The sequence below is a fragment of the Ixodes scapularis genome, unplaced genomic scaffold, assembly GCF_016920785.2.
Source record: "Ixodes scapularis isolate PalLabHiFi unplaced genomic scaffold, ASM1692078v2 PGA_scaffold4__175_contigs__length_147842914, whole genome shotgun sequence".
NCBI classification, from domain to species: domain Eukaryota; kingdom Metazoa; phylum Arthropoda; class Arachnida; order Ixodida; family Ixodidae; genus Ixodes; species Ixodes scapularis.
The window spans coordinates 24,275,588-24,346,699 of record NW_024609879.1 but is presented as its reverse complement, the minus strand read 5'-3'; the positions used below and the strand labels follow the sequence as shown (position 1 = coordinate 24,346,699).

General features: G+C 48.7%; 1 protein-coding gene, 1 long non-coding RNA gene and 2 pseudogenes across 2 annotated transcripts; 2 read left to right on the top strand and 2 right to left on the bottom strand.

Moving 5' to 3' along the window:
• The first annotated feature begins 30,113 nt into the window (after nt 1-30,113).
• Nucleotides 30,114-31,914, top strand: LOC115317002 (annotated as a pseudogene).
• Nucleotides 31,915-32,754: 840 nt separating this feature from the next.
• On the top strand, nt 32,755-33,768 carry LOC115317004. Its single transcript, XM_029976558.4, has 2 exons — nt 32,755-32,937; nt 33,007-33,768. Exons 1-2 carry the CDS (start codon nt 32,770-32,772, stop codon nt 33,766-33,768), a joined length of 930 nt encoding a protein of 309 aa, XP_029832418.2. The 5' UTR covers nt 32,755-32,769.
• A 14,434-nt stretch (nt 33,769-48,202) lies between these two features.
• Nucleotides 48,203-55,637, bottom strand: LOC121837678. Its single transcript, XR_006078288.1, has 2 exons — nt 51,976-55,637; nt 48,203-48,449 (listed from the first exon to the last, which is right to left on the bottom strand). It is a non-coding gene; the product is annotated as an uncharacterized LOC121837678 (long non-coding RNA).
• Nucleotides 55,638-65,186: 9,549 nt separating this feature from the next.
• Nucleotides 65,187-67,576, bottom strand: LOC120839197 (annotated as a pseudogene).
• Between the last annotated feature and the right edge of the window lie 3,536 nt (nt 67,577-71,112).

Sequence of the window (71,112 nt, the reverse complement as noted above, 5' to 3'; positions counted from 1 at the left end):
GTAGCGACCACGTTGACGCCCGTGGTCGAATGATAGAATCTATTTTAACGTCTCATTAACTTTGCCTTTTTAACACCGGAGAACCAACCTATTTTAGCCCATGCTCATTATCATCCTCGTGTATTGATCTTTTCATCGGTAGCGCTTCGATTTTTACTTCTTTTACATGGGTCGCAGATACTAACCAACATGGAAGCGATCACTTGCCGATTTTCTTGAAAAACAACCTTCCCCCTAAGTTCGTGCTGACGCGGACTGCCCGTTGGAAGTTCGAGAAAGCAGATTGGTCTGTTTTTACCGAGGCAACGCAGCTTGTATGTACATCATTTAGTAAAATCTCTGTGGACCAAGTTACAGAACTGTTAAGTGAGTCTATTCTTTATGCAGCATCTTTTGGTACTCCTATGACTTCCACGCATCTCCCTCGGAGACCCAAGCCGTGGTGGAATGAAGAATGTACTAAATCGAGAAAAAAAAAAAAAAGAACAGAGCGTGGGGTATTTTTCGACGTTACCCCACGCAGAGTAATCTCCTCGTGTTTAAACAAATGAAAGCTCGGGCGAGATACATTCGCCGCCAGTCTAAGCGAGGCGATTTTCAGGGGTACGCCTTTTCAATTTATATCACTGCAACACTAAAAGAAGTCTGAGATAAAGTTCACCGGATCGAGGGGCTATACTATGCTTTCGCAGTCCCTCTTATTTCCCGCAATGGGGTCTGTCCAGAGAGCCTAGAGGGTCAGGCCAATCTTCTTAGTCAGCATTTCGCTCGTGTATCAAGTTCCGAAAACTCGTCCTCCGCATTCCTTAGATACAAAGAGCAAGGGGAAGCGCATGCCGCGAAGACCTGACGTGTTCGTGAGGCTTACAATCAACCCCTCACGCAGCTCGAAATGGTCCTTCGCCCAAATAAGCCTTCAGCTCCTGGACCTGATGGTATCCACTACCGGATGCTTACTCACCTTCATCCTTCTACACTACTCCTTCTTCTGTACCTCTTCAATCGCGTCTGGCAAGAGGTTAGGTTCCCGCTGGCATGGAAGGTAGCCACAGTCATACCACTTCTGAAACCCGGGAAAGACGCTTCCTCCGCATCTAGCTACCCATCATCAATAAAAGGCTCATGTACTTTTTAGAAAAACAAAACATTTTAGATACAAATCAATGTGGGTTCCGTTCCCGCCATTCCACAGTTGACCACTTGGTGCGTCTTGAAACTACAATTTGTGAGGCTTTTATTAATAAACAACACTACGTATCAGTGTTTTTCGACTTGGAGAAGGCATACGACAGAGCATGGCGCTGTGGAATCCTTCGTGACTTGTATAAAGTTGGTTTACGTGGGAAGTTGCTTGGTATCGTAAGAGCTATATTTCTGGGCGAACCTTTTTTTGTGAAGTTGGGTATAGCTCTCTCCAGAAAATTCATTCAGGAGACTGGAGTTCCGCAAGGCAGTGTCTGGAGTGTCACTCTCTTTATAGTCAAGATGAACTCAATAGTCCGGTTTATACCTTCCTCTGTGCAATACTCTCTTTATGTAGACGATCTCCAGATATCCATCTCATCATGCAATCTTTCTGTTTGTGAAAGTAGACTCCAAGTTGCAACCAACAACCTCTTGAAGTGGGCAGACGACAATGGTTTTAGGTTTTCTCCTGACAAGACAGTGTGTGTCTGCTACTCTCGGGAAAGTGGAATCTCCGTTGAGCTTACTTTACGAATGCACTAGACTACCATCCCGGTAAGGAAAAAGCATAAGTTTCTGGGCCATATATTCGACCGTCAACTTTCGTTCATATCTCACATAAAGAATCTGAAGATAAAATGCCAGAAATCACTGAACCTTCTTAAAGTTCTGTCCCACAAGACATGGGGCTCTGATCGTCTATGTCTTCTACAAATTTATCGCTCTGTGATTCGCTCACGTCTAGACTACGGTAACTTTGTATATGGATCTGCTAGGCAATCAGTTCTTAAGGCACTGGACCCCATCCATCATCAGGAACTTCGTTTAGCAATTGGAGCATTCAGAACGTCGCCTGTGCTCAGTCTCTATGCTGAGGGAAATGAGATGTCCCTTGAAAGACGGCGATTCTCCCTGGGATTTATGTATTCATTAAGGATACGATCAGTCGCTCAGCATCCTGACCGGGAGGCTGTGGAGCTGTGGAGGGCACTAAATATCAGAAGACATTCGAAAACAAGCCACGCATTATCCCTCCATTTGCGATGAGAAACCAGAATTTGGAAGAGTCAGTTGGGACAGACTGTAAGCTCTCAGTTGCTGCAGTTGCAAGGACGGTGGCACCACGGGATTTTAACTGCAGACGTTGTGATTTTTCACTAACGAAGTTTAATAAGAGGGAAATCCCAACAAAGGTCATGCGACAAGAATTTTTCGAACTCCACAAGGTACATGAATTTCATTCCCACTACTACACAGATGGCACAAAAACTGAATCATTCGTTGGCTGTGCCATGATCGGCCCTTCAGTAAGAAGTGTTCGTAGGCTAAATTCGTCCACTACTGTTTTCACTGCTGAACTACATGGCCTTCTGCTTGCAGTAGATCATATCATCCAAACAGGTAACTGCCGCTCAGTTATATATACTGATTCGCTGATTTCCTTTCGGGCTCTGACGTCACTTGAAACCCCAAAGAACGCCCTCATTGCTTTATTACAAAACAAAATAGTAGCAGCAACCAGGAAAGGATATAATGTTTTACTCTGCTGAATGCCGAGCCATGTCGGGATCCTAGGGAATGAAGAGGTAGATCGTGCTGCGGGCACTTGTGGCACCCGTACTGCAGACAGTAGTAGTATCCCATTCAGATATTACTGAGCCCTAGTCAAATATCATGTTAAAGCTCAGTGGTAAGCAGAATGGAGCCTACAGGTATCGAACAAACTGCACATGATTAAGCCCTTTCTTAGTGAATGGGAGAGTGCTAGGCACAGAGACAGGTTTTATGAGGTAGTCCTCTGTCGTCTACGCACTGGGCACACGCGGATCACGCCCTTTTATGTGGGAGGACCCTCCTGAATGTGAACATTGCCAGGAACCTCTGAGTGTCTTTCATATCCTTCACAAATGCCCTGCGTATAATGATAAACGCCGCCATTACTTCTCCCAGCTCCACAAAGAGCATGTCCCTTTACACCTATGTGTGTTGCTTGGAAATGAGCCACTACTCCCACCCACCCAGGTTTTTAGGTTTTTAAAAAGTATTGATATTTTACACAAATTGTAGCATCATGTATAATGTATGGTCCTACTCCTATACATTTTTCAAATTACCAGCTATTAAAGCTCTTTCTTCTCGAAAATTCTCTTTTGCAATAGTATCATTTCTTGGTGCATCATAGCCTACTACTACTAACTCCTCTTGTCTAACACAATGAACGGAACACATATGCAGTTACCAGCACTTGTTATTCGAACAGTTTCCTTCAACAACCTTTAACAATGACCCTTTTCTTTGGAAACCATTTTAGTTCAAGTCCACTCAGGGAAACAGTTGCCACGCTCCCCAAGAAGTTTTGCTATTTCCGAATTTGACACGTTCGACAGACTGCCCTTTTGTGTTCCAAGATCCTATCATTTATGCACCATCCTGTATGCCCACCATAGGAAAAACCACATGCCATCGGAATTTCGCATACCACAGCATCTTCGCATCCAAGTGATGCACCCCTGTTTTTAAGACAATCCTTTTGAACTGCCGAGAATAGCGTCAACGTAGTCAACTTAAAATAATTTTTCAACACCACCTAGACACTTTATTTTGGTAACCGGACAAAAGCTCACCGGACAAAAGCTCAGCGGACAGAAGCTCACCGGACAAAAGCTCACCCGTTTTTTTCACACACCCGGACTTTTTTTTTTTTTTGCTAGCTTGGGCGAAACACGGGTAGGGATAAAGTGTGGACGCGATGAACATCGCACCATTTTTAGGAGAACTGGCATCCCATCCCATGCAAAGTGTCGGCAGATAAGCCATAACAGGCAGAGAAGCAGCGATTTGGGACCAAAATGTATGTCACTGAAACTGAGTGGAGCTGATAAGATCAAGCTTGCTTGACTCAAGGTATGGCGGAGCACCCTTGTGCCACGCCCAAGGAACTTCGTGAACCGAAATTTTTGAACCCGCAGAGTGACCGAAGAAGCGAGGTCACTCTTTTTCGACCTTGCTTTTTCATTGTGCCTATGTCACGCTAAACGCGCACATAAAAGTTAGGCACGATGTCTCTTTATTACTAATGCAAGGGTTTTCTTGGGGTTTAGGTTAATATTTGAAGTGAATGGCTAGGAAAATTGAATTGTTCCCCTCATTGTGCGTCATAAATGTATTTGAAATCAAGGATTATCTCAGGGTGTTGTGAAAAGGAAACTGAAGCAAAACTGTAATATACAAACCATTGAGTTGCGAAGTTTTAAAAATAGTTTCAAGGAACGGGTGTGTGGCCTTGTGTAGATATGACCAATTTAGAAAGCTGTGCGGGATTTTGGATAGGCTCGCGTTCCTTCCACCACAGCTTGTGCCCGAAGGATTAACCTACATCAGAGGAAAGTCTACCGGTGACATCGGCGACCTGCTGGACTACTTTGATTGCACGTATGTCAACGGCTCCTTCTGCGGCGGCACCCAGAACGAATTCTTCCCTTTGCATGACTGTGTGCCGACGACGACCGGAATTTCCCCCGGAACGGTGTAATATGTACGACGCCACTCTTCAAGATAAAGACCGGACATACACCTGCGAAGGATGGAATACCGGGTTCCAGAAGTTTGTCGGCCACGCCCATCCAAGCGCCTGGATGCTGATTGAATGCTCACAGGAAAATCAGGCGTTCGTTGCAACGGCATTGGCACAAGCCCGCAGAGGTGCACCCCCAGAGAAGCGGGTGCGAAAAACCACTCTGCGCCTGCAGAATCGAGTGAAAAATATTTTCGAGGGATTAATGGTACGCCCAGATCTGCCAAGACTGCTGGACAGCATTCGCTTCTAACCAATTGATAAGTACACTTGTTTCTAATCTAAGCAACAAACCATGCGCCTGTCAGATTTAATTTATCTTTGCATTTTAGTGTCCCATGCATGCCTATGTTGTCCGCACACGTGTTAAAGGGACCATGAAATGATTTTAAAATCGAATTTCATCCACCGCACGTCGTAAAAGGTGTGAAAAGAAACACAAAAACACAAAAATAGGGAGCCAAAAAAAATTATTTGCTATAGAACTTTTAAAAGAAAACTGGACTCTTTTACGCCTTCTTTCCTTCGCCTTTTCCCTACGATGCATCCGCGGAAACGGAGCACGTCAGCCGAATCCACGTCGCCTATTGGGTAAGAGCCTACCTCACCAGCACAGCGATCGTAAACAATAAATAGCCGGCGAATGTTTCCTAAATGTTTTGTTAAAAAATATTCAGATCCACATTTTGTAGCATAATTAGAGATGTGTGGCGAAAATTGCCAAATTTGATATTGTCTTGCATTGTATTGTATTCTGCGGCGCAATCTCTTTGAAACGAGAGTCGAAGTTCGGCACGCCAAAAAAGTTAAAAAACAAGAAAAAAAGGGGGAGAGCAGGAGGGGGGAGGTCGTCAGGGCCCACCATCTGCCGTCGATGACCCCTGGTGGACGGAGGGTAACAGCTACACGATCATGGTGGTTCGATCGGTACGCGCTGACTTCTCGGTGCGCAAATCACCTTCGCACTTTCCACCACACCTCCAGTCTTTGCCTAGAACAGGCCACGTGGTCACGTTCATTCGTGAAGCTGAGTGCCTGCTCGATGCGGGAATCCCCGATGGGCGCTGGCAGGAGCTTCTGGCACGTGAGCAGCAAATGCTCGGTGGTCTCTTCGTCTTCTCCACAGGCGCTGCATCTCATATCCGTCACGTTACTGTCAAACTTTCGACGGTACTGTCTGGTGCGCAGGGCACCACCGCGGACCTCGATGAGTAGGCGACTTCTCAGCGTGTTTTTGCAGAACGTTATTGGAGCGATCTCGGTCTTGAAAGATGCATACAAATGCATGCTAGTATGCTGTTGCATTCCCAATATCCAGCGCTCCCTTTCGACAGCCTTTATCTGCGTTCGCACTTTACGCACCCAATCTTTTTCAGCTTGAGGCTCATCACTCATGCAAAAGGCTCCAAACTTTGTGCCGAGGCGGGTGACACGATTCCTCCACGTCGAATGGATGTTCTTGAGGTGAATGTAGATGAAAAGTCGCCGTGCCCAGCGGTCTTCGTCCATATGCCGGAGTCGCGCGTAGTACTCTAGCTTGCTGCTGGCTTCTCGTGCCTCGAAAGATGACCATCCGACATCTCCTTCAACAAGCTCGTTGGCCACTTGTCCAAGGCATCCCAGCGCTTGACGTCCGACATCTCTTTGGCGTCGTTCAAGATATTCACGAAGCTCGCTGGGTATGCCAATGGCAGAGTTTCCAAAAGTCAACCCGGGTAACGCGACTGCCTTCCAAAGTTCCCTGGTAACGACGTTTTGGTTGCAGCTCCAAGGCACCGTCTTCGCAGTATGTTTCGCTTACGCAGTGAGGACGTCCTGAGGTTTTGGTGGTGCTCAACGAGGTAGTTTTCTGTAGCTGATAGTGTCACGCCAAGGTACTTGTACTTGGTGCAAACAGGGATCGCCGCACCCTGTAGGATGAATGGTACAATGCTCTCCTCCTCGCGGGAAAAAATAACTGTCGCTGACTTGTCAGCATTGAAGTGTAATTGGAGTTGATCCGCCTCGGTCTCACATGTGGCCAGCAGTTTCCTCATGTCACCCACACTGTCGGCCATCAAGACAAGGTCATCAGCGTATGCAAGTCCAGGTAGCCGCCATGTAATCACCTCCCCGTGTTGGAGATGCGTCAAAGAAACACCGATGGCCGTTTTCTCAAGCGCCCTTTCCATGCTACATGCATACAACATGTACAGTGTCGGCGACAATGGACAGCCCTGTCGTAATCCTTTTTCAACTATAACCTCGTCAGATTTCACACCGTTGAAAGATGCCGTCACAACATTTTTATCGTAGAGCCGCTGGATTAACGTCACCCAGGTTTCAGGCATATTAAGCTGTTTTAATCTTTTTAGAAGCATGGTATGAGGAATGCAATCATATGCTTTCGCTATATTGTCACGGGTGGTGATTCGTGACCAATAAACAAGAAATAAACAGAAATAAATAAACGTTTAATGTGGCGAACTTGTGCCAAAAATAAAGAAGGACACAGAAGAAAGCAGAGCGTCGCGGGCGTCGAAGTCGGCGTGTCAGCAGAATCGAGCGCTGGGGCGAGACTGACTCGACAAGATCGCGGGCGGCCTCTTATCTAGAGTGCGCCGCTATCTCGAAGATTCGGCGAAAGCGGTTCGAGCGTCGCGTGATCGGGGCGAGAATGAACACGTACTTTCTAGAAAACAAAAGCAGGATAAATGATAGAAGTTACGGGCGGTACATGAATAAACGGGAGCTTTCTGGAGGACCGCGACCGAGCGTTGCTTTCTCAGCCTTGCGCGCGGCATTACTCCCCCCTTTAAAAGTGCATCGCCCCGATGCAGTGTAAAACAAATCAAAATAAAAAAAGAACGATAAACTAAAGAGTCTTTTGGAGCACAAAAGGTCCACAGTCCTATCGAGCGTAGTACGGCTTCAGGCGCACGACGTGGACGACCTCAGGTCGTGGTGGGCGGCGTGACGATGTTCGTGTTCCGTCGGGCATCACCTCGTAGTTCAGATCCCCGAGTCGACGAAGCACTTTGTAGGGTCCAAAGTAACGTTTCAGGAGCTTCTCGCTGAGACCGCGGCGGCGAATCGGTGTCCACACCCACACCCTGTCTCCGGGCTGGAAGTGGACGTCCCGACGACGAAGGTTGTAGCGGCCAGTGTCGACACGTTGTTGAGCCTGAATCCGAAGTCTGGCGAGCTGACGGACTTCTTCTGCCCTTTGGGCAACCACCTGGGCGTCGTCACTTGCGTCGACAGCCACTTCGTGGGGTAACATAGCGTCCAGCATTGTCGTTACCTTGCGCCCATGCACCAGCTGAAAGGGTGTCATTCCGGTGGTCTCTTGTACGGCCGTGTTGTAGGCAAATGTGACGTACGGCAGCACCTCGTCCCATGTCTTGTGCTCCACGTCGACGTACATGGAGATCATGTCGGCGATGGTCTTGTTGAGTCTCTCCGTTAGCCCGTTGGTCTGCGGGTGGTACGCCGTGGTGCGGCGATGGCTGGTGTGGCTGAGACGAAGGACTTCTTGCGTCAGCTGGGCCATGAACGATGATCCACGGTCTGAGATCAGGACTTCGGGAGCGCCGTGCCGGAGGACGATGGATTCAATGAAAAACTTGGCAACTTCCACAGCAGTTCCGGAAGGAAGGGCTTTCGTTTCGGCATACCGCGTGAGATAATCTGTGGCGACGATGATCCAGCGATTTCCCGACGTCGACGGCGGAAAAGGGCCAAGTAGATCCATTCCGATCTGCTGGAAGGGTGCTGTTGGCGGAGGAATTGACTGCAAGAGTCCGGCCGGCCTCGTCGGAGGTTTCTTCCGTCGCTGGCATTCATGACATGATCGCGTGTACAGGTGGACGGTTTTGGGGAGCTTGGGCCAGTAATACTTTTCACGAATACGTGCCAGGGTCCGGCTGTAACCAAGGTGTCCGGACGTCGGGTCGTCGTGGCAGGCTTGAAAGATCTCCTCCCGAAGGTCGGTCGGGATTACCAGCAGCCATGGCGAGTTGTTGTTCCCGAAGTTCTCTTTGTAGAGTACACCTTGTCTAATGGCGAAGGTCGGCAGCGCTCGTGAAAAAACACGTGGCACGGTACTCCCGCGCCCTTCCAGGTGCTCTATTAGTGCGCGCAGCTCAGGATCGTCTCGTTGACGCCGGGCCATGTCGTCGATGTTCACTGCGCCCAGAAAACACTCGTCGTCATCGTCGTCGCTGCTGCCGGAAGGTGTTGCGACGGGAGCTCTGGACAGGCAGTCGGCGTCGCTGTGCTTGCGGCCTGACTTGTAGACGACGGTCATGTTGAACTCTTGTAGTCGGAGACTCCACCGCGCGAGGCGTCCTGACGGGTCCTTGAGGTTCGCAAGCCAGCAGAGCGAGTGGTGGTCCGTGACTACCCGGAACGGGCTCCCGTATAAGTACGGACGAAACTTCGTGATTGCCCAGATGACCGCAAGGCATTCTTTTTCAGTCGTGGAGTAATTTCTCTCCGCCTTGGTCAATGTCCGACTTGCGTAGGCGATGACTCGCTCGGTGCCTTCTTGTACTTGAACCAAAACCGCGCCAAGCCCTGCGTTACTTGCGTCCGTGTGAATCTCGGTTTCCGCATCCTGGTCGAAATGTCCAAGAACAGGAGGAGTCTGCAGTCGTCGCTTCAGCTCGTCAAATGCCTGCTGCTGTTCATCGGCCCATTCGAACTTCTCGGCGTCCTTCGTGAGGTGTGTGAGCGGTGCGGAAATTCTTGCGAAATCTCGAACGAAGCGCCGATAGTAGGCACATAGCCCAAGGAACCTTCGGACGGCCTTCTTGTCTCTTGGCGCTGGAAATGCTGCGACGGCACGAGTCTTCTCGGGGTCTGGGCGGACACCTTCGTTACTAACCACGTGCCGAGGAACTTCAGTTCGTCATAAGCGAACCGACACTTTGACGGCTTCAGGGTGAGTCCGGCGGTCCGTATGGCTTGGAGAACTGCTCGGAGTCGTCGCAAGTGCTCGTCGAAGTCGCTGGAAAACACGACGACGTCGTCGAGGTAGACGAGACAGCTCTGCCACTTCAGTCCTGCCAGTACGGTGTCCATGACACGTTGGAAAGTTGCTGGCGCCGTGCACAGTCCGAAGGGCATCACTTTGAACTCGTACAGTCCATCCGGCGTGACGAAGGCTGTCTTTTCTCGGTCCCTTTCGTCGACTTCGATCTGCCAGTAGCCGCTCTTCAGGTCCATCGATGAGAAATATCGAGAGTGGCGCAGCCGGTCTAGAGTGTCGTCGATGCGGGGGAGTGGGTAGACGTCTTTCTTCGTCACCGTGTTCAGCTGCCGGTAGTCTACACAGAACCTAAGCGTCCCGTCTTTCTTCTTAACCAGTACGACTGGAGAGGCCCAAGGACTGCTTGAAGGTTGAATTATGTCGTCGTTCAGCATTTCTTGAACTTGCTCCTGGATCGCCTGCCTTTCCTTAACGGAGACTCTGTATGGCGATCGATGCACAGGGCGCGCGTCGTCCTCGATAACGATGCGGTGCTTCGCAACGGTGGTTTGGCGCACCTTCGACGACGTGGCAAAGGAGTCGCGGTATTCGGCGAGAAGGTTAATCAACTGTCGTCGTTTCGGGCCCGGGAGTTTAGGGTCAATGTCGAGCTGCGCTGGCGACGCACTGTCTTGCTGAGGTGGCGAGAATTCGTCAGTAATGGCGGCGACAGCGGCGGAGTTTTGGAGTTCCTCAACCTGGCCCACGGCTGCACCTTTTGTGAGGTGTTGCGCTTCGTTTCGGAAGTTCGTGACGAGGACCACAGTGCGGCCATCCTGAAGTTCAGCAACTCCTCTTGCGACGCCTATTCCTCTTCCCAGAAGCAACTGGAGGCTTCCTTCGAGCAGAACTTCGCCGCAGAAATCTTCGGTGATCCCGACGGGTACGAAAACACTCGACCGCGGCGGTAAGTTAACGTGGCTGGCGAGGACTCGGACCGCAGATGACGTCGCTTTGGGTTCCTCCGGTGGTGAAACAGGCTTTCGCAGCGTCAACCGGTTTGCTCCGAGGTCGATGACGGCGCCATACTCGCAGAGGAAGTCCATTCCGAGGATAACGTCCCTCGAACAGTCTTGCAGAACGACGAACTTTACAGGGCACGTCTCACCGTGGATCTCGACGCGAGCGGTGCATCGCCCGATTGGTGTGATGAGGTGCCCACCGGCGGTTCGTATTTGAGGTCCATCCCACGGCGTCGTGACTTTTCGAAGGCGGCGGGAGAGCCTCCCACTCAAAACTGAGTAGTCTGCTCCGGTGTCCACGAGTGCCGATGCGTCGTGGCCGTCGATGATGACGTTTAGGTTGTTGGACACCGTTTCAGGAGCGTCGTTTCGGTCTCCGGTAGCGTTCGAGTGGGGGCCCTCCGACGTTCGTGGAGGATCTTGGCGTCGGTCGTCTTCGGCAACTCCACCTCCAGGGGTTGCCGCGCCTAGTTTCCCCGGCGTGGAGCAAGGGGCGACAGGCTTTCACGTCGGGGTCGGTGCATCGGCGAAGCTGGACGTCGTGGTGAAGGCGATCGAAACTCTCGGCGGGACGCAGGCTCGGGGGACTGGGGTCGTCGCAAGTACTCGTCGATCTCCCGAGGGCGTTCACCATACCTGGGACGCGGGTCGCTTGGGTGGAATCCGCGCAGCCCGAGTCTTCGGTATGGGCATCGGCGGTACACATGGTCAGCTTCCCCGCAGTGGTAACACAGCGGGCGTCGGTCGGCCGTCCTCCAGACGTCTGTCTTCCTCGGCGCAGGTCGGTCTGGGTGAACGTGCGCTTGATCTTCCTGTCGTCGGGGGTAATGCGGCGTTGGGGCGTCTCTTCGGGGTGGCGACGTGGCTTGGCGGGGGGCTTGCGGCGGTCGTCGGGCCATTGCGGCGTAGCTCAACATCGGTTCCTCCGGTGCCACCGTGGTGACAGGAACCTCTGGTTGGAGCGCCCGATGCACTTCTTCGCGCACAGCCTCGGCAATGGAGAGTGTCGCTGGACGACTTGCGGCTGGCAGCAACTGGCGGAGTTCCTCCCGGACGACCTCCCGGATAATTTCGCGGATGTCCGTACCAGGAGCGTTCTCGCTGCCAAGCAGCGCGGTTGCAGCGACACTTGGACTTGGATGTCGCTGGTAGTGGGAAGCGCGCGCTTGGAGGGCGAGCTCGATGTTTGTCGCCTCGGTGACGAAGGCTTCGACGGTGCCCGGCGGGTTGCGCACGAGGCCTCCAAAGATGTCGTCTCTCACCCCGCGCATGAGGACCCGCAGCTTCTTGTCGTCTGTGGCTCGTGGGTCGGCACGGGCGCTCAGGCGGAGGACATCTTCTACGAAGCTTGTGACGCTTTCGTCGGGGCCCTGCGTTCGAATTCGGAGGAGATCTTCTGCCTTCTCCCGTCGGTGTAGGCTGGCGAACGTCCGCTGCAACTCGGCCACACAGATGTCCCACGACGTAAGCGAAGCCTCGTGATTCTCGAACCAATGCCTCGCAGTACCCTCCAGCGAAAAGTAGAGGTTCTGGAGGCACTGCTCCGCAGTCCATCCGTTGTGGCGCGCCACACGCTCGTAGTGCTTGATCCAGTCTTCGACATCCTCGTGGATCTCGCCGTGGAAGGGTGTCGGCATACGGGGAGCGGCGGGCAGGTAGACGATGGCAGGAGCGGCGGGCGTCGGCGACTGGTTGGCCATCGTCGGCTTTGTTGACTGCTTGGTCCTGGGCGGCAGAAGTTCGTGTTCCGGGGGTAGACCTCGGATGCGGCGACTTGACCGGGTCTCGATCTGGTCTTCGTCGGGTCCTCGGGAGGCTGGGTCCGGACTTGTACTGCGGGACCTCGGAGGGGTACGCGGCAGGGGCATGCGTTACCCCGCACCTCCACCAGAATGTCACGGGTGGTGATTCGTGACCAATAAACAAGAAATAAACAGAAATAAATAAACGTTTAATGTGGCGAACTTGTGCCAAAAATAAAGAAGGACACAGAAGAAAGCAGAGCGTCGCGGGTGTCGAAGTCGGCGTGTCAGCAGAATCGAGCGCTGGGGCGAGACTGACTCGACAAGGTCGCGGGCGGCCTCTTATCTAGAGTGCGCCGCTATCTCGAAGATTCGGCGAAAGCGGTTCGAGCGTCGCGTGATCGGGGCGAGAATGAACACGTACTTTCTAGAAAACAAAAGCAGGATAAATGATAGAAGTTACGGGCGGTACATGAATAAACGGGAGCTTTCTGGAGGACCGCGACCGAGCGTTGCTTTCTCAGCCTTGCGCGCGGCAATATCAAGGAAGCAAGTAATCATTGGTCGCTTCTCCCTCCGTGCAATCTCGATGCATTGCGTCAACATAAAAAGATTATCTTCCAAGCGTCGCCCACGTCTAAAACCGTTCTGCAACTCAGTCAGTATGCCGCTCTCCTCGGCCCACTGTGTTATACGCCCATTAATTATGGTCGCGAACACCCTGTAGGCAACCGGCGTGACCGTGAGTGGTCGGTAGTCATGTAACAACTGCTTGTTGCCGCCTGTCTTTGGAATGAAGGAAACTCGACCACGTCTCCAGTCGCTGGGAATCGGGTCATCGCCGCAGCAGATTTGACTAAATAGGTGTGCCAGGTGCTCTCGTGCGGCGGGTCCTAGAACCTTGAGCACCTTGGCCGAGATTCCATCCAGCCCCTGTGCTGTGCTGCCGTTTAGCCGCGCCAGTGCACGTTCTACCTGAACACACCCCACGACTGTTGCATTTTGGTCGACTGTGGTACTCTGCGGGGCAACTTCTAAATGCGGGATTTCATCCCTCATGCCTTCATGGTTGCAGTTCATTTGTTCCGTCCCAAAGAGAGTGTAGAAATATTCACCCAGAAGTTCTTTTATGTTCTTTACCTCACTTCCATTGTCCGGATCCACCAGTTGGGGAGAGCTGTCTTTGCCATCTAGACTACCAATGTAGCGCCAGAACTTCTCTCCGGCTTTTTTTTTCGCCCTTTCGTATGTCTGCCATCTCCTTGCAGTCATGTGCTTGTTTTTTCTTTTCAACAATAGCTTGTGTTAGTGCCTTGCGTCTTTGGTACTCCTCCCAGAGTTGCAACGTGTCTGGACCTTTTCCAAACGGCTTTAGTGCTTGGCGATGTTCTCGGTTCGCGTCTTGTCGGTACCGAATCGCTCTCCCGATTTCAGCGTCCCACCACGGGACAAGCCGTCTTTTTCCTTGCGCGCTCCTTGCCACCGAACGCTTGGCAACTGCCTGCCTAAGTTCCGTGGCGTATTCTTCATACGTTGCGGCCTTCATGCGTTGCTCGCTTTCTTCGAAGTCTTGACATACAACCTCGATATCCCCCTCGCGCAGCCGAAACGTCAATGCGCGCTTTGGGTGACTTCGATGCGTTGGATTGCTCCGAAATGTAGTAGTATGGTACTATGATCGCTGCCAACGCTCCGTTCACCATTGTCGTCCACAACTATTTTTTTGAAGGCGGTTTGACAGCCTCTTGGAGGCGAGGGCGTAATCAATGCAGGTTTTTTGTCCCGCACCATCCATGTATGCTTTCCTTCACACTCTTCTCTCAGGTTTAATATCTCCAATTCCAAATCTTCTGCCAGTTGTCTCAACATTTGTCCATTCTTGTCTTCGCGGCTGTCCAGCTCAACCAGGTCACCATTAAAGTCCCCCATCAGTAGCACGGAAAGGCTTCGGTCCAAACTTTGGACGTCGTGTCGAACGCAGTCTAGAATGGCCTTGTTTTCATCTTGCCTGTTATTTCCCACCGAAAGATAAATGGCACATACCGCTGTCGGTGCGTTCCCGACTTGTCCTTGCACCCATATGTGTTCTCAGCACGTTTCAAATTTCCTGACCCATGCTTGCCCTTTCTGAGGCCATAGTAAGCCCACACCCCCTCCCCGTCGGTTGTTTTCAACCCTGTTACACCCAGCCCAGCACCATGAAGGGTCCACTGGGGGCTCTTCAGCGCAACGCAAGTGAGTCTCAGCAACCCCAAATAAATAGAATTGTTGTCCACTGAGCATTATATATAACTCATTCCACTTCCGTTGACGTCTTGCACCATTCAAATTTAAAAAAACCAACGATAACACTTCCTTTTTGTCTCGTTCGACCAGGAGGCAGCGGTAGTGCGGAAGTCCTGGTTTGCTTGTTGTCCATACCCCCTAACACTGCATTCCCGCCAATTGTTGGCGGACTAAGCAATTCACCATTTGCGCAACCTCCAGCGGCGTCATGCCTGCCATGTGCTGGACGTATCCAGGGAATGACTCCTGATATGTAGGTAGACCCATTCTCAGTGTTGACATTGGATAACTCTCTCTGTCTTGCATAGTCACCCTCGGCCCTGTCATCCCGCTGCTCTGGTGTATAGGAATAAGGGGTACCCGTATCTCGGGAAAAGTAGGAACCTGGGACAGTTGGTCGTTTTGGGGTTGCAGTATATACTCCGGCTGGTTGCTCAGCGGAGGTTGGTGTCCTTTCACCTGAGTCTTCAGTCGTAGATCCTTGACGTGAGGCACTCCGATATGGGGGGGGGGGGGGGGGGGGGGGGGGGGGGTCCAACAGTCATCCCTGGGATGTCGTAAGTGACGCACTTTTTTTGCGACATTTCTGTGCGTCCCATTTGTGGGTAGCTCCCATATCGCCACGGATCGCTCTGATACTGGCTTCCGACCTTGTCCCGTCTTCTGAGACCTAAAAAACGGCTTGCCAATGCATATAGTCGTTCTGTCACCACTCGGATACCTTCTTCGTCATATTGGAGTCCGTCCTTTTGCATTGCTCCCTTGCTTGTCAGCTCACCGCTCAGGTCGATGAACCTTGCTTTGATGCTCTTGCATAGTTGCTTGAGCCTGGCGTTCAGTAGCATGGTCGCCGCATGTATTCGTTTGCCTCTCCTGTCGCTCTCCGGCACTGAACAGATCGCCAAAGATGCCTTCCGGTTGGTCCATTTCATCCTCAGTTGCTCCACTATTGCTTCCGGTTGTTCACCCCTGAGTATGTCATTTACGCCCACATGTAGTATATACAGACGTGGCACGTTTCTAGCTTGTTCTTCATACGTCTCGTGCAGTTCATGCACTACCTGCGTCGTGGCAGTTCTGTTCATTACAAACTCGAAGCTTTGAGGAGCTCTGACCTCTTCAATGAGCGCCCTAGCAATCCGTGCGACATTTCCATCTTCGGCGATAATTATTTCTCGTTGTATTCCCGGCGGAGGTCTGATCTGCTCTTCTTTAACTGTCGGCTGTATGCTGTCCATTCTCTTCTCAGCGATATCGCGGACTTGACCGTGCAGTCTCCGGGGCGAACTTGACCGTGCAGTCTCTGATAGCTTCGGAATTGTGAGGGCTTCCTTGGAAGTCGTCAGTGTCGCACTGTGTCCCGGTGTTCCTCAGTGCGGAGAGGATGTCAGTCTGCTGACATCGAGTTAAGTCGGTGTGACTTCTCTCAGAAACTTCATCTTCTGTTTCTTTCCCCACATCTGTAGAATTTCTGATCTCATATATTGCTTCAACCGCAGGCGGGTTAAGCTCCATTTCAGCGCTAGGGCTTCTCGGCTTTTAGAGCGCAGCTCTTAGGGGCCCGTTCCCGGCTTGAGCGGCGTCGCCGTCGCCGTCGGCGTCGCCGTCGGCGTAACCAAGGTCATCCCAAGGTCACGTGGCCCCCCAAGGTCATACCAAGCCCACGTGACCCCCCTGGTCACGTGACCCCCCCGAAGTCACGTGACACCCCCAGGTCACGCGACCACCCCCAGGGTCACGTGACCCCCGCCGAGGTCACGTGACCTCTCCGATGACGTCACCGTCACTGATGACGTCACCGGCATCCGCATCGTCATCGTCATCAGTGATGATGACGATGACGATGCGGATGGCGGTGAGGTCATCAGTGACGTCATATGACGTCATCAGTGATGATGACGATGACGATGCGGATGCCGGTGACGTCATCAGTGACGTCACTGGTGACGTCAGCAGTGATGATGACGATGACGATGCGGATGCCGGTGAGGTCGTCAGTGACGTCACTGATGACGTCATCAGTGATGATGACGATGACGATGCAGATGCCGGTGACGTCATCAGTGACGTCACAGGTGACGTCAGCAGTGATGATGACGATGACGATGCGGATGCTGGTGAGGTCATCAGTGACGTCACTGATGACCTTATCAGTGATGATGACGATGACGATGCGGATGCCGGTGACGTCATCAGTGACGATGACGTCATTGGGGAGGTCACGTGACCCTGGGGTTGGTCACGTGACCTGGGGGTGTCACGTGACTTCGGGGGGCATCCGCATCGTCATCGTCATCATCACAGATGACGTCATCAGTGACGTCACTGATGACGTCACCGACATCCGCATCGTCATCATCGCTGATGACGTCATCGGAGTCCACATCGTCATCGTCACTGATGACGTCATCAGTGACGTCACTGATGACATCATCGGCATCGTCACGTGACCCCCCAAGGTCACGTGACCCCCCCCCAGGTCACTTCACCCCCCCAGTACTCTTCCCTCCTCCTCCTCAAGAGCTGCGCTCTAATTCGGTGTTACAGGGAGTTGTAAACGGCTTTCACTTTTTTCTCCAATTGTTCTACCCGTAGTTCTAGTTCAGCTACCTTGTCTCGAAGATGACATACTTCCTCCCACAGATTCGGGTCATCCCTTCTTGCTCCGTCTTCAAGCCGCTTTATCCTTTCGTTCATGCTTTTCTCTAGTTCCCCTAATCTTTGCGCATATGTCCTGTTGACTGCGTCATTCATTGTATCACCTCCGTTCGCCTTGGCCTTCAAACCAGTGATCGTCCCGATAAAGCTTGTCAGATTCTGGTCGATGTCTACTTCTGCTGACCGAACGAGGGGAACCGTTGCGGTCGTCGACTCCGGAGCGGTGAGAAAAGGCATGTCTTGGCTCACCTCGATCCCTGGGTATGGTCGGTCTGGAGTCCTAGGACACTCCGTTTCACTGGCGTCGAGCAACCCGGTGTGAGCCATGCCTTCTGTCAGTCTGAGCGATATGTCTTGTAGCGGTGCATCTGCGCTTGTGTCATCATGGCTCTCCAGGGATGTCGGTTCCCACTCTACACCAGCGAGCACATCCTCGGGGCATTCCGTGGCGGCTTTCAACCGCTCAAGCAATTCAATCTTCGTGCCGACAGTAGATAGATTCCTTGATTTCAACTCCCGCTTGAGATCCACAACCTTCATCTTCGTCGCCATCTCACTAACCCGATGCTGATGCTGATCAGTGTTGCCAACTCAAAAATTGAAAACCCGCAGTCGAAATCCCTAAAACCGCTAAAACCCGCTAAATCCAAAACACAGCGCAAAATGACTTTTATAAACATTTTTGTTTTGCTTTAATTTTTGCCCAAAGGTATAATAACAGTATAGATCATATCAATGTCATCTGAAAGGAAGCTTTGCCTTTGTTTTGGCTAGAAATCTGTCACGCCACGCCACAGTTCACCCAGGTGATCCGAAGCCAAAATCGCAGAGTGAGTGCATACGAACATGGCAAGGGACCCTTCAGCAGTGCGTGACTGGTCATACTTTCGTTGGACTCGTAGAGTCGTCGAGTCGTCTGCCTGCCAGAGGAGAAAGTTGCAATCGGCCGAAACATGCTTCCTTGTTGCAGCGTGCGCGACCGAATCCTTGTGCTTCGCAGATAGATCAGCTCTGCAATAGCGGCACCTGGCTCGTCTGCTATCACTAGGAGCCTCCAGTAGGACTAGGCAGTCTAAGTTTGGGGTCTTGTAGCCAGTCTCTTCCAAACTGTTGAGCATACTTCACCGGGCCCATTTCACGAAGCGGTGACAAAATCGTCAGAGGAGCATTGGAACATTCATGCTGTTCAAACGTGAGCGCGCGAAACAAGAATATTCGATGCCTTAATATTTTGATGACGTCACAGGTGTTACTTTCACATACCAGAGCATTATTGAGAGTAAGCGAAGACGACTGTAGCTGATTATGGATATGGGAGGTGCATAGTCGACAGTAAATCGATATAAAACTTCTATATCTCTAAAAAAAAACGTCAAGATTACATAAAACCGGCTGAAAATCCCGCCGCCCGCAAAACAATGATTTATCCCGCTAAACAGAACCAAAAAACGCTAAGTTTAGCGGGAAAACCGCTAAATTGGCAACACTGATGCCGATGCTTAGAGTTCCTGTATAGGCTCCCTACGGGAGCCAGAGTTGCGCATTTGTTTTCCCCGCGCCGCCACGCCGCTATTCGCCGAGATTCATCACGTGAGGAGAAAAGCATCCGGTGGCGTGCAAGAAAGCCACCTTTACGGTCGCTCCGCCGACGTTTCTCTTGCCCCGGCGTATGTTTCCCTGCTTTCCGCCTCCTTTTCCTCCTCTCCTGTTTTCCATGCGCGGCGGCGCGCGCGGCGCCGCTATTCGCCAAATTTAGTCACGTGAGGAGCAAAGCATCCAGCTCGTGCGGGAAAGCCGGCGCTACGGCCACGCGCCGAGGCTGAATGCGCAACTCTGCTACCGTAGGTAGCTATACAGGAACTCTAGCTGATGCTGAGAGCCAAGCGCCATCTATCGTGTGATAAACGAAGCAACTACTGCGCGTGCGCAGTAGGGCAGGGCCGCAGGGCCGACTTCAGTTACTTGGGTTGACGGCCGAAGAACGTTTATTTCCTTTGATTTCCTTCCTCTCAAAACTCTGACTGACTGAACGTTTATTTTTCTACGTGTTCTTCTCGCGCGTGCCGACTTCAAGCAGCAAGAAAAAAAGTACTTAAAACAGACCACGACGAACAAGAACGCTTGCCACGAATCCACCGACTCCGACGAAGCGAGCTGCTCAGAATCAGGGTTGGGCAGAAATACTCAAATATGTATTTGGAAATACAAATACTGGAATACTTTAAAATAGTACCTAAAATACTGGAACTGAAATATATCTGTAAAAGTGTATCGTGATACGTATCGGAAATACATTTTAAATAGAGGCAAAAAGTATTTAGAAATACAAATACTGGGATACTTTAAAATAGTACCTAAAATACTGATACTGAAATATATCTGTAAAAGTGTATCGTGATACGTATCGGAAATACATTTTAAATAGAGGCAAAAAGTATTTAGAAATACAAATACAGGAATACATTTTAGGGAGGGCAGAAATACAAATACAGAAATACTGATACTGCAATACATTTTTCAAATTTATTTGAGACCAAATTAGATGAAGCTTGGAGTTGGAAGTGGAAGTTTTTGATTTGAAATTACTTTCCCGTAGGCTTGGCACTTTGCCTGGAAGGTAGTAATTTCGGATGACGAGGAGTCTTCAATGGGCTCAGAAAAACGTTCCATCAAGGACTGACCGTGGTCACTTCCCTTACATCCTATCTGTCTGACGAGGGATGCGAAAAGACTTCGACCTCTAAATAAATTCTCTGTCATCCTAAATCCCATCAAAGCGTCACCACGCCCCTGTCAAATAAGGACGCCCCTGTCAACTTTTATCACATGACGTCACGGTGGAATGAACTGGTATTCTCTATCTGTAGGTGTGACCTTGAACATGCACTCTAAAAAAATGTTTGTGCGTCTACTTACACGCACAAAACTCAGAGAGCCAATCACCGCAACTTACGGAGGCAGCTCAGCGAATGACAATGCCGAAGCATATGTTTCGACGAAAAAACGCAGTCTGCGTTGTGACATTAAGCAATGCAAAACGTCAAGCTTGCATTGCTTAATGTCACAAGTCAGACTGCGTTTCGCTGAGCTGCTTCCTTAAGTTGTGCTGATTGGCTCTCCGAGTGTTCGGCGGGAAAGCAGACGCACGGGCTTTTTTTTAGAGTGTGAAACTTTAACACGCTGCTGTATGAAAGGACAATACGTACTTTCGTCGTAGGTTACCTCGTTGAAGGTCGTGCAGGAGTTTCGAGATTGGTGGACCACCTGAAATATTCTGGAACATATGTCTTATCTTCTGCTACGGTGGAAAAAACGATACGGTGGCATCCCTGTTGTGAAGGTGCTTCCTGCTGGCCTTCCGCCACCGACGTATGGATTACAGTCATCATGTTTCGCCTAGCATGCTCCAAATAGAGACCTCGTGGATTGCGATCTGATATTGCCGGCAGAGGTGCGAGCTCTCCAAGAAACAGCGCGCTCAAGACGAGTCGCAGGTGTACGAAGTCTGGGTCGGCACAGCGAGGCCACGTCTGACCTCCATCCTGGGTTTCGGATCACCAGAGCAGCGGGTCACTTTGACGTCGGCTGATGACGTACCCTTGAGCCGTGCAATATTACGGGCGCAGCCGCAGACGCCTTCCAATATATGTTGAACTTCACTGCGCGAGTTATCTTACTATTTCAAGTCAACCACCGCCAGGCTCGTGCTGCAACGGACTGTGACTCAGCTTTGCCGGATAGGTGTACTGTTTACGTTAAGGCAAGAAAGTAGGTTAGCAGCGGGCTTTGGATGCCCGCAAACAATGACTCAAGAAACCCCCACCTAAGGACCTGCGGCACAAGATGCTCTGACTCCACTCCTGGCACGCCGCCTGGTTCGAGACCCCGACTGCGCAACACTTCTCAGAAGAGAGAAGACGACGCATAAAAAATAGTTTGGAGAATCGGAAGGAACCTTGGTCAGCATAGTAACAATGCCCCAGCATCTCCTTGACCTTGGTGCCCTCAGAAGTAAAAAAAAAAAAAAAAAAAAGGAGCGTTCGGATTTTTTTTTCTTTTTTGTGGGGTTGGGGGGGGAGTATTTCTCAAGAAATGTAACGAAATACATTTCACCCTGATTGTATCGCGATACAAAGGAACATTCAAAATGTATTTCGATACATAAATACAGATACTGGTGAAAAAAATGTATCGCGATACAGAAATGCAGATACGAAATGTATTCCTCAAATACTATCGCGATACATTTGTATCGCGATACTGCCTAACCCTGCTCAGAATATAGGCCTAGCACGCACTCCGACTCGGCGCAGCGTTGCTTCGTCGCGAGACCGTCTGCCTACGACCGGCTGGCGTGCTGAATGGAAAATGCCCGCGCTACCCTTGTGGACCCTTCCCGTATTATAGTTTGATCGCTGACCTCAATTTTAGATTAAGAGGTGAGGTCAATCTCTTCCTCCTGTTTTCCGAGGCAGTGTTGACGAACACTCGTCGAAAAGGGACTCTCGTCGATTCTATCTTCTTGTTTTGTGTGATATAGAGCTGAAATAAACGCCGTATGGATTACATTCGTAACACGGTATGTACACTTCTTTATTGGTATGCCATTTTTATTCTGACAGACTGCACGTCACTGTCGAGCTATAACAGTTCGTGGGAGGTATACGTGCAATGCCGGTCCAACCTTTCTTTGCCAAGTGTCGCGTCAGTATCGAGTTGCAATCGTAAAAGATCGGTCCCGAAGCGCTTACCAACAGCGCGAATACAGCCCTTCCATCAAACGCGCGCGTCCGCTCCGAGTGTGAACAGGTATTTACGTGGCTCTTGCTGACACTCGTAGTTCAAACGTATCTTTTTTTAACGTCGGCTCGCTCCTGCATCTCCGAGGCCGCGAAAAACGCCGCGGCAATTTGTTTCCATCTACGTCGCTTTGGAAACGACTGACACGGGCCGCCTTTTACCAACAATGACGGTTGGGTTGACTTCTGGAGTCTTCACCGGAAGACTCGCTGCACTTCCCAAGAGGCATACCGGCGTATGGGACTAGTCCCATGCTGTCGCTGCAGCGCAACATATCTCATTGAATTTCGCTCAACTGCGATGCGGCGATGAGAGGCGCCGATTCAGAAAATACGCCGGTGACATCAGCGCAGTAAAACCTACCGGCGCACCCCAACTCGTCGCCGCTAACGCTCCCATTCTCCTACTGCCGAGAGAACTTCCGGTTCCGGAAACAGCGTACGTCACGGCTTGTTTTGCGGTCAGCTGGAGAGAAAGAAAAAGTCGATATTTCATTAATTTTTTGTGTAGAAGTTAATAAACCGAGACGAAAACGGATGCCTGTTCGGCATTCAGTGAACATTGACGGTTTAATGTAAAGGTTATCTGGAAAAGGTAAAAAGGTCATTTCATGGTCCCTTTAAGACCAACATGAAATTTTCTCCTGGTGAGGTTTTGTCCGGGTCTGTGAAAAAAATGGGTAAGCGTTTGTCCGGTGAGCTTCTGTCCAGTGAGCTTTTGTCCGGTGAGATTTTGTCCGATGAGCTTTTGTCCGGGATTCCTTATTTTCCTGCCAAAGATTTCAGATTATGTGAGAATTTATGATAGAACGGTATACACAGGCGTCTCAGGCTTGCGATAAAACCTTGGATTATTTGCCTACGGGTCAGGTTGAACAAAGTATTGTAAAACCGGGACAAGTGCCCCTGTCTGAAACCCTCCAGAACGTCATCGGTGGTGGGCCAAAGTATTGTCCAAACATCAAAACTTCTAGACTTGATCTGGTGTCTTCAATACAGACGATTCGGAGCAGAACAAGGAACCAAATTATAAGTCCGTATTCCAGGCTCAGGCTTGCAGGGTTTTATCCTGATAAGTGAATGATGCGTTGCGTTTGGGCAACGATTAGGCAAGATTAGGTAAGTAAAACAGGAACTGGTACAGATCGGATTGGTGCTACTGCCACGGCCACTCAATCCTCCCTGTTGGTGCGGCCTGCCGATGTCTTTCCGAAAACAAAAGAGCGCGCGTGAGAGGAGAACTTCTCCCATTTTCCGTGGGGGCGCTGCACATCGGTGAGCGGTCTTGTGAGCTGAAAGCTATACTCTGTTTCACCCAGTGTACCACAGGAAAGGCTGTAAGCGTGAGCTCCTTGCTCTGGGGCAGATCTCGGCGGCACAAGCCCTCGTGCAGTAAGGGCAGCTGTCAACGCTATGAGCTCGCGCTTCCAGCCTTCGCTGCGGTACAACATAAAGTCAAACGGAGTATAGAGAAGGCGCCCAACGCGCTCTTGCTCCGCTACCCAGATAAAATATCTGCCTGTCATTGGCTTCGCCGATACCGAGGTGCTGCCGCGGTTGTAGAAGGCAGCAAAACTCGCTTTCCCCCCACCTATGCATCGCTGTGCTCGGCGAAAATATCGTAGTGTCACTCTGTGCTCGCGTGTGTGGTGTGTGTTGGCATTTTGGAAGCTGCCGGAAATGTAAATGCGCGTTCTAGTTCTGAGTGCCAGACGGCGATGAAATGTGCCAACTCCACTCGTGAAACAGGAAATCCTGCAGTTGATGAAGTACAATAAAGTCTCTTCCGAGCTTGAGTTCGCACCGCTGACTTACATGGCTGGCTACTTGGCCTTCGTTCGCGAACAAAAGGTGACCATTTTTATGTGTAGAAATTGTCGTAATTTCAAAGTAATTAGCTGAAACATTCAACCTAGCAAAGTAATAAGAATTTCTCAGTGAAAGCAAGGAAGGCTAATGTGTAGAACCCGCTAAACTTTGCAGGTGACGTGTCCTGAATGCAAGGGTAACTTAAGGAAAATGCATCACATGACGGAGCATATCAGTACATGTTTAGCCTTGACCAAGGAGGACTCAGCTATCCACGACCTGAAGTTGTCTGGCTGCGCAAACTCGTCTGCGCCCTTGTCGAGAGGGCTCTACAGTCGGCAGAGATTCGTGGTTGTGGAAGGATTTGCAAGGTCCTCTCGAGCGCTGTGCTTTCAGACCTTATGGACTGCCCGCTGATGTGGTTTGTTAACTGCCGAGACCCCGACCACAGCGAAGAGCTCTGCGAGCTCTTTCTCAGAAAACTCCTCAGACCTTTTTTGGCAAACTGGGCTGGTGACCTAAACAGCCCACTAGAGAATATATTGAGGCTTTCGCGGAAGCCTTCCCGAAAGGTACTCCGCTTGTGAACTATATGACTCTCTTGGTCTGTTTTTTGTGAATGCAATGAAATTTATATTGCTGAACTTATGCAGGCGGAATCCGCTTTTATATTGTCCTTCACAGACGAATAAATGGCACAGCTCGCGCGTGCTCGAGCGTCAGTTAAAACCGGAAATCATACGGCCTTGCTATATCGAACTATAACTCCTATATTACAGTGGTATAGAAACGGGGCAACAGTTACCGGAAGAAAACGACAATTCGCTCATACTGCCAGCAGAATGCGGCTCTAACGCGCAGCCTGCAGCTGAGTGAGCTTTTCGCAGAAAGAATCATGTGTTTTTATTCTACACAGATTTGCCACATCATTCATGCAATCTGGCACTCGTTTCAATTGAGACCTGCAGCTTCACGAAAAAAATTACACCATCTTCCCGAGGGGAACCATGGGATGATGCGGAGCATCGCGGATCGTTATTAGCGGTGTTAGTAAAGTTGTTGAACTTCACGGTCCCGAACCTCAGGTTCTGCTGCTCGACGTTCTCGAACCGCCGCTGCTTCACGTTGTCGTAGGTCAGCGTCCGCCGCTCGACGTTGACGAATGGACGCCGCTTCTCTTTGCCGTAGTTCAGGGTCTGCCGCTCGCTTCAAGCGTTTCCGCTCAGCGTCGCGTGCCCTTCGCTGCGCAGCTTTGTCTTCAGTGGACGTAGCGTTGCTGTTAGTTTGTGGGGGGGGTGCTGACGCTTGCTTGCGCCAACCCACTAACTGACGGGACTGTTATTGCTACCATCACACTTCATCGGAAGAACGGAGTGAATAGGAGTCAACAGCGGTGAACTGAACGCGCGCAGCGGCTACCGCTGCTTATATTCACACTTGAAGGAGAGGAAACTAGAGGAGGAGAGTTGCGCATGCGCGCGTGGTGTGAGTCGAAGCGAACGCAGGCGAAGTGCACGCAGCTGGTAGAGAGAGAGAGCGGAGAGAGTAACGCGCAGCTGTTGGAGAGAGATAAGGAGGATAGTTGCGCATGAGTAGTGTGAGTGCGGACTACGACGCCGCGGGACATAGACCCGAGCAAGAAATGCTCCGCATCTAAAAAAAATCTAAATAGCCACACCGGGCCGGGCGTACTGCTCCTCTCTCACTAGATTTCGTCTTACCTTAGCATGGACTAACCGCGAACGCTGTGCTAGCGCGAGCGGCTAGCCTTTACTGCCTTGACTGGAGCACTCGCTGCACGAGCGCTCATGCAGCCGCCGGGGCTTCCTTTGAAGCAACTATCTCGCGCTTTTAGCCCGCGCGGCTAACAAGTACATGCAAACATGAAACTCGATATGTTCCCCCGAAAGGAACTCTATCTCTCACTAGAGTGCCTTCATACACACGCGCGCTTTTGCTTGAGTGGTGACATCTCAGCCATTTTTCCGCCCAATCGTTTTTTTATGCATTTTGAAGTGCGCGCAATCCGGTGTCACTCAGCTCGAGCGCGTAGCTTTGGTTGATGCATAGACGCCATCTTACCGCCCAAGTCACGCACCGAGTGCGCGAGAGCGTCACGCGCTGGCACTTTCCGGACAACAATGGATGTCTTCACCCTGAGACAGACAGACATCTAGGCTCCCTATCTCTCACCGATAACGAGCGCCACGGCTGGCGCTGCGGGGTAAAGTAGAACTATCGCTCTCACCGGCGGAGTGAGGCATACGGCAGGCCGCTCCCAAGGGGAGTCCCAATCGAGTGGCCGTGCTACTGCAGACGAATAAAACGGTCAGGTTCGCGGTATTGGATAATGATTCTTTCAAGGCTAAAATGAAATCTGCCGTGGGTTACCTATTCCAGCCGTGTGTCGAAAATATCCAGAAGATGAAGAGGTGTGTGATTAGACTGCTTAAAGAATGTGATCTTTAGTCGGTTGTTAGTAGCATCAGTGGTAGAATAAGGGTAGCCTCATTCCTAAAGTACCTAGAGGAAGACCCCAAACCACAGCTCTCCTTACGTGTTGTGATAAATGAGAATGGCACTAGGCAGCGAGTTATGTCAGATTTCCTGCAAAAAAATGTCTTAAAGGACACATGCAAAGGAAACAAAAACATTTTTTTAAACAGCTTACATGGAAAAAGGATGTCATAAAACGATTTTACAACGACGAAAAAAATTTTAGAGCTATATTTACGGCGCTATACGAATTTGTAGTTGGCGCCCGCGGGTGCCGCTGAAAAGTGGCCCTTATTTATCCCGTGACCGGTACATATTTGTCACGTGGTGCTTGCGCTCTTTCAGAAGCTTCCTATGGCCTCTGAAAGTAACTTATTCGTATTTGTTTTAAGTATAACAAAAAACTAAGATTAATAAATAGCTTTTAGAGCATAAAGGAAACTCCTGAAAAAGCGCAGGCAGACGTGATAAACCTGTGCGCCGGTCAGATGACGGCGGCGGCGCCCCGAAGCAGACGAACTTGTGCGTCGGCGGCGACGGCGGCGTGGAGAAACGCGTTGAAGCGGCGTCGCACAACGATCAGCGTGCGGCGGCGGCCGGCCACAGGCCTACCACGTGACCAGCGGCGGCTCCCGCGGGCGCCAACTACAAATTCGTTTTGCGCAGTAAATATAGCTCTAAACTTTTTTCTTCGTTGTAAATTCGGTTTATAATAATCGTTTTTCACCTAGCCTGTTCAAAAAAATAATATATTTTTTTTTTCTTTGCGTGTGTCCTTTAAGTGTTTATTTGCCTCTTGAAAATGGGTTGTTGCTCCAAAATTCTGAGTAGTCGATGGGTCTTATGGAACCGGTTAATACAAAACAGTGCTAGTTAGCTTCGCTTGACATCAAGGATCTTTATTATTTTCTAATCAAATCTGTGCTCCTTCGTAGAGTACAACAGCTGCTGGAAGATAGATTGGTGAAATTTCAGGCTGCCTCAGGAAATAAATGTAGCCGTTTGTTGAGTCTGGAATTTCACTTGCGTTCAATAGCTGTTGATATGGAAGGACAAATGTTTTTGCAGAAGCATGGTGTATGCATTGGATCTTCTTTAGCTCCGTTATTTTCAGAGATTTATTTGGGTGTGTTATACTAGCGCGGGAGCAGCTCACCAAGTAGGCAGCGCGCCCGTGGCCTAGTTCCTCCCTGTAGAAAAACATGATGATATCCCTGTTGATTTGGTGATGCTCTTGGGCCTGCATGCAATGTGGCAAAGCAGAATGGCTGTGCGGCACGCTAATGTTAATGCGCGCCCTCTACGGCCGTATTTTATAGAAAGTGTCCACAGAGTCAGACAGAAATTGGTGTAAGCCACGATGGTCTGCCCTCCTGATTGGTTGTCCATTCTTGATGCTCTGGAGAATGTGAAGGAATTTTATACATTCATGCCCGCGCACCACGCGTCGTGCATCAAAGCAAATTGTGTGTATGTTTATAGAGCCGGAAGTTAGTCTGCCTCAGTGGGCGTCTGGTGTCTCAGCTGTGGATGAGCGATTTAGCCACTGCGGTACAACCGCTAGCCTGCGGTCTTTAACGTGCACCACGCAGATAGTGATACACGACCGCACGCCGGTACGATGCTCATCCAGATCAAACGGGGCAGGGGCGGGGATTGAGCCCAGAATCCTGGGTTCTGCAGCGCGAGCTTTCGCTCCACGTGCTCCGAGCTGGTGTGCACTAGAGCGGAGGCATGCGGTTTAGAAAAGCTCGTTTTAGCGAACGCCGTTTTACCGACCCCAGTTCAATGAATTCATTTCTAGAGAAACCAAGTTTAGAGAAAATGGCGATGAGCCTCCTTTTAGCGAATTAGGCCGTCGCGAAGCGGCGTGTACGGAGAAATCAGGTGAGTTAACACTTTTGTAATGAGCCGCCGCAGACTGCCGCCGCGAAGCGATGGCAGTCTGCGGCGGCTCATTACAGCAGGGGGTTTGGGTTAACGCGCGCACCAGTGATACACGCGCGAAGTAGGAAAGCCTTTTTTGAATAGCGTCCCCTTTGCGATAAACGGCATTTCTCTAAACTGAGGCTCTGGCTTCTCTAAACCGTGCTTTGATAAAACGTGCCCGTTCTCTAAAACGTGCTTCGACAAAGTGGCATTCGATCAACCGTAGTAAACCCCGTTAGACCACTCGGCCACCGATTCCCCGCGTCGTACATGCGATTTTAACATTGTGATTGTATTTGTATTCTTTTGTCCTAACAGACAATAAGAAAAGAAAAAGAAAAGGCGCGCCCGTGGCTTAGAGGTTATAGTGCTTGGCTCACACACATGCAAAGACCCGAGATTCGATTTCTAGCTGCGGGTGTACCTTTTTGTTGTTTCTGTAAATGTCGCGTTCTGGCAGATTCGAGAACCATGTTGCTTATTCCAGGTTAGAATGTTTTACGTGCGGAAGGAGCCGGAGTCAGTTTGCGCCCCAGCGCTCGATCCAGCTGTTTCGCCTACATTGACGCATGCGAAGCTAACCTTCTTCTCTTGCGTTTTGGGCACAGGTTCGCCCCATTAAACGTTCAGTTTCTTCAGTTATTCGCCGCCTCATCATTTGTCATTCCTGACAATATCATGAGGTTCATGCGCCAGTGCAGTCAATGGCCGGAGCGTACGTGTAAGATTGTCAAACGTTAGGTTGATGTGCATTATATGTGTATCTGGAGGGCCCGAGTGTTGAAGAGTGGGCTGATTTCGTAAAACAGCAGGCTCCTGAGTTGTCTTTCACGAGCGATCTCTGTTCTACGGATTTTCTTCAGTTTCTTGATTTGAAAGTGTATTGTTTTCAGGGATAGTGCTAGGGCTACGGCAAAGAAACGCTGAAGCCTATACACGAACTCATCTCTGTTACGTCACGGCGCGGTGGTGGCGCGTCGGTCGCACTTCCGGTCTGGAGCTCTGGGCAGAAGTTCCCATGCCAGACGTGTATTCCTGCGTTGTTTTGAAAGGAACCAGACAAAAACCTGCCTGCTCGTCAAAACGCCGCGACTGGGGCCGTACCAAAAGAGTCGAGAAAGGCTTGAAGGTCAGTTTTCACGTGCTCGGTTCGTCCGAGAATCTGGATATGTGCCGTGAAAAGGGAAAAGCAGACGCCGTCGGTCAACGATTGCTTGGGCGGGAAGCACTTTGGGTTGAATTCACGGATACTTGTGGTCATCAGATTTATTTGTTTTGTTCCAACATGAACGCCAGAAAACCGTCAAGTTGTGCGGACTACCTGCGGACTATGTTCAGTGCGTCTTCAAGTTCAAGCGGCCGCCTGATCGTTCGAACTGTCGTCTGCTCCAACGTTTATAGATACTTCTCCAGTTCCCGAACTGCCCCTCTCCAGGCGGGTGCGACCGATCCCTAGAGACTGCGAGGGCGCTGCGATCGAAGCTTGCGCGTGTGTGCCGGCCAGGCCAGCTCCGGTTACGTGGTTGGGCTTGCATTTTCGCTCGCTGTTCGCACTGTTTGTTACGTGATCTGTTGGTTTTCTGCCCTTCGAGTGTGTGATTGCTTTCGACGGTTTGTGATACGACGTTCGTTGTGAAGTGACGACTGCATGCAGCTGTTATAATGCCTACGTGTTTCGTACCCGGTTGTACCAGCGGGTACAAAAGCAACCCGCAGAAACGACACTATTTTGCGCCGCCTCGTGATCCGCAGCTTCTCGGAAGGTGGACGAGAGCGATCCCTCGCGCAGACAAAGTATTGACTAAGACGTGCAGGGTCTGTGACGTACACTTCCAGGAGGCGGACATCGTGAAGACGTACAAGCATGTCATTAACGGTGAGACTGTCGAGATCGATCGGGGAATATGGGCTCTGAAAAGCGATGCAGTTCCTTGCCTTTTTCCAAACCTGCCAAGCTACCTCTCATCACAGCGCAAGAAGCGGCGATCGCCAAAAAAAAAGGGCCACGGCGGCTAAAAACGAACTGCCTATGTCTAGAGATCGACCGACAGATTTCCAGCCGGAGCCGCCTGTTCCCGTGAAGGCCTTCGATTTTGCAAATATTTTGGAGAGTAGTGGCTCTCTCCAGCTTCCTAAAAACTGGAGGTCAGCGGCCTTAGGAGAGGAACCCGGGGAACGTCGGCAGATTGTTTTTTATGATGCGGGAATGAAGGCGGGTGCATATACCATCCTTAAGAGCGTCGTAATTCGCGAGGACCTCAGCTTCGTCGTTCACGCCAACGGAAAGCTGCTGCAGAGATCCCTTGTCGACCTGCAAATATGCTCCTCGAAGGACGTGGAAGCAATCCTGCAGATTGTGCATATAAAGCAGTTTTGCCGTGGCTGCTCCCACAGCGCCTTGAGCTCCAGCAGTGTGGCAGAGAAAGTTGGCGACATACTGTACCACAAGGACTGCTTAGTTTTGACAGATGCAGATAGAGGCATGTGTACTTTCTGTGCCTCTTTGACAAAGAGCCTGAAAAGAAAGCTAAGAAAAACACAGCCAAGGAAAAAGGTCCGTGTGGCAGCAAGCGTGCTTAGGAAACGGTTGATTCGAGCTACTGCAGCACGAGAACGAAAGAAGCGAGAAGTGCAACGACTCAGTGAAAAGCTAAAGGATGCATTTATGATAAGTCTTGATGACATCGTGCAGGATTTGCCTGAAGTGCAGAAGATTGCAATTCGGACGGCAATTATGCAACAGGCAGCCAAGTCACCCCGTGGTCACAGATATACAACAGAGTGGCATATGGTCTGCTTGCTTTTGCGACTGACAAGTCCAAAATGCTACAGGGCATTGTCTGATATGAAAATTCTTCCTCTTCCAAGTGCAAGTCGTCTCGTGCAGCTGCTGAGGGGCCTCCCATGCCAGTACGGTTTAAAGAAATTTGCCCTTGTGAGCATCAAGCTTCATATGACGGAGAAGCCAGAACATCACACTTACGGCTGTGTAATCATTAATGAGGTCAAGCTGAGAGAAACAACTGAATTTAATAGAGTGTCCTGCAAATTTGATGGCTTCGTCGACTTTGGTGATGTTGCCGAGGCTAACATAAACAAGCTAGCTGACCATGCTTTAGTGGTCATGTTTAATCCTATGTTTGAGTCATGGGTTCAGCCTATTGCAACCTACGCAACGAAAGGAGCAGCGCCAGGGTGGGTGTTGGCAAAAATGGTTATGAACTCGGTGCTACAACTACACCAGCACGGTGCCATAGCCTTGGCAGTAATCAGCGATGGGGCCGGCAACAATAAGTCGATGTGGACAGAGCTTGGGATTACAGGAAAACTCGACAGCCCTCAATGCAAGATAGAGCACCCATGCCTCCCTGGTGGGCATCTCCACTTCATATGCGATGTTCCACACATAATCAAGTGTGTTCGAAATCACATGATGAAGCACAAATATGGACAAGTAAGTTGAATCATGCTACAACCAAACCTTACTTATATATTAGTCTTTGTAACAGATGCAATGAAGTGAATTTCAGTGCTTTTCAGTTGTAATTTGGAAATATGTCGTAGTTTAATCACTTCTTTCTTTGCAGATAGGAGATTATCAAGTGAATTATCATCATTATGAACAACTTTTCGAAGTCGAAAAGAAATCTGACATCAGGGTAGTACCAAACTTGACAGAGTACCATGTCAAGCCACAGAGACTTCAGTCCATGAATGTTCGTCTAGCCACCCAGGTATTCTGTTTTGCACACTCACCCCTAATCCTCATTGACGTAAGTTCCCTTGCAAGTTTGCTTGCTATTTCTAAGCAAATCTTTATTGACACTTTGCATACCTCTGCCATGTCTCTACAATTCCGATTAATTTATTTGCATTCTTGGCATCCAGCAAGCTAAAGTTGGTTGTGCAGCTGTGTGCTTGTTTACAATTGCTGGGAATACAAAGGACAACACTGCTTTCAGCTCTTCAGCCGCAGCGTTGCAACAGGCCTAAGTGTCTACCGGCGTCTTAAGGTACCTGGTTTTGCTGACAGTGTTGAAACAGAAAAGTTTACTTCCCTTCTGAATTACCTTTTTGACATTTTAAATGTCAAAGTTCCTGAAGCTGGAATAAAGAAAGGATCGCCCAGAATAAAGGTAAGCAAAGAGACATATGTTCCTCTCTTATGATCTTTAGAGCCAGGCACTCAAGCATCATTGAAAAAAAAAAGAACTGGTGCTGCTTCACAAATTATTTTGCCTTGTCGTCCAGGCCAGAGTGCCAAATGACCTGTCGCACCGCCTTTTTGTTCTTGCAGTTTCTGGAAAGGTTCGTGGAAATGATGAACCAAACCGAAGCAAAGAAGACAATCAAGCTCTTTGCGTCTCAGCAGACTATTGAGTCTCTTCGTGTAACACTGATGTCTGTTGCATCTTTAATCAGCTTTCTACATGAGAGAAATGTCAACTACGTCTTGACGGCAAGCTTGAATCAGGACCCACTTGAGGTAATTTGACTTTCGCATTAATTTTTCTGGAGCTTTGAAACCTATCGTATCATTTTATTACTTTTTCAGAGGTTTTTCGGGCTTGTGAGGTCTTTTGGAGGAGACGAAGATCACCCCACGGTGACGAAGTTCAGCCAGCTATTTCGCTTGCTTTCCCTCTACACCCCTGTCAAGGTAGCTGTCAAAGGAAACTGCGAGGGAGGCAGCGACCGTGTTCTGCTCAGTACATTTGAGAGTCTCGGGGGGAGACGACGCGAGGCACTTTTGCAGAAAAGTGCACTGAAAAAACATGTTTGGGACCAGCTTATGTCCATACCTCTCAATGATATGCCTAACAGTGGTAATGACCATATGTACAATGCTCCTACACCAGAAAAAACAGCTCTTTACTATTTAGCAGGGTATGTAGCCTTCAAAGTAAAAAAGAATACAAGTTGCGAGAACTGTAGAAAAAACGCTCTAGGTGTGCAAGATGATCTGCCTCCTGAGGCAGTACTCGTAACTGAGTGTGCCTATGCCACAGGTAGTCTGGTGTACCCGTCTGAACGGCTCTTTGCCTGCATAGGCACTGTAGAGTACATACTGAGCCGAACCTGCAAGGAAGCATGCAAGGAAGATGCTTTTGGTGATCTTTTTTGGAAGGTTTTAGATTCCCTAATGAAGAGTGGCACCAACTCTGTTGGCTGCCCACAACATCTTAATGAATTCACAGCCGAGGTTATTCACTTCTATTTGGTGACACGTATGCACTTTTTCGCACGCAAAAAGTGCCAAGAAAACGATAGTGCCATAAGGGCCCAAAGAGAAAGGAAAAAGGCCAAGCTTGTATAGTGGAGCTTTAACTGTAACAGGCTTTGTTTTGCGCGTGATTTGAAGCCCTTTTTTTATTTTTTGAGAGTTAGCAAAATAAAATTGATTGTGTTGCGGCTTGTGTAATGTGTTGTGAATGAGCAGTTTCTGTAGATACTTTACTAAATTGCAAGTTGAGCAAATCTTCTAAAATAGCATAGGTAAGATCGATATATTTTGTAAGACAAAAAAGAAAAGCAAAATGCCCAGGACGGCGCGATTGCGACGCGCAGCTTTTCTTTTTTTTTTTTTTTTGCGACATTAAATCACTACGTGCTTTCTGTGAATATATGGAATAAATTCATACCGACCGCGCGAACGATCCTCGTCTCGCTCGTTTTTATTGACGACGTGAGGCACCCAAGCATAGTGACAACCGCTGCGGGCCAAGGCTGAACCGCTTGCACGTACGTATTATTTTCGGTGTTACATCATTTGCAAGTTACCTTCTGTTCAAAAACGACCGAAATTAAAGTAATAGCGCGTTACTCGCGAAATCAGCCGAGATCCCGGGCTGCAGTAGGCGTACTGAACATTGCGCGCAAGGGAGCGGCGATCGTCCTGATGGCGCAACCTTCGACCGCAGCGCTGCGGTGGCGGGGACCGCGCCGGGCCGCCTCCACCCCACAGGCGCGCCGAGGAGATACGGAACTGAACGTTGGTCTGCTCTTTCAAACGTTTCTGCTTGTCGTCTGTTCTCTTAGACGACGCCGGCCCGTACACCAAATGTTGACCCGGTACTTGTGATAAGAAGTAAGTGCAGGCCTCAAAAGACTTACATTTGAAGGTTGGTAAGCAGGCTTGATGTAAACAGTAGATACAAGGAGATGTTGATCATCATTACCAGTGAACATCACCGACTTGTTATGCCTAATTCACTTGGTTCGATTCTGCTTGCGATTTTCAGTATCGACGTCGACCATCTCAGCTACGGTTCACGCTTTTGCAGCCCGAGCGGTGTCGCGACTGGGCGCGTTAAGTCCGTGCTCCGGAGCGCGAGAGTTTGGTGCTCCTTCCACTAAACGGACAGGAGTGCCACCGGAGACTGAAACTCGAGCGCGCTTTTCGTGCACCGAGAATTTTTTGGAACGCGAGTGACTTCTTCGCGCTCCGTGACGTCACGTAAACAAACAAGATGGCTGCGCTGCTGTTGAGACCGTCGAGGCGAAAAGGCGTAGCCGGACCGCTGCCCCTTTTCAGTTGATTAGTGCTTAATCCAGCGGATAAAAACGATTTGATTTGAAAGTCAAGACAGCAATTAGCGTTCCGAAAAAGGTTTGCTCAAGCATCTCGCCTGAAAAAGGAATTCATCTGTCAAACGGTAGCGTGCCGATGGCACAGCGACAGAAAAGTTATCAAGATGCGGAGACATTCGGACCGCTCTGTCCCTTTTATAATGCTTAGCCCAGCGAATAAAGATGGCAGTGGCTTCTCGGACGGCCGTCGCTGGAGCCACATCCACACAGACAAGGCTCCTTCGACACCGGAAGTGACGTATAAAACCACGTGACTTATAAAATTAATATAAAATTACTTTAATTTTATATATTCAGCCATATCTTAAACTTCTATAGCCCACAAATATATTTACAGTGTATTTTTATGCACTTTTGAAATTAAAAGGTCACGTGGTATAAATAAAATAAGGCTATTGAGCTATTATTTTATGTAAAAAAGCGGTGCTATAAAGTCTAATGCATTGTAGACATACTGTAAATTAGTTTGTCTCATTATATCAATATCCTATGACGTCGCTTAGAGCGCCGCGCCTGCGGCTCTGCGGGCTCTGCGCGCCTGACCTGTCCCTCCTGCCCGCCTGCCCTGGCTAGCGCCTGGCTGGTCTGGCGGTCGGTGGCGGTCTGGCGTTGGCGCGTTCGTGGCGTTGGCAAAGTCCGTCGAGCGTCAATTCGTCGAGTGCAGCTGGTGCTGGTGCAGCGCGGTGTCTGCGGTCAGACGCGTCGGTGAGGTGGTGGAACTCGAGCGGTGCGCAGGTCGTTCGATATCTCCAGCTGGTGTGGCGTAGAGTGGGTGGACTGAGCTCAAGCATATGAGTTTGCAGCTCGCGTGCACGTGAAGGCTTTGCGTCGACTGGGTCGTTCGTTTCGCCTGCCTCGCCGTCACCCTCTTGACTGCGTTCAACTACGACGTGTATGACCGCGCCCCTGAGTGAAGGGTATTGATGCTGCTGATCGGGCGGTGAACGGGGGGGGGGGGGGGGGGGGCCAAAAAGGGAGAGGGGGGTACGCGCCCCGGTAAGTGAAGTAGCTCGATATGGGCTGTCGGTAACTTAGGTGCTTGAGACGTTCGTATTGTACTATTGGTGATGTACTACATGGTGAGCCCTTTCTTGACTATGAACGAAACTCGTATGAAAAAGTTGGCGTAGGGCAAACTCCTTGTTGAGGTTGACACAAAGCCCCACTCTGGTGCCCCCCTCTCCTTCCATGGTAAAGTTAGTTTTACCCGGTGCCCCCCTCTCCTTCCATGCTAAAGTTAGTTTTACCCGTCACCGTAGAATTGCCCCGAGGGTTTATTTCTGAGGCACATAGCTGGTCTAGGGTCTTTCCAGCTAGAGAGGGCGCATCTCATTCCACAGCTTTCCTTGGAACTTTAAAAGCAGGCTACATTCAGCATGGTGCCTAAAATCTTTCCGTGGGGCACAGAGGTGTCGAGCTGAAGCCTATGCCAAGTTCTACAGCTAGGAGCGTGTTTACGATGATAGTAAGTGAAAATGCACTGGCATACCATAACTACTTGAGAAACTTTTGCCTCATGCCAGCTGTTTTGAAAATGTTCATATCGGCCTTGTTGGACGTCTACTACCCTGCGAAGGCTATCGATACCTCCTCACTATTGTGGATTGGCTTACCTGCTGGCTGGAAGCGACACCTATACAAGACATCGCATGCAGCCGAGACCATTACATCAGCTTTCATTAACACCTGGTTCACACGATTCCGGCACGCCCATTGAGGTTGCAACAGAATGAGCAACAGTTTGAGGCGGTTTTTTTCTGACGCTTCTCTGTGCTGCTGGGAACCAGACACATGAGACTGCCTGTCATCCGCAAGCCAATGGTCTCGTTGAAACTTTTCACTGCCAACTAAAGGCTTCAATTATGACCAATCACAATCCAAATCATTCATTGGATCTCCCCCTGTCATCTTTCTTGTTCTTTAAGCAACTGTCGAAGAAGACTGTGCCTGTTCCTCAGCTCAACTTGTCTATGGCACTTTGCTTCATTTGCCGGTTGAGTTGGTAGCTCCCTGACACCCTGCAGCAACACTCGCCAAGACTGGGACCTACGTTGAAAGACGAGAGAAGATCTTTGAAGGCAGCAGGCCAGTACCGACCCCCACCAGAGCAACCACCAAATCATTCACTGCAAAAGATCTAAATGAACACTGAACCACATCTTGTCTTTATGAAGAATAAGAAACATTTTACAAAGTCAATGGACCAGAACTAGCTTCCACAGACCGCCTCAAACAGCCTATGTTGAAGCAAACCCAACATTGTGTGTCAAAGGTGAAAGTTGCCTGTTTCGATAAACAAGGTGTTTTATCTTGTTTATCGAAACAGGCAATTTTCACCTGCCCAACAACTTTTCCTCATGGTCTTCAACAAGAAACAATTCACTGGAGTGACTTCAGTGAATTTTGGGAGAGATGCCTGCCACTTTTATCCTCATTTCGCTGTCACCCCTGGCTACTGCTTGCCAAAAATAAACTTCCTAAAAAGGCAGACAGAAATGAATCAAAGTTCTCACTCAAGAAAACAGTCTGTGTAAATTGTTTTGCCTTGCCGTGGGCTATCGTTGAATTCATCCTTAAAATTATATAGAGCCTGTATCTGCATCAGGAAGGGGCATAAATTTCTAGGTGGTGCCTTTAATTTCATGATAAGCTTAACTTTATTTCTCATGCAAAGTCTAAAAAAAGTGTCTTGGTACGGCAACCTTTCTCAAATTTTTAGCCATTAAACTTTTTTGCTATGGAATCAGAATAGTGGATCACCATTGCACTACAAGTGCAGTTGTCTGCAGTGCAATGAAGCGCTGGAATGAAGTTGGTCTTAAAGGTTGAAGCATCAAGAGGGCCTATAAGGGTTATTTATTTATTTATTTATTTCCAATACTACTAGTCCCATTTGGGATTGTTTTAGGGTGGTACATCATACAAAAAGATTTTTGTTTTTTTAGTACACATTTGAAGATAGTGGTATGCAAGCCTATATCGACAGGTGCACTTCCAAATTAATGAGAAAATGCTCTAGACTAGAATGTACAATGTTTCACGGCAAGCGATTCCAATCTTTGACAACTTGGGGGAAAAGAAATATTGGAAGCACTTATTGTGGGTTGGAAGTTCTTTATAAAGTTTAACATGGTTATATCTTGTTAGCCGTTTACCAGTAGGGGTAAGATGATTTCCTGTGGGAATGTTGAAGTTGCTGTTAGCTAATTCATATAGAAACTTGAGCTTTGCAATTTTTTCCTGGCTGATAGTACTAATTTTTATGCATTCATTAAATTGGTGGGGGTGAGGTATCTATTAGTCATGTGCCAATAGCAGATTTTGAGTTTGAAGCAAATAGTGGTTTTGGCTAAATACTTTCAAATCAAATACTGAATGGTTTCTCAAAGCCCAGACTGTTGCACCATGCTTAAACGAAAATCCAGCTAAACTCGTGAAGGTTGTACTCAAGCTTCCACTTGTCCATTTATGAGCTAATTTTAATCTCACTATATTTACAGACTGTGACCTCAGAAAGTTCCATGCCTTGGGATGACAAGTAAATTACGTATTCAACATAAAATGAAACCTATAGTATAGAGCTGCATCTATACCTGATTGAAATTGAGTGGATTTACAAGCCTCGCTATATGCGAATATTCTTTTTTCAATCTCGAATTAATTAAAAAGATATGTATTACGAATGGTTAATGCAGGTTGTCTGGGCATATCTACCTATCATATAATCTTGCATTGGAGCCACAGTTATTTTGAATACTTTACTACACGTACATATAAACATTCACAAAATTTTAGTTTATTTTTAAACACCAGGCGCGCGCGTGCAGAAAGTGTGCTTTTATTTCCCAAGCACCCCCATTGCGATATTCATAATTTCCCAAGTGTTGATTCCAGCGGGTTGGCCGTTGAGTGCGCTTCTTACCGAGCACCGGTGCACTGCAGAGAAGAAACATCAGCGGGGGTCGCTTTTGTGTGTGTGTGTTGCTTCTCCGCAGTGCTCCCACGCTCGACAAGAAGCGCACTTAACAGGACTTTGAAAGAAAAACTAACATTTTTTTTTTTCTAAGCAATATTGACAATGAGTTACATGAAGACAACTTCCTTACATTTGTACTGCACATGTTCATGCTAGCGAGATACAGCTGGGCCTCGCCATCATTGCTGCCGTACGGCAAAAACTCCTTGTTTAAGTGTGGGGAGGGAGGGGGGAGGAGTTAGGCGTTTTCCTGAAAATGTGCCTGTAGACTTGGCAGGTAGGTGACAGTGAAAGGAACATCAAGAAAATCTGGAAGATCTTGGGTGTATGGCCCCTAGGAAGAGGTACATTTGGTGGAGTATCTCCACAACTGCAATCTCCTCCAGTGTCTTCGCCCTCATCGCTAAGTCAGAGTTGACTTCTTCACCTGATGGAAAAACATCTCCTTTTCACTGAAATTATGAAGACACGCGAAAGCACTCGGAAATAAGGTAGCCATGCTTTCTCAGCGACGTGCAATAATAGAACCAAGCCCCCCCCCCCCCCACTTTTTTTTTTTTTGTAACGTATTGTGTTGTTTTTATGAAAAGCAAACGAAGGCAGCGGCCAATGGCTTCAGAAACTCTGCAGGAGATGGCGCCATGCGGCCCCTTAATAACCTTCATGTAGTCTGCCTTGATAAAGTCGTTTTTACTACCACCAACCATTGTTGTGGAAACGCGCAAGACACGTGCCACGACCCCACGAGTGGGTGGTCCACCGCGAAAAATTTTGTGTTGTGTGTATGTTTGTACAGCCTGAAGGTAGTCTGCCTCAACTGGTGGCTGTCACTTGCAGAACACTGCGCAACGCCTACGCAGCCGTGGAGGGACGTGTCGTCCAGCGCGTCGTCTGGTGTGGACCCGGAGCCGCGCGCTGGCTGCTTTGCCGCCACAGGAAATTTACTCCCGCACTTCGAAGGTCGCTCGGCTTACCATATCTGAATCGATTATCGAGAACTGTCTACAATTGTTCGGGCACATACCAACAATCCCGTAGCTGGTGCTGATTATGGTTCTCATGCAACGTTATCTGGGCAAAAGTATTTTCATACAGCCACGCTGTGTTTCTTCGTTTCTTCGTTGTTATTGTTTTCTTTTTCCTGGCTTTACGATAAAAATAAACGCCAAAAGGCGGCACCAACAGGTCCATCGCGTTATTTAAAGCAAGACACTGTCGTTTCCTGTTAAACAGGGCTGTCGAATAGCGCAGCATGATTCACGAAATATCAACTCTGTGTAGTGTTGAAGTTAGGAATGACAGTGCAAAATTCGAATGAAAGCAGTGATCGCACACTCCTTCTCTTACCCTTCGAAGTGCATGAGTGAATTTCCCTTGACGGGCAAACCTGGCAGCGCGTGGCTCCGTCCGTAGCAGACGACGCGCTGGACGTCACGCCCCTCCCATTTTGCGGCTGCGCAGCGGTTCCGCAGCCGGCATCTACGCGGGTGCGGGGTCCATGCGCTCCCGTGTTCTCTTCAAGCGTCACAGTACGTACATGAGTTACTAAGAAGAAATCACAACGCTTTATTAGTCAGCAACAAACAATTTTTGTAATCGTCCTTTATAAGATGCACATCTCCAAATTACCATATCTACTTGTCACTTGTCTTAATCCTTGAACCCTGGTCTGTTCCTTTCTTTTAATTTCTCGTTCCTTCCCTCAATCTAAGAGCCCCTGGCAGGCGCCGTTTTCATTGTTTGTACGTATGGCGCCTGCTAGGCTTTGGAGTTGTGCGCTGGGCTGTGGACTTGTGAACATTGGAAAGGTGTATACTAGGACAAAGCTAAATTGGTATGGGACAGGGGGAGATTCATATTAAAAATAGCGCAAAAGAGACGGTACAAAAAGACGAAGAAGCACACAGGACAAACGCTAACTGGCAACTAAACTTTATTGAAAGCTTCCAACTTTGCTATCGCCATGCACGCGCTTAGTCTCGTTCAACAGAGACAGGGCGTACCGCCAAATGCGCACATTCATACCGCCCACCGCCTGTTCCAGAAAGTCAGCAAAACAGCTACATCACCCCGCCGCACAATCCGAACGAGAAAAGAATAGAAAAAACGCTGCGTTAATATTGTCAAGTTAGATAGTGTTAATGAAATGGTACTCTTTCTGCTGCATATACACCGATGCGACGCTTATGCAAACGTCTTTGTCACAATCACGTATTTTCGCTGCCTCCAGCAACTCTCGTTCCCTCCTTCCTTTATTTCGTCCCTCCACCTTCGCACCGTCCAGCTTGGGGGAACAACCACAAGTTCTACAATGCCCCGGTAAGTGGGAACCGTAATTGTTGCCAAGAGAAGCCGCATGCTCTCGAAGTCGATCACTTAAGCAACGTCCCGTCTGGCCTATGTAAACACGGCCACACGTTAGAGGAGTCCTGTAAACCACCTCAGTGGCACGAGGTACAAACTTTGTCACGTGTTTCTTGCTACAAACAGGTTTCTTCACTTTCGGCCCGCTCACCATAGCGCACAATTTTGACAATCTGCACGGGGCAGTGAAGACAACGTCCACGTCGAACTTTGATGCTATCCTTTTCAGATTGTGCGACACCTTATGAATATAAGGTAGCACTACAAAATTCTTTGGTTTCCTCTTAGGTACAACGGAAGAGCATTTCAACTTCTTTAGCAGGGATTCCGCAACTCCCTGTATTAAAACCGAGGGAAACCCGGAGTGTTCCAAGCGAAGTGTCTGGAGGTCAAAACTTTCACTAACTACATGCGGACAGGACTTCAACAGAGCCGACCGGAGGCAGAGCGATGCGATGCCCCTCTTTATCACAGGGGGAGGCTTATGGGGCTTCACTTCACCCCTGAGCTTCAGCCGCCCCCCCTCCCCCCTTCGCAAAAGCATTTCATCCCTCTCTCTCTCTCTCCACCCCCCCCCCCCCGCCCGCCCCGAAAACAATTCCTGTCTATGCCACTGATCTTGCTACAACCTTTAGATTAGCTGTTACAACGTAAGAGCGCACTTGATAATCATGTCGCAGACCACGGGCCATCGTCATTGAATTTCCCTTTATCCCAGTATGCCTCCGTCGTCCTTTTGTGCCATAGTTAGTTTGTTGTACATTTTATAGCTCTGGTCGCTTTTTCACCCCAATTCATCCGATATAAAACGATGTCGGAACGCGCTTCTCTTGGTATCGTTTAACGCGTGCAAGCGCGGAATGGCGTCATGTGCGACAGCGTGAAGCTCTTTTCGACCGATCACAGATGCTTACCAGCAGCATTTTGCGCTGAATTAATCCTTTATTACAGACCAGTGGTTCTCCAATGGGGTTCCGCGGAGGTATTATAGGGGTCCGCGAAGCCGAGTTAATTCTGACGTTAATGACCTATAAAACAAGCGTTCCTTTTTCACCCCACGCAGTCGAAGTCGCAGAAAAAATTAAAGAAAAACGACCAACATTCCAATTAAATATCGCATATATTCACTTCGAATGTTTTTCACTTTACACGAGTTTACTGGCACTAGTGGGACTCAAGGATACTCGCACGCAACGCCACTGACCAAGAAACTCCTTTGTTGCGATGTCATTTCAAGGACAAAAGCGAGCGTTTTCTTTCAGCCTCTCCTTCGCAAAACTTGATGACGTAGCTGCGGGATCGCAGTACACCCCAATGACGATATTTGAATGCGGTTCATAGATTGGACCCGAGCATTGCGTGAGCACTCGATTTGGGCTCGTGGTAATTACTAGCTCGAGAAGCAATCGGGTAGTGGCCCGCGTCCAATCGCTGCAATGACGACAGTAGCCGAACCATCACAATATCTGGAACTCAGCGCGTGTCATGTGCTTTGGCTCCAGATCAGGTGGCCGCTTGTTCTGTCTGTTAAGTTGAGAAAATAAACGCTGCTAGTTTTTTTATTTTTTTTTTTTGCGTGTGGTGAAAAACGAACGCGTGTTGCACAGGTCATCAACATCTAAAATAAATGGTCGTGTGAATATTTATACAAGGTGTATTTGGTCAGCCATTTTAGAGCTGCGACGAGTCACTCGCTGTAGATGAGCAATTTAGCCAGTGCAGTACAACCGCTAGCCTGGGGTCTTTAATGTTCACCACGGAGTAGTGATACACATCCGCACGCCGGTACGATGCTCATCCAGATCGAAGCGGGCAGGGATTGAACCCAAGCCCTGGGTTCTGCAGCGCGAACTTTCGCTCCACGCGCTCCGAGCTGGTGTGCGCTAGCACACAGATTCCCCAAAAGCAAAGCAAGTCGGATGTTGTGCATGTTTATACAGTGAGATGTCAGTATGGCCCCAAGGAATATGGCACGACATGAAGATTTCATGGCAGCTAGGAGAGGAGAAAAAGACGGTGGTTAGGAAAATAATTTATAAGGGTCCGAGAAGAAGAAAAAAGGGACAAGTGCACAGTGCAGTCAGTTTAATACACAAGATTCACGCACCGAGAGAACTTCAGGATAGCTCAACGTTCCATCAGATACATTGATTACAAACACCACGGTATGTTCCGTGTTCTTCAAGAGTGTCTTCAGTTGAAGTTCGGCTCTGGCTTTCAGTAGTATGTAGTATCTGTTCTAGGATCCTATGCACCTTTTGTGATGCATCACATGAATGACATTACACACACCGTTCTGTCCGACCATGTAAACACAGCGCTCGTTCTACGTGCCTCTCAGTCTGCATTTTTATTGTGCTGTGTCTATTTTTTACAATAATAAATAGTCGTATCAACCTCTTCCGTTCTGTGTCCAGTCAATAGCAGAAATAGTATACCGTATATTCTCTTCTGAAAGAGCAGAACACAACGGGATGGCACTCAGTTGGTCGAACGTTTCAGCAAACAAACGACCGCCCCCAACTGTTCATTAAAAAACACTTAAAAAAAAAAGCGACACAAACAATACTTGTCGTTATGCCGGCCCGTTGCTTGTGCCCTTGCTCCCCTTCCCTTCCCTCGCACCCTCCCCCTCCCCCCTCACCACCACCATCACCACCACCGTTTCCTTAAGTCCGAAAATCGCACCCACTGTATTTCTGCAGTGGCGCACACCCAGTACATCCTCAAAAAAGACAACGGGCCGACATCTCACAACCGCCATGTTGTTTGTGTTTCGCGGCATAAAGAATAGCACGATACCACCACACAGAATGATTTTCCAATCTGTTTCTTACCGCATGCTTATAGAAATATAAAATAAAATAAAAAATAATGTTGTTAATTAAACAAGATCTATTAACTTTGCAAATTCAAAACAAATTTGTTATGTTTACATTCAAACGTGTTTCAATTTCTGCGGATCTGTTGTGTCATGGCGCTCACCAGTCCTGTGCACAAGGTGCAGGAGGTTTGAAATATTTTACGTTTTTGGCTTTTCTGCAAACATTTTCAGTGGTGACATTCGAATTGGTTCGTTAAAAGATCGATAAGCGCATCAGGAATGGAATAAATGTCATAACTATACTCTACTAGACAAAACTTCCTTGGTCTTACCCAGCGGCCCAAGCACGCTGAACGTTACATCGAACCTGCGTTGGTGAGTTGAAACTCTTGTGTTGCTTTATACATAATAAAATCATAGTTGTGCCGAGCGAATGGGTGTAATTTAATTTTTTTTTCTCTGCTGTTACGAAATTCCTGTGATGTTGCCGGTTGCTGCGTCGTTCTCATGCCGTGTATTTTTGACCGCTCGTATGTGTCGAACCTGGGCTGCTGTTTTCAATTCGCGAAATAGTTACATTTGAAATGTTATGCTTTTTGGCGAATGCATTATTTTGTAGCTAACACTTGGCAAAGCCAACGATCCTTACAAAAATTTAACTGTATAAATCGAACTCTAATTCCATCCTTCTCCCTAAAGCATTCAAGTGCAGAAGAAAACTATTTAGAATTTACTAGGCTTGGCGAATTCGCAAAACTGTAATTGCGGATCGAAGCTAGAACGTGCTTTTCAGGCAACGAGGTATTTATCGTTTTAGTGCCTGGGGCATGTAATGCTCAGACACTTAACTAGGGTGTGCAATGCAAATGAAGCACCTTGTAAGGGCAAATCCCAACACAAAAAGTTTCTTTTTTCTTTTTCTTCGGCTAGCACTTTAGCCAATTTTTGCTGATAAGGCCTGCAACATTTATTAGTATCAAACTGCAATTCAGAGGGGAAACACGTTTTTTTTTTTACATGTGAAGTTACATATTTTTTCTGCTTTGATATAGTGAATGTTTGTTCAAGCTCTTTAGTTGTCTTGCGTGAATAAATGAGGTGAAGCTGGACAGCATTAGACACCTTTACTTAAGTAGACAGTTCTGAGGCTTAGAAAAAGTGTCGCACCAGTAATATTAAATACTTTTGTATGGGTCACAATATAAGATTTTAAATGTGCCTATGCGAGTTTCAAAGCAAGGAATTCCTTTAATAAAAAATGCATAGAGTTAGACAAGTTTTTCACAGTGTCTTAGCTTAAAACTCCATGAGAGGATGTCTTGCACTTCTTATCTATGTGACGTCGTGCCCAAACCGGCTTTCTTGCCAGGCGTGCCATGCATCGAGATGGGTGGTACATGTAATTTCAGGTTGCTACCTTTTGTTTCCAGACCGTGGTTTAGACATTCTTGTTGTGCTCACTGGCATGCGTGTTCTCGTGCTCTTCTGCGACACGCCGGTCGTCCCAGCATCTGACAGAAGGTGCCGTTTCGGTGGTTGCCTGATGAGAGTCTGCTACTGACATTTAAGGGGTATTCACACGAGGGACAAATCTCGGGGATTTCTCCCCGGCACGCGCATCCCACGACGAAAACGTCAGGCTTTGCGATGTGCAAAAGACTCGCGTTTTCATCTCGTGATGCGCGCGTGCCGGGGAGAAATCCCCGGGATTTCTCCCTCGTGTGAATACCCCTTTAAGGGTACTATTATAGTGAGGGTGTACAACATCATAAGAGGTCTGTTTGATTTGCCTGAATTGGCTGAACTAGTTCAGCAGTGCAGGAATTGGCACATTCGATTCACCCTGAAGTTGCACAGCCGCTGCACTGGCACATTCGATTCATCCCAGTTCTAAACGAGTTCAGACCCAGTTCCTCAAAAGCTTGCACCAGCTCCGGAGTCAGTTCAGCGTCTGTGCAGAAGCAGACAACAAGAGCAGATGACACTCCTCGCCCATCTCTGCTTGTGGTGCCATTTCTCAGAGCTCTTGCTCAAATGTCTGCAATGTTTAACAATAACGCCCAGTGAGAGGTTACATTTCCTTTCACTTAAGAAAATAATGCACCCATGGTGGACACAGAATCAAGATCCTAACCTAGGGTAGGAATGTGCTCAATTATGATATTCTGAGAGCGTTTTACGCACCTGCTTGCACAGGTTTGGCTCCCTGTGGTAAGCGTTGAAAGATTGACTTGTGCAAATTGTTTCTTTTTGATGCTACGTGGTGCTATGTTCATATTCTTCTTAAAAGACACAGGAAAAGTATCACACTCTTGATAGCCCCCACCTTGAGTAGCTCTTGGATGCAGACTGACGATCCCGATACATTGCAGAGGTCTGGGATTTAATACAAGGGCACTTGCATGCCCCATAGCTGAGCATAATACTGCATGCTTTGTCCGCTGGTATTTGTGGAAGCCCACTAGTGGGCCTGGGAAAAAAACGCAGAGAATCGGCATTGGCAGGCTAGTTCCATGCCAATATTTCTTGAGAATCAGAATAAATGCTTCAACTTGACACCAAAGTGACGGTTGATAACTGTTTTGGCCAAAACGCTCTCGTCAGGCCTTCGTCTTCGAAGTGACCGCTCCTGACCGCGCACGGCCTCCAGTAACTCCAGACGTGAAATCATCCTGATGCTGCGCATCTATCATCTAAATGCGAAATTCTAGAGACTTGGCCTGAATCTGCTATTGCTAAATGAATGTGAAGGAATCTAGACAAACGCATTTCATACATAAAACTTTTTAGTAGACTGGAGTAAGGAAACATCCACAGAAAAGACTTCGTTTTTATACATTAAAACTAAGGAAATGCGAATGGTCTCATCAAACTGCGAATAATAACATGTAGCATACAACGTGGTGCGGTGAAACGAGAGCTAACAGATGCAGACGACACCCCGTGCTTCTGCTCCGAAAGCCGATCACAGCGCCAGTCCCAACGCGGCGGCTGCACTGGTTCTGCGCCCTCATGGCAAAACAATGTTCATTTTGGGCAGACGCGTTTTGTCAGGCATGATACGCAGTCTTTACCGTTCTATAACTATGTGGTTCAAGGGGGGTGTCATGTTTTTCTAGCGGCATAATGATAAATAAAGAGATTGAGCAAAGGGGTAGTGCTTAAAATGGCACAAAAAGAGGAGCACAAGCATAAGTTACCATTCATATTCACCACGAATTATACCCTCCTCACGTAGCACCATTCGGGAACAAATGTATTTCTATAAGTATCTGCATTCCGGAATACTTTTTCGCCGTTTTGTTGTCACATGCACACCTACATAATAGCTGCAGTTAATTTTTTGCAATTTTGCTGCAAGGTTTTATTGTCAGATCAACATGCACCATATCCCAGATGTTTAATTTCTTAATACCCTGCTCATTAGGTAAGTCTTCCCCTAGTACGAAAGTGTGTTGCAGGGAAGCAAAACTGCTGTTTAGAGTACGAGTGTCTTCTCCACAGTGCACCAAAGCCTATCGAGAAGTGCACTCACCAAAGCTAGTGTGGCCACCTCAACAAACTTAAAATAATGAGGACTATTAGGGAAATTAAGTGTACTGTCCCTGTTCCATACGAAGGTAAAATCAAATAGTGTGTTAGTCCAATCAATAGCCTGTATTTTTGAGAACGAGCACCATCCTCTACCATAATGATCCAGCAAGGTACCAAGCTCCGAGTAAATCTCAAAGTAGCGAGCAGACGTCTAGCTTTTCGTGCAGCGTTGGCACAAATTCATCATAGTATTTTGGTTAATTTTAGCAGCATATAGCAGGTTGAGGCCTTTGGTGCAGCAGTCATATCAGCGAGCCTTCCAAGAAGTATGAAGTTTAATATGCTAACTGTTTCAATTGTCAGTCCCTTTGATACATTTGCTTTGCTTCAATGTAACCTGTTCTGCAGCATTATCTTGAACGAATGTTGCTGCCGGTGTTTTTGCAACAAGAATAGCATGAATGAAATGGATGCAAAAAGTTTATTTCAACAAAATAAGACCTACCACAAGCACAAAAAAAGAAATGAACTAAATGCAAACTAAAAAGAAAAAGGAACATTAACAACAAAAAAAAAGAAGCTTGTTGGTCCGTGGGCATGAATGCTTATCTTGTAGTTGGAAGTTGTTTTCACAACTTCCTGACAGAAGCCGTTTCTCTATCCAACACCTTAGAGCACGCTCTCTAGCAGTCGGGCTCCTCCAAAAGACCTAAATTAAAGAAAAGAAAAAGATTAAAAGCACCATGCACCAAAGCATAAAAATTCAAATTACTAAGCTGTTTTTGTCTTGTCCCCCATAGGAATCAGCAGCTGTACATAGTACTTTTTTATGCTAAATATAAGGGAAAAAAGACGGTATTTGAAATGGAGAGGGCACTCTGTTGCAGATGATAAGGTGTGACCTGATAACCAGTTGCGAATTATTTCATTAAACTTAAGCCCCAACATTTACTGCGGTGTCGTGAGGAATCTGCTGATGCTGACAAGGTTTGACTAGAGGAAAATTGGCGACTCCCTCGCCAGGGGGAGGAGGCAGTGGATGTTGTTTCTGGTTTTTGTTAATGTTTTAGGCTAGGTGGTGGAAGCTGCCACCCATTATAAAGGGTACAGCTATTATTATCCATCTATTAGTCTCGAGAGCAAGTTTTTTTGTTTTTTTTTTTACAACAATTGTTACTGAAATTGTTGGCCACGATGAGTGTTTGAACACAATTGTAATAATAACTTGCAACTAATTACAGGGTCACATGCCTTTTCAAATATATCAGTCAGTTTTTGTCATATCAAACTCTAATAATGAAAAGTAAGAAATATGCAGGTGGAAACATAACAAAGGTAAAGAATAACAAGAATAAACATAACAAGGGTAAATCATACCTGCCAAGTTACCCGTATTACCCGGGAGACTCCCGAATTTTGACCAATTAGTACGATTGCCAGAAAAATCTCCCAAAAAACTCAAATCCCCCCCTTCCCTCCTCGCACTTAAATAAGTGGTTTTTGCCGTCGTAACAAACGGCTGCTATGATAGCGAGGCGCAGCAGTTTTTCGCTAGCATGAGCAGTGCAATATAAATATAATGAAGTTGTCTTCATTTACATTTGTTATCAATATCTCTTTTTAAAAAACATTTACCCCCCCCCCCCCCCCCCCCCGCTTAGAAAGTCTCCCGGATTTGGTTTTTCCGAACTTGGCGGGTATGGTAAATAAAGTTCAAGGTCTTGAAACAGTCATTTAGGATAACCTCTGCCTATCCTTCTGCATTCCAGTGACAATACACCCTCGACTGCATGCAAACTGTATGCCACAATTAGGTTTTCTGCCTGGACACTCCTCGTGAAAGAGGGACGGACAACCTAAATATTGAATAATGCCAACAGCACCGGCACAAAGCAGAGGCTGCCTGCACAAGCAATGAACAGCGTAAGCGAAGTCTTTTGGTCGCACTTGAGAAACAATAAAATTTATTATGGGAAAGTCTTTTGTCATTCCCTTTAGGATGCAGTTTAGTAAATGGGTCCTCATTGACTGTTGTCAGAAGCTTACAGAGGTAAGATCTTTGCCGGATGCTATGTATTGCATGTTAGCTATTGTGAATAAGCCACAATCCAGAGTGCCGCCTTGACTTTGTGAGCCATCTCGGTGGCTCTGAGGCGAGACCGCTGGCCTACGGATCCCCATGTGGCGGGTTCAAATCCCGGCCGAGGTGCCCACAATCTGACGGAGGCTTATTGCGGAGGAGGCGCCGTGTAACCGAGCTTTCGGTTGCACGTCAAAAGATCCCCAGGTGGTCCAAATTAATCCTCAGTCCTCCGCTGGGGTGTGCCAGATGCCCGTCGTTGGTTTGCCATGTAAAACTCCCAAATTTGACTTTGACTTGGCCTCGACTTTGTGCAGGTTTTATAAAAACATTTATAGTGGCCAATTGTAACTTCAGAATGCTGCACAGTTGCTCGACAAAATCAGGAGGAACATTGTCAATATAACCATACGCAAAGAGAGAGTTTGGAGGTGACCCAATGTTTGATACTGAGAGCCAATGCAGTGACGTGATCGCTCAGTCGTTTTGGAGCAGCTCTTGGAGCAGCCAAAAGAACTTTTGGAGCACAAGCGCACATTCTATTTTCATTCATAGCACTGCAAATATTACATTAAGATTCATGTGTTGACCTGTCCAACTAGGCAGAGTCTACTTTGCCTTCTCACTTATGTGCAACCTTTTGTTATCATCGATTGCACAGCAGGACTGATTTCCTCAAGCACAAAACTAGCAGTTTACTTGCACGCAGACGCACCAGACACGGTGACAAGATGACAGATAAAGGACAGCATGAATTGTGGTGAATTGTAAATTTAGGTATGGAATCCCAGTGAAATAATGCTAGAATGCAATAATTTTGAGTGCCTAAATTTGTTTCCTTCAAGTTCTAGAGGTTGTAATAAAACTGCAGTTCTTAATAGAGAAAAAAAAGCACTCGTCATTTGATTATGAAACATCAGTTATATTTTATACCTAGAACTCCATAACAAAAAAAAATGACCGCATCTCCACATGTTGAATGATGCTGATTGGGGCGAAGCTCTCGGTGGTGCTGATGATACTGATCTTGTTCATAGGTAGTGCTGATGGTGCTGATTTTTTTTTATTGCTCATAGGTAGTGCTGAGCTCTGGGTTGCGTTGGTATGGAATGTGTGGTATGGAACGTGGTTATATACGCATTTGAGCATTTGACAGCCGCCCTCTCGTCTATAAACGTTGAGCCAATGCATGCAAAGTTTAACGCGATTATATACGCATTTGACCGCAGCGCCCTCTCCTGTATAGACGTTGAGCGGCTACATGCAACGTTTCATCCATCTCATCCCCAGCTCTTGAGTTACTACCACACCTCAGAGCCCCTACTCGTCCCGCAGTCGTGGCCGAGTGGTTAAGGCGATGGACTAGAAATCCATTGGGGTCTCCCCGCACAGGTTTGAATCCTGTTGACTGCACAAACATTTTTTTTCTTTTTTTTAAGAAGACAGATGGGATGGCACTCGATGTGAGCATGGATGCCGGACATGGCTAGACCCTAAGGAGCTTCGCCCCTAAAATTGGCCTGTAAATGATAAATATGCCTTCTTATAAACAACTCCGCCGAACTCGCTAAGGTTCTTCTCAAGCTTGCATTCTCTACTTCTGGTAATTTAGCTGCTAATTCACTCACACTTAGATAATAGTGACCACTAAACAAAAAAGTTGGCATAAAACATTAACTTAAAGAAGAGTCTACATAAATATATTTGCAATACTGAAGTATCCTTGCTAATACTAGAATTGGAAAAAGATACCTCCACGATACTGCAGTCAGTCTATCATACATACAAGCCAAATTTTATTCAAAAATCGTCCAGTCTAGCTTTGGAGGTATGCTTTCCCCTTAGCACACAGGTGCGCTGCAGCGAAGCAAGACACAAGCGACACCGCGGTTGTCGCTTCACTGCAGTACACCAGTGAGCGGTGAGAAGAGCACTCAGCGAAACTAACCCGCCAGAACAGAACACGAAAATTATTGCGGAACTTCCGAGTGTTAGAAATAGTCTCGAATAAGATATATTCTAGAAAATAAATGAGGTCTTGACAACTAAGCTTTTGGCAATTAAAAAAACACTGGGTTTAATATAGTAGTCGAAAGTACAAATTTAGGCCATAGTTTCCAAATTCACAAATTTGGGTACTATGGTGGTTGCATACCACCATCGCACAATGCTCTTGCTCAGAGTCCCACAGGTAGACTGCTGTATAGTTCTCTCGCGGTGCTTGGTCTCTCCTGGCTGGCACATGCCGCATCCGGTTCGACGCCAGCCAGTTGTATCTTCATGGCGCTGGAATCCATGTTTGAGACCCCTAATGCCGAGGAGTCAGTGTTAACACAAGCCTTTAAGAACACAACATTCGTGCCCTCTGAGCTTCGTAGGCGACTTCAGGGATGCGCCCGGCAAAATACAAGAAAAAAGGCAAAACACAATGGCACTCGCTTACACGAGTAATGTCTGTGTTTGATGCGAAATCAGACAGAGTTAGTATGTTATATGACGTAATATTCTAAAGATCTGCAAACTCACACAATCCTATCGTTCCGGCCAAATTGCAAGTTGTTAAAATTAAGTTTTGGCGCAATGTTGGCTCGAGTTCCTCAGATTTTGGTCAAATGTAGCAAGATGTAGTACTTTGGCACAAGTATCACATCACTGCCAATGGTCTGGAACTCTTGTATGCAATAGCTGAATGAAAGCATCTCTCACCTGTTTGAAGTTTAGTCCCTCAGCTAACAGAACAGCTTGAAAAGTACCCCAATGTGGAAATGTTTTATGTGTTACGTAAAACATTTACGCACAATATTCATAACACTATCAGACAGAGAACTGTTGGATCTTACACATGCCCGTTCTTTTTCAGTAAGTAAATAACTTCTGTAGAGAGGAATTAACTCTGCCCCATATCGTACTAAGGCGAAGTGCCTTGTTGTGGAGCATTCCAGAAAGTGCATGCTTATAACTGTCACATTTCGTGGTCTGCCTCCTGCGTTTGATCAAACTAATGCACAGTTTTTCGGAAAAGGTTGCCCCACCGATTGTTGTCTATTAGCCGCTGCTGAGATACATCCTCTCAAGCTGCACAGGGTGCAACAGACTATGGCAAGAGCTGCACCTGGTTGCTAGGGAAGGTTGCAAAAGAAACGCCTTAATATCAATCAATTTTTCATTTAGCCCTCGTTCACCGCATTGGGCCAAGGAGTTAGCTGTTGGTTTGACTAGATGAACTCAACCATGGAGTACTTAAATTCATCAGATTGAACTAGTGAACATGTCTTTGACCTTTTTTTTTAAAAAATACATGCAACCCTTTTTTGGTCCAGTCTTCAAATGCTGCTAGATAGGTTGGATAGTTGCTAAACTAGGCCTGCAGGAAAATGGTTCTGCAGCAGGGCTGTGACGGGATGCTTGCCTCCAGTGGCCCTGCTCTTTGTCGCACATGCTGGGCTGTCCTCCCCCAAGCCAGACAATGGATTATCGGACACATACAAAGAACAGAGGCACCCTATGCAGGGTCTACTCCATCCCAAGCAATTGTGGGGAGATGCAATAGTGGCAGTATGGTTTAGTGCCTTACACAGCCTGCGAGACCCTCGCTTCGTGCTCTTGTACTTCACCCACGCTGCTTTCCTCCTCCCACCGTGCTTTGGAAAGGGCACGTTACCTTGGTTTCAGTCACTTCAAAGGCCACCCACTTACCAGCCTCTACAGCTGTGCTCCCCGAGGAAGTGACTTTTAAGCACTTCTCTGCACTAGCTTTCCCACCCGAAGCATTGCCAGTGGCACGGGCTGCTTGCTCCCATGTCTTTACAGGAGCTGTGCTCCCCGAGGAAGAGGCTTTTGGGCACTCCTCTACACTAGCTTCATGCTCACCATTCTCTGCACAAGCTGCAACTTCCAAGAAAGTGGTTTTAGGCATTCTGCACTAGCTTTTCTACCCGAAGCATCGGCAGTGACAAGGGCTGCTTGCTCGCAGGCCTTTACAGAAGCTGTGCTTCCCAAGGAAGTGGCTTTTGGGCACTCCTCTGCACTAGCTTCACACTCACCGTTCCCTCCAAAAGCTGTGCTTCCAAAGGAAGTGGTTTTCGGGCACTCCCCTGCACTATACTCCGTTTCACCTTCAGTCCAAGCGCAGTGGACGCTATAGGAGCCATCCCAGCCAATCCAGCGTTGAGAGGGTGGCATGTGACCTTGAGCTACGGGTGTCGCTCTGCCCAACAGGCAGGTCACGCGATTTTCTCCTGGTGCTGGATCGGCTGGAATGGCTTGTGGCGTCCACTGCGCTGAGACCGAAGGTGGAACGGAGCATAGCCTTTCCACTCAAAGAAGCTGTGCTCCTTGAAGATGTGGCTTTCAGGCACTCCTCTGCATTAGCAAGAGGCATGCTCTCCCAGGTTTGCCCTACCTGACTGTCCTTGCTGTGGACTCAAACACCACCAACCAGCCTAACCCAGCACCACGGCTCTACTTCACTGGCACATCAGAAGGCTTGCCTCGTCTGTGCCTCCGCTCAGCCTTTCCATATGTGACAACTGGTTGGCTTCTGTCCAAAACGAGCTCAGAGGCCATGCAAGCACCTGGTTCAGGAGAGCCTGTAGATTTTGACATCTCTGCACCTCATCAGCAGCTGCTTCACAAGGTGCACAGGTACTCTCAGGGGAGGAAGCAGCAGAAGCAAGTGGCAGAGGTGGTGCGGAAGCAGCGGGAGAGCAAAGTGGAGGAAACTCAACCTCACAGAGCATGGCTGGTGGAACTTTTGATGGTCCAGCCAGCGCTTGAAGAAGCCTTCATTGTTGTCCCCTAGTACTCCCGCTGAATTCTGGCCCCGGCCATCTTCTGCACGATGTTCTGCGCCTGCTGGTTCATGAACTTGGCAAGAACCTGCCCAGATAGCTGAGAGTGCCCAACTATTAACCTCTACACTACAGCACCAAACCTGACTGTCAGCCTAACTTAATTGTCTGAGTTAGTGTCCATTTAAAGTTTTAAGCAGTGTTTCATAAAGTAAAGCATATCTAAAAACTACTTGAAGTGAAGTTGGAGTAATCATGTACATCAAGTTGAGTAGTAAGTATACAGGGCGAGATGCAGTTGAAGTAAAGTACAATAAATGCAGTCTTTTTTTTAAATAAAGTAAACTGATGGTCCTCTTCATTCCCACTCTGAGTGTCTTTCAAATCATGGTATGCATAGGTACTCAAGTGTGTAATATGGGAATTATTTGCGGTACTAGCGGCAAATATCAGACATGGCCAAGAGGCCACCCAGTACTTTTTTTATCTCCCCGATGAGCGGCTTGCATTTTCGTTACATCAGCAGTCATTACTCCGTACCATGCTCCTGTGCTCGTACCTTCTGCAGCATAAATTTCACACCTTCAAACTTGTACTTCTTGGCCAGAACAAGTAGGAATGACATTGCGTGCAAAGCATGTATTAACATAAAGTTATAAGCCACTTATAACTGCCAGTCCTCTGAGAGGAATGGCCAGAAGAGGTTTCGAAAGAAATCAACACTTTTGCATAATAACAGCCTACCACTTTGTTGTTAGGTTGGTGCAAAATTATACTCTACCTCAGAAGTTGTAGGTACTATTTGGAAAGCCAAGGACATCGGCACATGGGTTTTGAAAGAGCTTAGAGTTTCCTGAGCCCTCACGAAACAGACCAGTGCTCGGATCAATGCATTTGTCTCTGTGTGTTTCCCAGAGCTGTATGAAACATCCGAGACGAAGTATGGTTAAGAGAGTTCAAAGGAACCATTTTCCAGCTCTAGTAACAATATGACATGCAGGTGCACACATTCCATGCACAGTGAATACCAGCGGAACTAATGATATCAAAATCAGAGTTGAAAAATGGTTCTCTAAAACTCTGTTGTCTTCTAAGAACGATGAAAAAGACATTGTTCTCAAAGACAATATGAAGCAATGCATCGTCTGCTTACGCACCTCGCTAGGTAAGAATATACCTCGCAAATTTAGTAAGACCAGGTTTGGAGAATGTACTTGTAGTAGGGAGTTGTAGTTTCCTTGCAAAGTACTAAAAACAAATACTTCAAATTAAGTTCTTGTGAACACTGAGTATAAGGGTGATTGTAATTTTCATACACCCTCAAAAGTAAAATTTTTTAAACAAATGTTTTTTTTTTTTTTAGGTTTACGTGCTAAGCGCAACGGAGGGCACAGGAATATTTAGACCACCAGGGGGATTTTTTGTTGAGCAACCGAAAGCTCACATTACCACGGTGCCTTTTCTGCAATAAGCCTCTTTCACATTGTAAACACCTCAGTCAACATTTTTTCTTAAGTACATTGCAACTGAATATGCACAGACGCGTACTTGTACGGCTACTACTGTAGCCATCCTTGCGATCGATGTCTCTATATTTCTGCTCGTCGGCACAGACGCCATACCTCGTTGCCCATCTGGCTTGGGTGGGTGCCGTCGCAATAGTGGGCACTACTAGAGTGATGGTGTTTTTCTTGTTGCTCGCCAGAGGACGCTATCATTTATAAAGTGCTTATATAAGAACCGGTGGGGCGCATGGAAATAAAAGGGCTTTTTTTTCGTTTTGGTTGTTGTCACGAGCTGGGCTGCTGTTACTTGGTCGTCGTCCGTTCCGAACATGGTGTCAGAAGCTGGCTAACACCGTCACTATGGCGGAAGGTGACCTCCGTATCCAAGTAGTTTGCGTCGGAACTTCATCCGCACCATTCACTTTCACCAGCCCGGCGAAATGGCCGACTTGGATTGCAACGAGGGCAGTCAGGTATGGATCAGTTCTTTGCAAAGAAGTCTTTCACGGTATGCACCATGCACTCTACTTCACCGTTACTCTGGGGGTATCACGGGCTGCTGCCTCTTCGCCATCGTCCATTCCGAATGTTCCAGCTAAAAGGACTATGTTCTGATTGTAGACTACTACTCAAGGTTTCCTGAGGTCATCTCTCTCGGATCTACATCTGCACAAGCAGCCATCTCGGCTGTCAAGAGTTGCATGGCTTGCTATGGAATCCCGAACGTCGTGCGGACAGATATTGAACCGCAGTTCGCATCTCACGAGTTCGCAGACTTTGCTCAGGCACACAGATTTCGCCATGAGACTAGGAGCCAGTGATACCCCTAGAATAACGGCGAAGTAGAACGCATGGTGCGTATCGTGAAGAACTTGTTTGCAAAGAGCACCGATAAATACCTGGCTCTCCTATCGTAAAGAGACGCACCCGGTGTCAATGGTGTTTCTCCTGCCCAGTTGTTAATGTGAAGAAAACTAACTCGACTTCCTGGTCTACCAGAACGACTTCAGCCATCACTGCCAAGCCATCAGAACTTCAAGGCAAGAGATGCCGCAAACACTTCACAACAGGCAAAGAACCACAATTGCCGGCATACTTCAAGTCCTCCGACCCCCTTGAAGTTGGGGGAGGACGTATAGGTTAAGGACGTCAATTGCCGAGGCAGTTTCCTCAGCCCCGCTCAGTGACCACAGTCATATGTGGTGGAAACGCCCAGGGGAACTCTGCAGTGAAACCGTCGGCATCTAATCCCCTTCTCAAAAGGCCAGTCAACAGAGGAACTGCCAGCCAGTGAACAAAATCAAGGACCAAGTTTACAGCAGTCTACGCCTGGTGAGGGTCAACCAGCATCATCGCCAGAGCCTCGGCAAGAAAGGCTTCGGCTGACACGCACACGCTGCGGTCGTGTGATTGGACCGCCAGGGCGACTGACTTATAGATCTTAAGGGGAGATGTAGTGGGCACAACTAAGGTGATGATGTTTATCTTATTGCTCGCCAGAGGACACCATCATTTATAGAGCGCTTATATAAGGAGCGGCGCGTAGAAATAAAAAGGGCTTTCCTTTTTTTGGTTGTGGTCACGAGCTGCGCTGCTAATAATAATAATAACATCTTTATTCAACCCTGGAGGCTTGCGGCACCACAGAAAGGCCATTGGCCCATACCTGAGGCCTGTCGTGCCGTCACTTGGCTGTCACTTGGCTGTCGTCCGTTCCGAGCAGTGTTGCCAGGTCTACTGATTTATCAGTAGATCTACTGATTTCGTTCCGGGTCCACTGAATCACTGAAAAAAAGGAAAATCTACTGACTTTCTTTTTCTTTTTGAGTAAACATATTAAAATTTATTATTTGGCCCCTTCAGTTCCCAGGGTCGCCCATAAAAAAAAACTGATATTCTCCCAGAATTAAAAATGAAGCACTGGCTAGATGGCCCAGAAGCCCGTCCTATTCGAGTGACTTAGCCGTATATTCATCTATCTATTCACCCAGAGCGGGTTTGACGGTGACACCCGGGCCCATAGAGATTCCGGGCCAGAGACATATAGGGGGAGAGTTTGGCCAGACTATGATCTTGCCGCCGTAACGTCCCTCTCCCGAGTGAGCCAATCAGCCTGCGGCGCAGAGCGAGAGGTGTAGCGCATGCGCGTGAACTCTCGGCTGCTCCCAGCTGAACGGAGAGGGCTGCCATTTTCATTCATTCGTCCGGCAAAATGCAACGGATCGACATCCAAATTGCGGTTCCTTTCCTTTTATTGGCCGGCTCTGGCAAGAAAATTATATAATGTTATTTCTCGCTGGCTTAAAAAGGTAACGAATTAAGTATCTCCACGTTTGAACGCAAACTTTAAGTCAGGCGAAAAATAAATATGCCCGTAGCAGACAATGCGTACCCTCAACAGTGCTCCGCGCCGACACCGTTGCGTCAAAAACCTTCCACAGCTCAGAAAGGAAAAATGGGAGCTTGCAGAGGACTTCCATTGGACATGTACGCACGCACTTGCCGGAACGCCTTGTTTTGGTTTCGTTTCAATATTAGCGACAGGTGGATGTCGCACTGTCACCCTCATCTCTTAATCTCGATTTCAAAGAATAATCCTCGAAATCGCAAAACTAATCAATGCTAATATAAAAAAAACAACATTTGCGGTGCCATTTTATTTTGTCCTTCATAACGAATTACTCGAGAACTGGTCTTTTCTTTTCATTTTTATTTGTGTTTATTACCATGTTATTTGTTACTCCATACTATTTCTATGAAGTATGGTTTAATGGAAATAGCAAAACGCGGCAAAACGCAGATTTCGTAGAATCTACTGATTTTTGTGCAAATCTACTGACTTTTTGGGGATCAATCTGCTGACTTTTTTTTTCTCCGTCTGGCAACACTGGTTCCGAGCAGTCGCGAGCGATCCACTGCTGCTACTCGTTGGCCAAGCCGCCGAGAAACTCGAACCCCTCCTTGCGACAAAACTCGCGCTGCAGGGAGTTTACCTGCCGGTAGTAGTCATTCATAACCTGCATCTCGGCAGCGTGACTACGCTGTCGTTCCAATGATCAGATTTGTTGATGCACACGCTAGCACTAACGCCGGTGGTGTTAGTGTGTTAGTGCCGACGTGCACGATGGCAACGGCAAAATCGGCAAGCCTGTCAGACCGTGAAAACAAGTTCCCAATCCTAATCCTACTAGATGCAACGACCTCAATAGCCCTCCGGTCAATCGACGAGAAGTACTGGTTCGAGTAAGGATCACCGGCTACCAAAACACCAGGCACGTTGGGAGTGCGACCACGCTCGTTTACAACCCGATAAAAAATTCAAATTAACGCGTTCAAAGCGCAAAATACAGACAATGGCAGTAAATACTAATGAATATGGTTAAACAAACAAAGAAGTAATCGGGCAAATGATAAGTGGAACGCTTCAAATGAGTGCAAAAAGCTTGCGTGAAACCAACCCAGAACTTGACCAGTCGCAGACTCGGGAAGGGCAGTCAGGGCAGTGACAGCGGTGACAGTCACACGAGTCTGCGACACCAGAAGTGATGTCACCCTCAACTACCGGTGTCGAAGGAGCCGTGCCCAATAAAGATACTTTGATTTGAAAGCCGAAACATTAGTGAGCGTCGAAGGGTTTTTTTCGTGCGTCTTTCCTGAAAACGAATTGATCTATCGAACGAGCGTGTCGATAGCTCGGCGACAGAAAAGTGATGAAAAGACAGCTAGACCGCTGACCTGTTTAGAATGCTTAGCCCAGCATCAGCAAATAAAGATACTTAGATTGGAAAGCCGAAACACCAGTCAGCGTTGCGGGCACGGTTTGTTCATGTATACCGCTTAAAAACGAATTGACGTGCAATCGAAAGACGGTGCGCCGGTATCGGCGTAGCTTCCGTCTCGCTGCGAGACGGAACCGACGGAACCAGGGAATCTCTGACAAATTTGACGATTTCCTGCGTCGACGAGCGAGTTCAAGAATGTTGTCTTTAATTTAACTCGCAACAGCATGCATGGTCAATAAATAGATCGGCCAGGTAACCTTCCACATATGTGTACGAAGCGGGTCTTCAAACCTTTCAGAAATATTAAAACGTTTGTAGAAACTTCATAACGTCGCCGTCTCTTTTGCTTTAGACTCTGCCGCTCCACACGGGCCTAATAATTTATCTTCGAAATATTTTCGGCTTCTGCCACCCCTATCTACGGTCGGAAGGAGTTTGTGTGGCCCGTCTGTAGCCCGTCGATAGTTTCTGGCCGTGTTTCAAAACTTACTCGATCTAACTCTATAGGGTAAAGGTGGTTATCGAAAACCTACCCGCGTCCAGCGTTTCTCTATTTTTGTTGTCACGTGACTCGGATCCATTCGAGTAGGTTTGGAGCGCAGCCTCGGTGTGTCGCGCTCTTGTACGCTATGCGCCGTTTAGTTGCTGCGCTCGGAGTATGAAACTCGGAGCGTCAGAGTAGGAGCAAAGGAGCGCCGACTTAACGCGCCCACTGAAAATTGCGAGTGAAATCTCATCATGCGAATCAGGCTTTAGCGTCCATTCTGCGGCGTCCATGCGGAATGAATCGCCGCATGTCACATTATTCAGCGAAGTTTTGCGGCGTAACGAGCCTCGGTAATTTCGCTGACGCCACTCAAGATATAGTCAGACATCGCCAGGAAGACGTTTATGAGCGACGACGAGCTTCTTGCCCACACCCCCATCGCGCATGCGCGGCGCCGGTGGCGTCCGCTAGGGGCGCTCCGGTTTGTTTGTAAACATGAGTTGGTGTATTTAGTGGGGTGAAGCTCTCGGCTACTTCCGTCCCGCCGCGTATACTTATGACGTTCGTCCGGTCCGGCCAACGTTACTAAAACACTCAGTTGGGAAACTCCCATAGAGACAGCTTTGAAAAAGTGGCCCCAATCTGTCTCCGAGCACCGAGCTAATGACGAATACAACGCCACCATTCCTCCCGCAGCGGCCACTCGAAGAACTGCACGTGACTTCTAATTTGGCTGTAAGAGCAGATACAGCGGAAGAGGTTACAGGGGTGCCACCCCCGTCTCCCCGGCGGACGCGCCGCTGGCGCCGTGTCGACGTACCGAAGTTAAAATGCACCTAGGTCGGGACGCGCTACCTGAAAGGACCGCTGAGGCATGGTTGTATAGAAACAATATTAATTGTGCCGCAAAGCCCTGCAAACTAAAGATTTTAAAAACATAACGCGCCCCTCTTTTTTAACTAAACTCCAATAAATTTCATACAAAAAGAGTCTTTTCCGTTTGTTTTTACGCAAAAACAGGCTTTCAAAAAGCTCAAGGTGACCACAGTACAGACAAGTGTCAAAGTGGCGCTGTTGTCGCATTTAGCTCGGTCTCGGTGGACGCCAGCGGCCCAGGTTTCGACGGCGAGTTTCCCAACGTTCCCAACTGAGTGTTTTATAGCGAGTTCGTTTCACACGCACTGGCACCGTTCGAGTTCTCTCCCAGAATGCATCGCACTCACTGAGTGTTGCACGGAAAACTGGACTCAAACGAACTCGCCAAATGCACCGAGTGCAGAAGACTGATGCTGTCGCCATCTATGTTATAGAAAAGGTACCGACTTCAAACCGAAACTAGTGCCTTTCTGTTCCGAGTGATGCGTGGGAATGCGAGAATGCAGTCGCTACCAACGTTTATCTACAAACGTTGGCAACTGCAACCTGTAGTTAATAGTTGCGATGTCCTCAAGCGGCTCGGCTGCCGTAGGGATAGTTACAGACGGCGTAAATTTCCGCAACCAGCTGTCTAGAAAGCAGCTGGTTGCGATCTTTCAATCCTTATAACCGTTTACACTGAAGAAAACTGATGATGCTGTCCGAGCAGAAGCTTGATCCGTTTGAGCATGGTATTATGCGTGAACCACTGAAAGGGTACGGCTTAAAACTAGCCTGTTGGAATATCCAGCAAAACTGGGACTTTCGATTTGGATCGTCATTATAGGTGGATTAGATATTAGCCTTGGTGAAGGCGTCGAGAACGAGAGCTTTCTCGAACAAAATACGACGGGGCAAGTTAGCTGCGTAGGTAAATGTTAAACATGATGATGTTGCCCAATCCTCGGGTAAAGTCACGATCTTTAGTTTTCTCTGATGCTTATTGGGCAGTCAGAGGTTTCTGCTGGTGCGGGGGGAGTTTTATCGACAAATGTTAAATTTTTCACCCGCACACGGATGGTGATCGACATCTCGGGGGCCGCTGTTGCGTTTGTTCTGAGCATTTCCTTACACACTGGTATATTACAGCGTTTGTACGGCAACAGAGCGATTTAAAACCTGCAAATAAATCACGGGTTGTCAATTGCTTCCTCCGTGAAATAGCAGACGCTCACAAATCTACCTTTTTTTCCTTTCGGTTCCGCGACACATCGCAGCAGACGAACCCTCGTCGTCTGCTCCCGCTCCTCGCCGGCCCCGCCGGAGCGAGGCAAGCGAGGCATGACGGGATTGCATTTTGGCGCACTCCCGATTTTCTCGGTGCAGCGAGTGCATGCACGCGTGGGGTGTAAGCCAGTGTTGCCAGGTCTACTGATTTATCAGTAGATCTACTGATCTTGTTCCGGGTCTACTGATTCACTGAAAAACAAGAAAATCTACAGACTTTTGTTTTAGTAAACATTTTAAAAATTTATTATATGGTCCCTTCAGTTCCCAGTGTCGCCCATCAAAGGAAACTCATAATGTCCCAGAATTAAAAACGAAGCACTGGCTAGATGGTCCAGAAGCCCGTCCTATTCGAGTGACGTAGCCGTATATTCATCTATCTATTCACCCAGAGCAGGTTCGGCAGGTTGGGCAGGTTCGACGGTGACATCCGGGCCAGAGCCATATATGGAGAGAGTTTGGCTAGTCTATGATCTCGCCGTACCGTCCCTCTCCTGAGTGAGCCAATCAGCCCGCGGCGCAGAGCGAGAGGTGTTTGCACATGCGCCTGAACTCTCGGCTGCTCCTATACAATCTACTAGAATAGCTTCAAGTTGAGCGGAGAGAGCCGCAATTTTCATTCATTCGTTCGGCGGAATGCATGGGATCGACATCCAAATTTCAGTTATTTTCTTTTATTTGGCAGGCTGTGGCAAGAAAATGATATAATCCTATTCCTCAGTGGCTTAAAAAGCTAACGAATGAAGTTTCTCTACGTTTGAACGCAAACTTTGGGTCAGGCGAAAAAGAAATAAGCCCGTAGCAGACGACGCGTAGCCTCAACAGTGCTCCGGACCAACAGCGTTGCTTCAAAAACCTTCCACAGCCCTAAGGAAAGATGGCAGCATGCAGAGGACTTCCATTGGACATGTTCGCGCGCACTTGCCGGAGCGTCTTGTTTCGGTTTCGTTTCAATAATAGCGACAGGTGAACGTCGCACTGTCGCCTTCATCTGTGATCCCAAAAGTGCCTCAGTCTCGATTTCAAAGAATAATCCTCGAAACAGTCAATAATAACTAAAACAAAAACATTTATGGTGCCATTTTAATTTGTCTTTCATATAAAGTTACTCGAGAACTGGTCTTGATTTTTTCTTTAATTTTTATTTGTGTTTATTACCATGTTATTTGTTACTCTATACTATTTCTTCGAAGTGTGTATTAATGGAGATAGCAAAACATGGCAAAACACAGATTTCGTGGAATCTACTGATTTTTGTGCAAATCTACTGACTTTTTGGGGATCAATCTGCTGACTTTTTTTTTCTTCATCTGGCAACACTGGTGTAAGCGCTGAAACGAACTCGGAGAGTGCAACCACTCGTGGAGCGCCGGCCGAAACGAACCCGTTCCACGCTGCGAGTGGGCACGCGTGGGCACGAGTGCCGTGAAACGAACTCGATATTAGTAACGTTGGGTCCGGCGAACTGCTTCCGATTGCCGCGCTCCCAGCGGGTGTTGGCACTTGTTATTTTATTTTGAATAAATATGATTAATATATTTAATGAAGCGAAACAAAGGTGAAGTTGTTTTGAAGGTGTGAGTGGCTTTGAAGCTTGTTATCCTAACATTCTCTTTCACTCTTTCAACGTGTCTGGGCGCGCTTTCTCTCTCTCCGAACCCGCGCCTCGCGCCTCGACATGCGCTGGCCGGGGTCCATATCACTTGAGCGAATGACATTTTAGCGAACAGCGACATTTTAGCGAATCGACGTTTTAGCGAATAATGGGGGCGCGCGTTAACCCATCCGCCGCGCTGCGCTTTACGCCGCTTCGCGGCGACAGTATGCGGCGGCTCATTACAAAAATGTGAACCCATTTGGCCCACCCGAAAACGCCGCTTCGCGGCGCCCGACTATTCGCTAAAGTGTCATTCGGTGGGCGTTCGCTAAAACGTCACTCGATCAAGTGAGTGCCTCCCCGCTTCTAGGAGTGCGTCGCGGCGCGAGATTCGTGCCGCGTTCGTGCGCGCGAGGCTTTCTTTTCTTTTTTGTGGGAACTCGTTGTTTTTGTAATGTGGTCAAGCGTGGATTTTCGTCATCACCTGAAGTGCCAAGTGGGGAAACAATGACTGCTGAAAGCCGGGACATCAATGGTTTCGAGCTCCAATGAACGTGCGGTACGCTCTTTTGGTCTTCTCTTGCTTAAAGGCCCGTTCACACTTGCGACTTGGGACAGTCGCTGGAGCGACTAGCGACAAGCGTCTGGCGACCACCAGTGTTCACACCTGATTGAGCGACCGACGAGTCGCCAGGCCAGCCAGGCTCGCTTCTCGGACGCTCTCGTTCTGTATGAGGTGCCACGGGAGCCGTCGTCCGTCGTCGTCTTCCCGCCCGTTTGTTTTTGTTTTCCCCCCGCCGTCGCTTTTGGTTCCCTTTAAAGATAAACCGAAAGGTTGACCGGTTGACGTCTAATGTAATGGATCTCTTTGACGGATTGAGTGAAGAGGAAGAGGTTGTAGCCATCCTGTCGTCTGTTGTTGTTGTTGAAGACGTTTACTGATAGGTGAAAATTTCACCAGTCAATTTGTTGGAGCAAGTTTAAAAATGGATGGATAGGCGGGACATTGGCAATTTACAAGTAATAGTATAGCTGTGGTCCCGCCGCTTGGGGTATAGACCCCCTAGATATGAATGTCCAAGCCGGTCTCACTCAGAAATCCGAGCAGACCGGACAGGACCGCGACACGCATGTCTTTGTCTCCCACTGGTTTACACCAGGCTTCGAAGCACGTAGGGCGGTGTTGTTGTTCTAGCGTGTTCAGGGCTTCGTCCTTTCTTCATTAAAAATCGGACAGTGCCAGATCAGATGACATTCGTCGCACTTGACGTCTCGATTTCTCCAGTAGATGCAGCCTTCGGAGCAGGCTTCTTCTTCTTTCCTTTGCTTCTTTGACAATAGACTATAATCGTGGTCTACTGCCGTTGAAGCGTTGGCGAGTTTCGTCTTCCTCTCACGGGCCGCTCGCTCCCATCGCTGGGTGCGGGCCGGCGTGATGCCGGCTTGGGCCCTTAGCCTTCGGAGGGTGACTGTCTCGTGCCGTCGGAAGGTTCCCGAAGGAATGGTCGCTTCGGGGGGCTCGCCTCTGGCGTTGAGTTTGGTCTGCTCAATTTTCTTGTATGCTAATTTGATGTTGAGGATGGTTCCCTCGGGGTCGTACAAGTTGAAGGCGGGCGGTGGCGGTTCCACTGAGGGGGCTGGCCCCGGGTCCTGGCGTCGAAGGTCGATACGATTAAGCTCTTCGATCGCCGCCCGGTGCGCCCTCTCGTTGCCGGCGATGCCCGCGTGACCGGGAATCCACTCCACCCTGATGGTGAGCGGGTTTAGTTAGCGCCGTTCCAGGTTTTGCGCCAACCGGAATATTTCTCCGACTGCTCCGTGTGCCATGACTTGCGTCCTGAGCGCTCTCACGGTGGCCTGGGAGTCCGTGAAGATGCGCATTGTGCGGAATTTGTCGCTCGATGTCGCGGCCGCGTCTTTGATGGCTTCAAGTACGGCTCTAACTTCCGCTTCCTGCGCAGATCCGCATCGCTGCAGTTCCGTGCTTTTCGTTGTCTTCTCATAATGCCACGCCGCCGTGGCCGCCACTCCATCTTTGAATGCTGCGTCAGCGTACGCATAAAGCTCGTCGTCACCTCCGTTCTTCTGCTCGTGCCGTCGAGCAAATTTGCGCCTTCTGCCGGTGTTTGTCGCCGAGTTCATCCTTCTCGGGATCGGCCTGGATGGGGTGACCGTTGTCTTCTGCCACGGTGGGATGGGATCCGGTATCGGTGGTGGAGTTGTCGTTGCACACAGAGAGCTCCATGAGGGCATGAGTTCTGCTATGGCCCTGCCCTGACGGGTATGTGTTAGTTTGGCAGCATACATCCACTCCTGATGCCGTTCGATCTCTTCCAAGGAGAGCATAGGGACGGCTTCGTGTAGTAATTCCAGGCGCGTACACTTCGGCAGGCCCGATCGAGATGCAGCGTCGCGCGTCATTCATTAGTGTTTCCAGTTAGGACCGTTGAGTGGTGTTGAGTTTGTAGAAACGAAGGCCGTAGGATATTTTGGATATCAGGGCGGCTTGTACTACGGTCCTCGCTAACCTTTCTCCGAGACCCCCGACTCGTGTCGCTAGTCGTCGCACGATCGAGAGCCCTTTCTTCCAGGTAGTTCGCATTCGCTCAATCCAGATGGTTGGGTCGCCGCCCGAGTGAATGTTCACTCCTAGGATGGAGTGCTCTGTCGCCTTTTGGATCTGCTGCCCGTTAAAGCGCAGGTCAGCGTCGACCTTGTCTCAGTCTTTCCCAAAGGCCATATATCTGGTCTTCTCGGGCGATGGACGAAGGCCGCACTCTGTCAAGAAATCGCTCACCACGTCGAGGGCCCGTTGGATCGTCGTCTCAGGAAGAGGCGCGCTGTCACTTCCCATTGTCCACACAGTGATGTCGTCCGCGTAGACCGTGAATGCTAGGTTCGGAACGGCGGCGAGTCTCCATAAGAGGGGCGCCATCGCCAGGTTGAATAGCATCGGCGACAACACTGATCCTTGCGGCACGCCGATCTCGTTGGATTTCTCTGTACTACCCCTGTGCTTGCCAGTTTTCACCAGGTATTTGCGTCCGCTCAGAAAAGACTTGATGAAGTTCAGTGGCCTGCCTCGCACCCCTAGCTTGCGAGTCGTGTCGATGACTGTGGTGTGAGGCAGGGTGTCGAAGGCTTTCTTGATGTCCACTGCCACCAGGAGTTGGCGGTGGCATTGCGTCGGCCGGTTCATTAAGGACTCTCGAATCGGTATTAGACTGTCCTGTGTGCCTAGATTTTTGCGGAATCCTGTCTGAGCAGGGTGTAACAGCTCCCACTTCTGCTCGATTATCCAGTCGATCCGTGCAAGCACCATGCGCTCCATCAGTTTGCACAAGACAGAAGTGAGCGAGATGGGGCGCATGTTGCTCGCGCAGTCGGGCTTCTTCCCTGGTTTCGGGATGGGGCACACCCAGGACAGTTTCCAGCTATCTGGGATGGTGCCCTCGCGCCAGTGGTCATTGATTAATTTCAGCAGATCTCTCTTCATCGCCTCCGGCAGGTTCTTGAGCATGGAATTAGTGATCCCGTCTGGCCCCGCCGCGCTTCGCTCGTTGCCCTTTTCGATCGCTGCCTCTATTTCCCACTGTGTAAAATCCACTTCATACTCCTCGTTTTTCGATTCTTCATGGTTGTAGATTACCGGGTTTGGGCTGGTAGCGGGCTGTGGGAAAAAGACGTCCCCTATCTCATCTAATATTTGCTTGACTTCCTTATTTTCCGCTAAAGCCAGGTTCGGTGCCGTGTTTCCCCCCTTGCTCTTGCCCAGCATCATATTGCATACAGCCCACATGCGTCTCAGTGAAGTTCGTTCGTTGAATCCTTCGCACAACTTGGTCCAGTCGTCCCTGCACAGGTTGTTGGCGTGTCGTTGCGCCTCCTTTGCGTACCTGTTTGCTTTGCGGATGTCCCGTTTTTTCCGAGTGCGACGGTAGCGTCGCAAGTAGTTGGTTCTTTTGCGCCAGAGGGACAGTAGCCTGGTGTCCGGGATCGGCGCTCCTATTTCGACTAGGGTCTCGACCGTGGCAGTTTTGGCCGCTTCCCTCATTAGTTTTGTCAGGTCGTCAAAGGTTGTACCCGTAGACTCTTCCAGAGCGGCACGGAAGTCGTCCCATACTGTGGTCTTGACCGTTCTCTTTTTCTTGCGCCGCTTTGTTTTGCCAAGAATCGACGTCTCTATGGGGTGGTGGTCGCTACCCCACGTGTCTTCGAAAACTTTCCATTCGGTCTTTCTCGCAGTACGCGAGTCTGTCGAAGTCAGGTCGGGCGTTGTGTCTTGCTGTTTGATATTGGGCGTGGTCCGTGTCTTAGCACCCTGTTCGTTGATTAGGACCAGCCCTGTTCCGGTTGCTCTGCAAAGCAGCTCAGTACCCCTGATCGATGATTTGGCGTAGCCCCATTCTTCATGTTCGGCATTAAAGTCCCCTCCGATCAGGATCGTGTGCTTCCTTTTCTTACCGTACTCTCGTACTAGCTTCTCTATCCAGCCATGGTCGATTTCTGATCTCGTTTTCCTTGCCGTTGATGTCCTAGGTCGGTAGTACACTGACACAACCAGGATCGGGCCGTCGCATTCGCTCTCCACCAGAACGGCCACCACTTCTTGTGAGTCGGTACACCACTCTCCTGTGTCCACTTGCTGTTGGGGCAAGAGGTCCTTGCGAACCAAGATTGCGGATTGCGGTTGCACTTTCGTTTTGCCTTTAACGGTCAGCGTGATGCTCGGTTGGTCGTACTTGACATACCCGGTCAGTTTTATCTCTGCCTCGTGCGTTTCCTGGAGCAGGATGACATCCACGGGCGTCTTCCGCTCATTGAGTCGTAATTAAGTTCAGACTTCTTGCCCCACAGTCCCCGGCAGTTCCACTGGAGAGCTGTAAACGCCTTCTCGTTTTTATTTTGTCTATGGTGTTGGTCCATGTCTGGGTTACTGGGCCGGTGCTGCCGGTCCTTGCCCGGGCTGGGTGAACATCAGCTGCAGTTGTTGCTGCATCTGCTGCATCATGACCTGTTGCTGTTGCTGTAGCTGTTGCTGGAGCTGTTGTTGCCATTTTTGAAGTCTACTCTCCACGAGTTGTAGGAGATGTTCGCCGCTGAGGGGCGTGCCTGGAAGGCATCCCGATATCGGTGTGCTGTCCTGTGATAGAGGTGCATTTGGCGGGAAGGGCTGTTTTCGATCCTGTTGTGTTGGGGCACTTGCGCGCGCGCCGTGTGCTGATGTGGCCTTAGCAGTTGCTGCTTCGGCTTCCTTCCTTTTCCGTTCAATGACTTGTTCGTAGGTGACGGCGCAGCGCTGGGCACGTCGACGTGCTTCATCAGCTTTCTGCTGTTCTACTCGAATTTGGTGTTCCGCTTCTTGCCTACGTTTCCGGTCGGATTCGGCCTTCGTCTTGGCTTGGGCTTTGCGGGCCTCGTCTTGTTCTTGTCGGAGCTGTTTCTCGTACTTTACTTCCAGTTGTTGAATTTTCTGAAGTATTTTGCGGCTACTTTCCTTAAAGGGGCACTGACACATCAAAATCATATTTTATTTTACTATACGAAACGATTGAAAACGATGCTTGGACATTACCCTCAAAATTTGAAACTTGGGAATTCAGTATTTCTGAATTAAAAAAACAATTTCCAAATGCCGAATTTGAAGTTCCCGCGCGATCCGCGCCAGTGCAGTGAGTCAAATTTCGCGGTCTCCTGCGACTTGACTTTCTTTCGGACCTCCGCTCCACGCTGAGAAGCTAAAGGCCCATACGCACAATCGCGTTTGAGCGCGGTGCGTTCCGTAGCGGCAAGCGGACGCGTTGCGTTGCGAAGACCGCTTGCGCCAAACTTGTACGCACAGTTGCGTTGACACGCAGTCAACCGCAGTCAAGAGCCAATAAGAACGCGCTATCGTCGCTAGTGGCTCACCAATAGTAAGCGAAATCCATGGCAACATGGCGGCGCACGGCGACGGCGTCGGTGTTCGATCTTGGGACGATCTCGCCGGCTTCCCCGACGTTTTGTCAAGCTTGAACCATCGCAGCCTTGGAAAATACAGTCCCCACCGCTCCCCAAAACGAAAAAGCAAGCACTGCGACCGGCGAACCGGATACGTCTCGCCGAGTCGGCCGGGTGGGGCGAGCGAACACGTCACCCCCTCTCCTCTTACGGCTTCTGATTGGTCGAACGCACCCGAACGCACCGCGACGCTTCGGAAAGTTGAGCGAGTCTCTACTCGCTTGCGTCGCGCTACCGAGCGTTGCGGGAAGGCGCGCGTCGCTCTGCAAGCGACCGCGCCTGGCCGCAAGGACTCCGCAACGCACTCAAACGCGTTCAAACGCGAATGTGCGTATGGCCCTTAAGCGCCGTTGCTACCGCGGCCCGAAGCGAGGAGGAGGCGAGCAGGCGGGATAGAAGGGTGCCGGCGCGGGAAAAAAGCCGGTTTCGTCCCCGACTCGCCGATAATTAGGGAGGCTCAAGTGAGGGTGGGTGCAACTGCTAGATCGGCGATCACGGGACATGGACGCCATTTAATTGCTAAATTTTGCTGGGAGTCTATAGACCTTTGCAAAAAGAGCGCTCTGGCCGCCGCCATTTTGCGAATCGAGCGACCCCTATCAGCCAGAAATTTCTGGCACCCGCCTGAGCTGTGGAAACACGGTCAGCGTGACTCCCCACCTGCATTGTGCATTCGGAGTTCGCCGGCTTTTCTTGGAAGTTTTTACTTTATTTGCCTGTTTCGGATACTTACCCTTTGTGTGTTATCTTCCACTGTGAGAACCAGGGAATAGTCCAGGGACTCGGCCTTCGCAGGAAACGGACGAAGAGAGCGAACGTCAAGCTGCCCGCGACGCAGGCAGTTCGACGTTCTTGGAGGATTATTTATGTTGAGGTAATCTCCAAAAAGCCTTCCCGGCTATGTTCCGGGTCTTCGCGAAAAATAGCTGATAGGGTTGGGTCCGGGTTGTGGCGACGAAATAGACACGTTCGTACAGTTGCTTTGAGCT

Excerpts from the sequence above, each read along its gene's own strand:
- LOC115317004 (XM_029976558.4), top strand. The coding sequence starts at position 32,770 with ATGATGAACCAAACCGAAGCAAAGAAGACAATCAAGCTCTTTGCGTCT. Across the intron at positions 32,938-33,006 it reads TGAATCAGGACCCACTTGAG|AGGTTTTTCGGGCTTGTGAG; the intron begins GTAATTTGACTT and ends TTACTTTTTCAG.